This window comes from Triticum urartu, chromosome 3 (assembly GCF_003073215.2).
Source record: "Triticum urartu cultivar G1812 chromosome 3, Tu2.1, whole genome shotgun sequence".
Lineage (NCBI taxonomy): Eukaryota > Viridiplantae > Streptophyta > Magnoliopsida > Poales > Poaceae > Triticum > Triticum urartu.
The window spans coordinates 488,171,132-488,243,220 of NC_053024.1; the positions used below are offsets into that span (position 1 = coordinate 488,171,132).

The 72,089-nt window shown below is 44.1% G+C and overlaps 3 long non-coding RNA genes across 3 annotated transcripts; all 3 read right to left on the bottom strand.

Annotated features, from left to right (window-relative positions):
• Positions 1–36,929: 36,929 nt before the first annotated feature.
• LOC125549617 lies at positions 36,930–37,549 on the bottom strand. Its single transcript, XR_007301405.1, has 3 exons — positions 37,504–37,549; positions 37,345–37,390; positions 36,930–36,969 (listed from the first exon to the last, which is right to left on the bottom strand). It is a non-coding gene; the product is annotated as an uncharacterized LOC125549617 (long non-coding RNA).
• A 931-nt stretch (positions 37,550–38,480) lies between these two features.
• LOC125548538 lies at positions 38,481–39,940 on the bottom strand. The gene is made up of 3 exons (XR_007301112.1): positions 39,882–39,940; positions 39,684–39,756; positions 38,481–38,668 (listed from the first exon to the last, which is right to left on the bottom strand). It is a non-coding gene; the product is annotated as an uncharacterized LOC125548538 (long non-coding RNA).
• A 15,863-nt stretch (positions 39,941–55,803) lies between these two features.
• On the bottom strand, positions 55,804–57,638 carry LOC125548539. Its single transcript, XR_007301113.1, has 2 exons — positions 56,225–57,638; positions 55,804–56,043 (listed from the first exon to the last, which is right to left on the bottom strand). It is a non-coding gene; the product is annotated as an uncharacterized LOC125548539 (long non-coding RNA).
• Between the last annotated feature and the right edge of the window lie 14,451 nt (positions 57,639–72,089).

Here is a 72,089-nt window from a genome sequence, read left to right on the forward strand (position 1 = left end):
GAGTAAAGAGACTTGCCGGTAACGAGATTGAACTAGGTATTGGATACCGACGATCGAATCTCGGGCAAGTAACATACCGATGACAAAGGGAACAACGTATGTTGTTATGCGGTCTGACCGATAAAGATCTTCGTAGAATATGTAGGAGCCAATATGGGCATCCAGGTCCCGCTATTGGTTATTGACCGGAGATATGTCTCGGTCATGTCTACATTGTTCTCGAACCCGTAGGGTCCGCACGCTTAAGGTTACGATGACAGTTACATTATGAGTTTATGCATTTTGATGTACCGAAGGTTGTTCGGAGTACCGGATGTGATCACGGACATGACGAGGAGTCTCGAAATGGTCGAGACGTAAAGATTGATATATTGGAAGCCTATGTTTGGACATCGGAAGTGTTCCAGGTGAAATCGGGATTTTACCGGGTTACCGGGAGGTTACCGGAACCCCCCGGGAGCCATATGGGCCTTCATGGGCCTTAGTGGAAAGGAGAAAGGGGCAGCCCAAGGTGGCTGCACCACTTCCCCCTCCCCTAGTCCTATTAGGACTAGGAGAAGGTGGCCGGCCCCCCTCTCTCTCTGTCCCCCCTTTGGGAATCCTAGTTGGACTAGGATTGGGGGGGAGTCCTACTCCCGGAAGGAGTAGGACTCCTCCTGCGCCCTCTCCCTGGCCGGCGCCCCCCTCCCCCCTTGGCTCCTTTATATACTGAGGTAGAGGCACCCTAGAACACACAAGTTGATCCACGTGATCTATTCCTTAGCCGTGTGCGGTGCCCCCTGCCACCATATACCTCGATAATACTGTAGCGGTGTTTAGGCGAAGCCCTGCTGCTGTAGTACATCAAGATCGTCACCACGCCGTCGTGCTGACGGAACTCTACCCCGACACTTTGCTGGATCGGAGTCCGGGGATCGTCATCGAGCTGAACGTGTGCTCGAACTCGGAGGTGTCGTAGTTTCGGTGCTTGATCGGTTGGATCGTGAAGACGTACGACTACTTCCTCTACGTCGTGTCATCACTTCCACAGTCGGTCTGCGTTGGGTACGTAGACAACACTCTTCCCCTCGTTTCTATGCATCACATGATCTTGCATGAGCGTAGGAAATTTTTGAAATTACTACGAAACACAACAGTGGCATCCGAGCCTAGGTTATTTATGTTGACGTTATATGCACGAGTAGAACACAAGTGAGTTGTGGACGATACAAGTCATACTGCCTACCAGCATGTCATACTTTGGTTCGGCGGTATTGTTGGACGAGACGACCCGGACCAACCTTACGCGTACGCTTACGCGAGACCGATTCCCTCGACGTGCTTTGCACAGAGATGGCTTGCGGGCGACTGTCTCTCCAACTTTAGTTGAACCAAGTATGGCTACGCCCGGTCCTTGCGAAGGTTAAAACGGAGTCTATTTGACAAACTATCGTGATATGGCCTCGGAACACGGAGACCGAAAGGTCGAGCGTGAATCATATAGTAGATATGATCAACATAAACGATGTTCACCATTGAAAACTACTCCATCTCACGTGATGATCGGTTATGGTTTAGTTGATTTGGATCACGTAATCACTTAGAAGATTAGAGGGATGTCTATCTAAGTGGGAGTTCTTAAGTAATATGATTAATTGAACTTAAACTTATCATGAACTTAGTACCTGATAGTATCTTGCTTGTTTATGTTGATTGTAGATAGATGGCTCGTGCTGTTGTTCCGTTGAATTTTAATGCGTTCCTTGAGAAAGCAAAGTTGAAAGATGATGGTAGCAATTACACGGACTGGGTCCGTAACTTGAGGATTATCCTCATTGCTGCACAGAAGAATTACGTCCTGGAAGCACCGCTGGGTGCCAGGCCTGCTGCTGGAGCAACACCAGATGTTATGAACGTCTGGCAGAGCAAAGCTGATGACTACTCGATAGTTCAGTGTGCCATGCTTTACGGCTTAGAATCGGGACTTCAACGACGTTTTGAACGTCATGGAGCATATGAGATGTTCCAGGAGTTGAAGTTAATATTTCAAGCAAATGCCCGGATTAAGAGATATGAAGTCTCCAATAAGTTCTATAGCTGCAAGATGGAGGAGAACAGTTCTGTCAGTGAGCATATACTCAAAATGTCTGGGTATAATAATCACTTGATTCAATTGGGAGTTAATCTTTCGGATGATTGCGTCATTGACAGAATTCTCCAATCACTGCCACCAAGCTACAAGAGCTTCGTGATGAACTATAATATGCAAGGGATGAACAAGACTATTCCCGAGCTCTTCGCAATGCTGAAAACTGCGGAGGTAGAAATCAAAAAGGAGCATCAAGTGTTGATGGTTAACAAAACCACTAGTTTCAAGAAAAAGGGCAAAGGGAAGAAGAAGGGGAACTTCAAGAAGAACGGCAAACAAGTTGCTTCTCAGGAGAAGAAACCCAAGTCTGGACCTAAGCCTGAAACTGAGTGCTTCTACCGCAAGCAGACTGGTCACTGGAAGCGGAACTGCCCCAAGTATTTGGCGGATAAGAAGGATGGCAAGGTGAACAAAGGTATATGTGATATACATGTTATTGATGTGTACCTTACTAGAGCTCGCAGTAGCACCTGGGTATTTGATACTGGTTATGTTGCTAATATTTGCAACTCGAAACAGGGACTACGGAATAAGCGGGCACTGGCAAAGGACGAGGTGACGATGCGCGTGGGAAACGGTTCCAAAGTCGATGTGATCGCGGTCGGCACGCTACCTCTACATCTACCTTCGGGATTAATATTAGACCTAAATAATTGTTATTTGGTGCCAGCGTTGAGCATGAACATTATATCTGGATCTTGTTTAATGCGAGACGGTTATTCATTTAAATCAGAGAATAATGGTTGTTCTATTTATATGAGTAATATCTTTTATGGTCATGCACCCTTGAAGAGTGGTCTATTCTTATTGAATCTCGATAGTAGTAATACACATATTCATAATGTTGAAGCCAAAAGATGCAGAGTTTATAATGAAAGTGCAACTTATTTGAGGCACTGTCATTTAGGTCATATCGGTATAAAGCGCATGAAGAAACTCCATACTGATGGACTTTTGGAACCACTTGATTATGAATCACTTGGTACTTGCGAACCGTGCCTCATGGGCAAGATGACTAAAACACCGTTCTCCGGTACTATGGAGAGAGCAACAGATTTGTTGGAAATCATACATACCGATGTATGTGGTCCGATGAATATTGAGGCTCGTGGCGGATATCGTTATTTTCTCACCTTCACATATGATTTAAGCAGATATGGGTATATCTACTTAATGAAACATAAGTCTGAAACATTTGAAAAGTTCAAAGAATTTTAGAGTGAAGTTGAAAATCATCGTAACAAGAAAATAAAGTTTCTACGATCTGATCGTGGAGGAGAATATTTGAGTTACGAGTTTGGTGTACATTTGAAAAACTGTGGAATAGTTTCGCAACTCACGCCACCTGGAACACCATAGCGTAACGGTGTGTCCAAACGTCGTAACCACACTTTATTAGATATGGTGCAATCTATGATGTCTCTTACTGATTTGCCGCTATCATTTTGGGGTTATGCTTTAGAGACGGCCGCATTCACGTTAAATAGGGCACCATCAAAATCCGTTGAGACGACGCCTTATGAACTGTGGTTTGGCAAGAAACCAAAGTTGTCGTTTCTTAAAGTCTGGGGCTGCGATGCTTATGTGAAAAAGCTTCAACCTGATAAGCTCGAACCCAAATCGGAGAAATGTGTCTTCATAGGATACCCAAAGGAGACTGTTGGGTACACCTTCTATCACAGATCCAAAGGCAAGATATTTGTTGCTAAGAATGGATCGTTTCTAGAGAAGGAGTTTCTCTCAAAAGAAGTGAGTGGGAGGAAAGTAGAACTTGACGAGGTAACTGTACCTGCTCCCTTATTGGAAAATAGTACATCACAGAAAACTGTTTCTGCGACATCTATACCAATTAGTGAGGAAGCTAATGATGATGATCATGAAACTTCAGAACAAAATACTACTGAACCTCATAAATCAACCAGAGCGAAATCCGCACCAGAGTGGTACGGTAACCCTGTTCTGGAAATCATGCTGCTAGATCATGATGAACCTACGAACTATGAAGAAGCGATGGTGAGCCCAGATTCCGCAAAATGGCTTGAAGCCATGAAATCTGAGATGGGATCCATGTATGAGAACAAAGTATGGACTTTGGTTGACTTGCCCGATGATCGGCAAGCAATTGAAAATAAATGGATCTTCAAGAAGAAGACTAACGCTGATGGTAATGTTACTGTCTACAAAGATCGACTTGTCGCAAAAGGTTTTCGACAAGTTCAAGGGTTTGACTACGATGAGACCTTCTCACCCGTAGCGATGCTTAAGTCTGTCAGAATCATGTTAGCAATTGCCGCATTTTATGATTATGAAATTTGGCAGATGGATGTCAAAACTGCATTCCTGAATGGATTTCTGGAAGAAGAGTTGTATATGATGCAACTGGAAGGTTTTGTCGATCCAAAGGGAGCTAACAAAGTGTGCAAGCTCCAGCGATCCATTTATGGACTGGTGTAAGCCTCTCGGAGTTGGAATAAACGCTTTGATAGTGTGATCAAAGAATTTGGTTTTATACAGACTTTCGGAGAAGCCTGTATTTACAAGAAAGTGAGTGGGAGCTCTGTAGCATTTCTGATATTATATGTGGATGACATATTATTGATTGGAAATGATATAGAATTTCAGGATAGCATAAAGGGATACTTGAATAAGAGTTTTTCAATGAAAGACCTCGGTGAAGCTGCTTATATATTAGGCATAAAGATCTATAGAGATAGATCAAGACCCTTAATTGGACTTTCACAAAGCACATACCTTGACAAGATTCTGAAGAAGTTCAAAATGGATCAAGCAAAGAAAGGGTTCTTGCCTGTGTTACAAGGTGTGAAGTTGAGTCAGACTCAATGCCCGACCACTGCAGAAGATAGAGAGAAAATGAAAGATGTTCCCTATGCTTCAGCCATAGGCTCTATCATGTATGCAATGCTGTGTACCAGACCTGATGTGTGCCTTGCTATAAGTTTAGCAGGGAGGTACCAAAGTAATTCAGGAGTGGATCACTGGACAGCGGTCAAGAACATCCTGAAATACCTGAAAAGGACTAAGGATATGTTTCTCGTATATGGAGGTGACAAAGAGCTCACCGTAAAAGGTTATGTTGATGCAAGCTTTGACACTGATCCGGACGATTCTAAATCGCAAACCGGATACGTGTTTACATTAAACGGTGGAGCTGTCAGTTGGTGCAGTTCTAAACAAAGCGTCGTAGCGGGATCTACATGTGAAGCGGAGTACATAGCTGCTTCGGAAGCAGTGAACGAAGGAGTCTAGATGAAGGAGTTCATATCCGATCTAGGTGTCATACCTAATGCATCGGGTCCAATGAAAATCTTTTGTGACAATACTGGTGCAATTGCCTTGGCAAAGGAATCCAGATTTCACAAAAGGACCAAACACATCAAGAGACGCTTCAACTCCATCCGGGATCTAGTCCAGATGGGAGACATAGAGATTTGCAAGATACATACAGATCTGAATGTTGCAGACCCGTTGACTAAGCCTCTTCCACGAGCAAAACATGATCAGCACCGAGGCTCAATGGGTGTTAGAATCATTACAATGTAATCTAGATTATTGACTCTAGTGCAAGTGGGAGACTGAAGGAAATATGCCCTAGAGGCAATAATAAAGTTATTATTTATTTACTTATAATCATGATAAATGTTTATTATTCATGCTAGAATTGTGTTAACCGGAAACATAATACATGTGTGAATACATAGACAAACAAAGTGTCACTAGTATGCCTCTACTTGACTAGCTCGTTAATCAAAGATGGTTATGTTTCCTGAACATGAACAATGAGTTGTTATTTGATTAACGAGGTCACATCATTAGTTGAATGATCTGATTGACATGACCCATTCCATTAGCTTAGCACCCGATTGTTTAGTATGTTGCTATTGCTTTCTCCATGACTTATACATGTTCCTATGACTATGAGATTATGCAACTCCCGTTTGCCGGAGGAACACTTTGGGTGCTACCAAACGTCACAACGTAACTGGGTGATTATAAAGGAGCATTACAGGTGTCTCCAAAGGTAGATGTTGGGTTGGCGTATTTCGAGATTAGGATTTGTCACTCCGATTGTCGGAGAGGTATCTCTGGGCCCTCTCGGTAATACACATCACATAAGCCTTGCAAGCATTACAACTAATATGTTAGTTGTGAGATGATGTATTACGGAACGAGTAAAGAGACTTGCCGGTAACGAGATTGAACTAGGTATTGGATACCGACGATCGAATCTCGGGCAAGTAACATACCGATGACAAAGGGAACAACATATGTTGTTATGCGGTCTGACCGATAAAGATCTTCGTAGAATATGTAGGAGCCAATATGGGCATCCAGGTCCCGCTATTGGTTATTGACCGGAGATATGTCTCGGTCATGTCTACATTGTTCTCGAACCCGTAGGGTCCGCACGCTTAAGGTTACAATGACAGTTACATTATGAGTTTATGCATTTTGATGTACCGAAGGTTGTTCAGAGTCCCGGATGTGATCACGGACATGATGAGGAGTCTCGAAATGGTCGAGATGTAAAGATTGATATATTGGAAGCCTATGTTTGGACATCGGAAGTGTTCCGGGTGAAATCGGGATTTTACCGGGTTACCGGGAGGTTAGCGGAACCCCCGGGAGCCATATGGGCCTTCATGGGCCTTAGTGGAAAGGAGAAAGGGGCAGCCCAAGGTGGCTGCGCCACTTCCCCCTCCCCTAGTCCTATTAGGACTAGGAGAAGGTGGCCGGCCCCCCTCTCTCTCTTTCCCCCCTTTGGGAATCCTAGTTGGAATAGGATTGGGGGGGAGTCCTACTGCGCCCTCTCCCTGGCCGGCGCCCCCCTCCCCCCTTGGCTCCTTTATATACTGAGGTAGAGGCACCCTAGAACACACAAGTTGATCCACGTGATCTATTCCTTAGCCGTGTGCGGTGCCCCCTGCCACCATATACCTCGATAATACTGTAGCGGTGTTTAGGCGAAGCCCTGCTGCTGTAGTACATCAAGATCGTCACCACGCCGTCGTGCTGACAGAACTCTACCCCGACACTTTGCTGGATCGGAGTCCGGGGATCGTCATCGAGCTGAACGTGTGCTCGAACTCGGAGGTGTCGTAGTTTCGGTGCTTGATCGGTTGGATCGTGAAGACGTACGACTACTTCCTCTACGTCGTGTCATCGCTTCCGCAGTCGGTCTGCGTTGGGTACGTAGACAACACTCTCCCCCTCGTTGCTATGCATCACATGATCTTGCGTGAGCGTAGGAAATTTTTGAAATTACTACGAAACCCAACAGGCCATTGGTCCCGGTTCGTCTGGACCTTTTGGTCCTGGTTGGTGGGACGAACCGGGACCAATGGGCCTCGCTCCTGGCCCACCACCATTGGTCCCGGTTGGTGGCTTGAACCAGGACCAAAGGCTTCCCTTTAGTCCCGGTTCTTGTCATCAACCGGGACCAATGAGGTGCCTATATATACCCCCTCGCGCAAGAGCAGAGCACAGTGCTCTGTTTTTTCTGGCCGAGGGGGAGAGGGCTTTGTGGTGCTCTAGCTCACCTCCTATGCACATGAGGTGTTCGATGGAATGCCCGAGCCACACTACTTAAGCTTTCTCCTCTCGAAGCTCGACCTCCAAGCTCCATTTTCCTCGAGATTTGTCTAGATTTAGCGGTCCGTCACGCCCCATCCCCGTCTTCACCGCCGTCGATCACCCGCGCCAATCTCATCACCGACACCACCGTGGTGAGCCTCTTGTTCTTATCTTCTTTCTGAAAGGAAAAATATTCTTACTTGTATGTTTAGATAGATACTTGTATCATTTTCTTACATTTTTTATTGCATCTTATACAGTGCGATGGTTTTGGTATCCGCCCCCGTTGGCCCTCGTCCTGTCTACGATTCGGATTTGGTATGTATATTATGTTTATAACTATTGGTTCATTTATTGTTTATGAAAATTATGCCGACCAATGTGACATAGATTTTATTTATGTAGGATGTATGTGAATCGGAAATGCCAACCGACCCTATTGTCGAGAGGTTAAATTTAGTTGAAGAAGAAAACAATTTGTTGAAGGAAAAAATAAAAAAATTGAGGAGAAGATGATATTGGAGTTGCATGTTGCGGATGTCGTCGATGATCACAAGATCAAGATGGATGCAATGCGCTTGAAGATTAGAAAGATTAGAAAATATGCCATTCATACCGAGGCTTGGTATCATTATGTCGTTGGATCAATTGTTACCTTGGTTGCGATTATGATCGCATTTGTTTTCGCATTGAAATGTTTTACATAGTTTCAATGTATGGTTTAATTAATTAGATGCTCTGGAGAGCTATATGTTATTAGATGAGAACTATGTATGCACTTTGGTTTTAATGTGATGATGAACTTCTATTAATTTGGAAACTTAATTATATATAATGCACGCAGATGAACCGGCAATGGATGTACGGTGACAGACACACCCGCGAGTACATTAAGGGCGTGCATGAGTTTCTCGATGCGGCTGAGGCAAACAAGCAGAATGGTTTTATGTGTTGTCCATGCACTGAATGTGGGAATACGAGGTCTTACTCTAACCATAAAATCCTTCACTCCCACCTGCTTTACAAGGGTTTCATGCCACACTATAATGTTTGGACGAGGCACGGAGAAATAGGGGTTATGATGGAAGACGGCGAGGAAGAAGAGTACGATGACAACTATGTGCCCCCTGAATACGGTGATGCTGCAACGGGGGGAGCTGGTGAAGATCAAGAGGAACCAGACGATGTGCCCGATGATGATGATCTCCGCTGGGTCATTGTCGATGCAAGGACGCAATGCATTAGTCAAAAGGAGAAGCTGAAGTTCGATCGCATGTTAGAGGATCACAAAAAAGGGTTATACCCCAATTGCGAAGATGGCAACACAAAGCTCGGTACCGTACTGGAATTGCTGCAGTGGAAGGCAGAGAATGCTGTGGCTGACAAAGGATTTGAGAAGCTACTGAAAATATTGAAGAAGAATCTTCCAAAGGATAACGAATTGCCCGACAGTACATACGCAGCAAAGAAGGTCGTATGCCCTCTAGGATTGGAGGTGGAGAAGATACATGCATGCCCTAATGACTGCATCCTCTACCGCGGTGCATACAAGGATCTGAACGCATGCTCGGTATGCGGTGCATTGCGGTATAAGATCAGACGAGATGACCCTGGTGATGTTGACGGCGAGCCCCTCAGGAAGAGGGTTCCTGCGAAGGTGATGTGGTATGCTCCTATAATACCACGGTTGAAATGTCTGTTCAGAAACGAAGAGCATGCCAAGTTGATGCGATGGCACAGTGAGAACCGAAAGAAAGATGGGAAGTTGAGAGCACCCGCTGACGGGTCGCAGTGGAGAAAAATCGAGAGAAAGTACTGGGATGAGTTTGCAAAGGACCCAAGGAATGTATGGTTTGCTTTAAGCGTGGATGGCATTAATCCTTTCGGGGAGCAGAGCAGAAATCACAGCACCTGGCCCGTGACTCTATGTATGTGTAACCTTCCTCCTTGGATGTGCATGAAGCGGAAGTTCATTATGATGCCAGTTCTCATCCAAGGCCCTAAGCAACCCGGCAACGAAATTGATGTGTACCTAAGGCCATTAGTTGAAGAACTTTTACAGCTGTGGAATGGAAACGGTGTACGTACGTGGGATGAGCACAGACAGGAGGAATTTAACCTTAAGGCGTTGCTGTTCGTGACCATCAACGATTGGCCCGCTCTCAGTAACCTTTCAGGACAGACAAACAAAGGATACCACGCATGCATGCACTGTTTAGATGACACTAAAAGTATATACCTAGACAAATGCAGGAAGAATGTGTACCTGGGCCATCGTCGATTTCTTCCGACCAACCATCAATGTCGAAAGAAAGGCAAGCATTTCAAAGGCGAGGCAGATCACCGGAAGAAGCCCGCCATGCGCACCGGTGATCACGTGCTTGCTATGGTCAATGATTTACACTACGTAATCTTTGGAAAGGGTCCCGGTGGACTAGCTGTTCCGAATGACGCTGAGGGACACGCACCCATGTGGAATAAGAAATCTATATTTTGGGACCTACCCTACTGGAAAGACCTAGAGGTCCGCTCCTCAATCGACGTGATGCACGTGACGAAGAACCTTTGCGTGAACCTGCTAGGCTTCTTGGGCGTGTATGGGAAGACAAAAGATACACCTGAGGCACGGGAGGACCTGCAACGTTTGCACGAAAAAGACGGCATGCCTCCGAAGCAGTATAAAGGTCCTGCCAGCTACGCTCTTACGAAAGAAGAGAAAGAAATCTTCTTTGAATGCCTGCTCAGTATGAAGGTCACGACTGGCTTCTCGTCGAATATAAAGGGAATAATAAATATGCTAGAGAAAAAGTTTCAGAACCTAAAGTCTCATGACTGCCACGTGATTATGACGCAACTGCTTCCGGTTGCATTGAGGGGGCTTCTACCGGAAAACGTCTGATTAGCCATTGTGAAGCTATGTGCATTCCTCAATGCAGTCTCTCAGAAGGTGATCGATCCAGAAATCGTACCAAGGCTAAGGAGTGATGTGGCGCAATGTCTTGTCAGTTTCGAGCTGGTGTTCCCACCATCCTTCTTCAATATCATGACGCACGTCCTAGTTCATCTAGTCGACGAGATTGTCATCCTGGGGCCCGTATTTCTACACAATATGTTCCCCTTTGAGAGGTTCATGGGAGTCCTAAAAAAATATGTTTGTAACCGCGCTAGGCCAGAAGGAAGCATATCCATGGGCCATCAAACAGAGGATGTTATCGGGTTTTGTGTTGACTTCATTCCTGGCCTTAACAAGATAGGTCTCCCTAAATCGCGGTATGAGGGGAGACTGACTGGAAAAGGCACTCTTGGAAGAGACTCAATAATATGCAGGGACGGATATTCTTGGTCTCAAGCACACTACACAGTTCTACAGAACTCTACCTTGGTGACCCCGTATGTCGATGAACACAAGAACAGTCTGCGCTCCAAACACCCGGAGCAATGCGACGACTGGATTACATGTGAACACATCAGGACTTTCAGCAGTTGGTTGGAAACACGTCTCAGAGGTGACAACACTGTTTGTGATGAGTTGTACTTGTTGTCCAGGGGACCATCTTTGACTGTATTGACTTACAAAGGATACGAGATAAATGGGAATACATTTTACACGATCGCCCAAGATCAAAAGAGCACCAACCAAAACAGCGGTGTCCGCTTTGATGCAGCAACCGAGAGCGGAAAGGATACATATTATGGTTACATAGTGGACATATGGGAACTTGACTACGGACCTGATTTTAAGGTCCCTTTGTTTAAGTGCAAATGGGTCAATCTGTTAGGCGGCGGGGTACAGGTAGACCCACAGTACGGAATGACAACAGTGGATCTGAAAAATCTTGGGTACACTGATGAACCATTCGTCCTAGCCAATGATGTGGCACAGGTTATCTATGTGAAGGACATGTCTACCAAACCGAGAAAAAGAAAAGATAAGGAAGCGAATACATCATACGATGAGCCAAAGCGCCACATAGTTCTTTCAGGAAAAAGGGACATCCTGGGAGTGGACGGCAAGACAGACATGTCTGAAGATTATGAAAAGTTTCATGAAATTCCTCCCTTCAATGTCAAGGCTGACCCAAGCATCCTGATAAACAATGAAGATTATCCATGGTTACGGCGCAATAAGCAAATGACACAAGCGAAGAAAAAGTGAAGACTTTCTCCCGCAATAAGAAAATGCTATGTGGGTGAAATTATGATACCATCCCAACTTTCAACTTTTTCAGAGTTCATTTGAAATGCTTTCATGTCTTATGGTTCGAAACTTTGATACTTCGAAAGTGATTGTCCATTTTGTACACGAAGTGCATCAACTTTTTGTCGTAACCCTCTCTACTTTTTGGAACATGCTATGTGGGTGAAATGATGATACCATGCCAACTTTCAACCTTTTCAGAGTTCATTTTGAAATGCTTTCCAATTTCAGAGTCATTTAGCTCAAAGAATGAATTAATAGCAAACAGAATGAACTACAACAATTTATTGAACATATAAAGCACTGTCAATTAAATTATTATGTTATGACAGACTTAAATAAACTTATATAATGTCTCTCCAATGCAACTAGCGTAATGAAATTATATGACCTAAATCAAACTGATAAGTATTGTTAACTTGTGTATCATAATATATATAATAAACAATAGCAGATGATATGAATAAAACATCCTATTTCTTATTGGTAGAATCTTCATTCATACTATGATAACACCTTATTTGTTATCACTATACTATAGATTTTAAACTGCGTATCAATTTAACTACTCACTACATAGAGTCATAGGTAATTTTTTTGACAAGAGTCAAAATAAAGTCACTAATAAATCCTATATATGTATTAGAATTAATTATAAATAAAGAATCAATATAAAATAAATTTATTTTTATAGTTTTATTATTCTAATACAGTGATCACATTTATATTTTTCTAACTTTTTGGGTTTTATTTTTTAATTCAATCTTTATACTAAACTTCTAAATATACAAAACAATGCGTACTTTATCTCAGATACTTGTTTTGCTTTAGGTCACATTAATATATACTTTTTCTAATTCACTATACTTCGGGGTGATGTCTCAGCTCTATTTAATTCACTATTCAGAACTGTTAGTATATGTTAAGTATTTAGTTTTAAGTAGAAATAAAAATAAACCAAAAAAGTAGAAATAAAAAAGAAAAAACCAAAAAAATGCCACCTACTGGGCCTCCACGGCCTGAATACGACTAGAAACCCTACATGGGCCAGGATTCAGGCCCGCAGAGCCCAATAGGCCCACAGGCAGTAGCAAGTTTAGGCCCGAAAGCCTGCATTAGAGAGGAGCTCGAATGGGGAGGCACACCAGCGCTTATAAACAAGTGCCGGCGCCCTTCAGCTAGCGATGTGGGACTAAACTTTTGGGCGCGGGGCAGCACAAGGCCATTGGTCCCGGTTGGTGGCACCAACCGGGACTAAAGGGGGCATTGGTCACGGTTCGTGGCACCAACCGTGACCATTGCCCCCCTTTAGTCCCGGTTGGTGCCACCAACCGGGACCAATGGCCTTCGCTTCCCGCCCTTTGGGCTGCCGAAAATTGGCCTTTGGTCCCGGTTCGTGGCACCAACCGGGACCAAAGGGGGCATTGGTCACGGTTCGTGCCACGAACCGGGACCATTGCTCTGGCTATATAAGCCAACACTTGCGAAATTTTGGCCAACCGCTCCCATTCGCCCCGACGCCCCAGCGTCCCGTCGTCCGCCGCCCCGTACCGTCGTCGCCCCCGCGCCGCCCCGAGCCCGTCGTCGCCCCGCCCGCCGCCCCCCGTCGCCGCCCGAGCCCCGCCGTCGCCCCGCCCCCCCGCCCTCGCCGCCCCGAGCCCGTCGTCGCCCCGCGCCGGCGCCCTTTAGGTTGATGATATGATGATGTTGATGATATGATGATGTTTTTTTTTCTGTTGATGATATGATGATGTTTTTTTTCTGTTGATGATATGATGATGTTTTTTTTCTGTTGATGATATGATGATGTTTTTTTCATATATGCATTTTTTCATATATGTATTAATTTTTTTAAGTTGTTAGTAGATATCGATTTTAGGTTAGTGCATTTTATCACTGATTTTAGGTTAGTTGAGCCTCTTTAGTGCATTTTATGTTTGTTGCATTTTAGGTTAGTGCATTTTATGTTAGTGGAGAGGAAAAATAAATAAGAAAAGAAATAAAGAAGAAAGAAGGAGAAGAAGAAGGAAGAGAGGAGAAGAAGAAGAAGAAGAAGAAGAGAAATAGAATATATTCTATTTTCTCTTTTCTCTATTCCTTTCTTCTTCTCCTCTTTTTTCTTCTTTTTTTTCTTCGACACATGGGGGGGTCGAGAACGTCGGACATTCATGAGAGAGGCGAGGAAGAAGGGGAAGAAGAGGGAGAAGAAGAGGAGAGGAAGAAGAGGAAGTCTTCTCCTCTATTCTTTCTTTTCTTCTTTTTTCTTCTTCTTCTTCCTCTTTATTTTATCGGGAACGAGGGTCGTCGAGGGTCGCGCGTAGAGGAGAAACCCTAAATAGAAAGTATCGTCGGTGTGAGATACATGTACCGTCGGTGTCGGACACTACATCCACATCCCACAAGTGGCGCGGGCTTCGACGCCCACGTCACTTGTGGGACGTGGATGTAGTGTCCGACACCGAAGGCCACATGTATCTCACACCCACGATACTTGCTAGCTATTTAGGGTTTCCTCTACCGAAAAGAAGAGGAGAAATAAATAAGAAGAAGAAAAAAGAAGAAAAAGAAGAGGAGAAGAAGAAAGGAATAGTGGAGAAGAAGAGAAAATAGAATATATTCTATTTTCTCTTCTTCTCCACTATTCCTTTCTTCTTCTCCTCTTTTTTTTCTTATTTTTTTTCTTCGATCTTCTCCTCTAGCTATTCCTTTCTTCTTCTCCTAGTGTCAAAGTATTGAAGAAATCCATGCCTTCATCATTAGCCGGAAGTAACCAGGGCATGTTGGTACGAAGTTCTGCAAAATTGTTCTGGAATGGAGTCCCGGATAGAATAATCCGCCTTTTGGTACGAATTCAGCAAAGGCCTTCCAAATAGCGATATTCGGAAGGCTCTTTCTGAACTTTTTACCAAAAAGCGAATTATCCTATCTGGGACTCCGTTCCAGAACAACTTTGAAGAGCTTCGTACCATCATGCACATGTTACTTTCGCCTAATGATGAAGACATGGTTTTGTTGAATCCTTTGACACTAGGCAACCTCCCGACCCCTCAGCGATCCTCTCGAACATGAGAGGAAGAAGAGGATAAAAAAAGAAGAGGAAGAAGAAAAAAAGAGGAGAAGAAAGAATAGAGGAGTTCTTCTCCTCTATTCTTTCTTCTCCTCTTTTTTTTCTTCTTCCTCTTTTTTTTATCGGGAACGAGGGTCGTCGAGGGACATAGATGTAGTGTCGTCGTTGTCGATATATACCCCCTCCCGATAGCTTACTATGATTAGGTAGCTACTTCTACGTTTGGCACTAATATATCCATCTGTCATGTTTGAATAATAATTGCCATGTTGTAAATATTTGTAGAAACTATGAACACCGCTCTAGACGAAGCAACAAAAGAAGTGTTGTTGAGGGAGATAATCGCAGAAGGAAGTGATGCCGTCTCGTACTTTCTCAACGAAACCGATGGTCTGGAAGGAGAGGGTGAACAAGATGGCTACGGTGACCTAATGCCGGTGCAAGAAGAAGAACATGAGGACGGCTCCGGTGACCCAATGCCGGTGCAAGAAGGAGACCGTGATGACAGCTCCGGTGACCGAACCGAGTCCGGCCAGGTATATATATTAGTTAAGCCTATGCTGACTAGTTGATTGATGCATTCATTGTTTTGGTATGTACACATATTAATTAAGTCTTTGTTCTTTTTTCTAGCCCTCCGGATCGAGAACAACTTCGGTAAAGAGACAAGGCCCGAAGAAAAAGTTGAGCTCGGATGAAAAGCTTGAGATCACAGCAATCGCGCCTGACGGCCAACCTATTGAACCCCTCCGGACAAAGAGCGCATTTGTTGCTCAGTGCGGGGTTCTCGTTAGGGACAAGATCCCGATAAGCATCCAGCAATGGTTTAAGCCGGATACAGAAGACCCTGAGATGTCTTATGTCAATGATATGCAGAAAAATGATCTTTGGACTGAGCTGAAGTCAAATTTCACCCTACCGCCAGAGGATAATCCAGAGAACCCAATTAAAGAGAAATTAATCAAGTCTTTTGCTCTGAAGAGGATGGCAGAACTATTCAGGAGGTGGAAGAAAGAGCTGAATAAGTTTGTCGAAAATAATGAGACACCAGAATTAAAGGGCAGATATGAGAAGATCAGAGATCACTGGCCCGCATTTGTGGCCCACAAGACATCGGAAAAGAGTAAGAAGATGTCGGCGACAAACAAGCAAAATGCTGCGAAGAAGAAGCTTCACCATCGCACAGGGTCAGGTGGCTACCTCGTAGCCCGGCCTAAGTGGTCCAAGATTGAGAATGATCTGGTACATAAAGGGATCGAACCAGAGACAAATAACTGGCCAGACCGTTGCCGGACTTGGTTCTTTGGGGCTGGCGGAACCTTGGACCCTGAAACAGGGAAGTGCATTTGGACGAACGATCAAATGGACATACCAGTCAGTAAGCTTAAGCAGTATATCGAAGCAGCGCAGGAAGGGACGTTCTTTCCTGACAGAGAGAACGACGAGCTCACAATGGCCCTCGGGAATCCTGAGCACCCTGGACGGACACGAGGCATGCCAGGCTCCGTTCCGTGGAAGGTTGGGTTTCCGGACGCAGGCGGTTACAAATCCCATGAGAGGAGGAAAAAAGTGCAGCAGACCCAAATGCAGGCGCTGCAAGCAAGGGTAGACGCGATAGAGGAACGAGAAGCAAATCGCAGCAAACGTACTGCCGAAGCCTCCCCCGAAGCTACCCCGCCATCTCAGCGCAGAAGCAGCGTGGCTTCCACCAAGCTGCTTCAGCCAGAGCATGCCTTGACGGCTCCTACTAGCTATCCCCTGGATGCTATCACGGAGTCTCAAAATTGCCACCTTATGACGCAATGGATGAATTTGAAGGTCAATGCGGCTATTGGCTCTGTTTATCCTACTGAACCCGGCGTAAATTTTCACTGCCGGCCGATTCCAGAAGGATATGCTAGGGTGATGGTGGATGAGATAACGGAGGGATTTGAGGACCTCCAGCTTGACCACCCTACCGGTGAAGGGGAGACTCGGCTGGGGACTGCTTTGAAGACTCCATGCCTATGGCGGAAGGAGCTCATCAACCTTCCGAACTGGACGCCTCCGCCTCCTCCTCCTCCTCCGGCGAGTCAGGGCACTCCGCCTCCTCCACCGCCTCCTCCTTCGGCGAGTGACGATCAGGGCCCTCAGCCGCCTCCTTCTCCGGCGCGTGGTGGCACTCCGCCTCCTTCTCCGCCTGTGCCGACGCGCCCGAGCAGCCAGCCTCCTCCTTCTCCGCCTCGTCAGCAAGGGCGGAAGAGACTTGCCGCCGCTCCAGCTGCTCCGGCGCGTCGTAGTCCTTCTCCTCCGCCTCTTAAGCAAGTAAAGAAGATAACCGCTCCGTCTGCTCGGTCGGCGTCTAGCAGTACAACGAGTGGCGATCGAACATACAGATTCGGTCCTTCTCTGAAGACTCCAGAGAAGTTACCATACAAGAGGACCCGGGAGGAGAACGCCGAGATTGTGCGAGAAGAAGTGAGGAAATTCTTTGAAGGGGTGAAAGCAAAGAAACATCCACCTCCGGAGGAGAAGGTAGATCGGGTGAAAGTGAAGCGCACTCTGGCTGCCCTGACAAAACCACCAAAGTCTGATCCGCCGAAAGGAAACTATGACCGCATTATTGGAAATGAATTTGCCGAAGCGGAGCGGTCGGGAAGTACTGTCAGTGATCAAAGGCTAAAAGAACGACGAGCTGGGAAACAAATTGCCCAGCTCAGCGAACAAGCGAAGCAATCGTGCCCCCCGCTCAAGGTGCCTAGCCACAACGTCGCTAATGATCCGAGGATGGTGCCCGGTTATAGCAATCTTGCAGATTACCTGCCCAACGAAGTACATTATGAACCCATGGAGATGCAGATACAAAGATACAAGTACGGGAAGCCTCTCGTCAAAGATGAAAGATCTCTATCAACGATGATGCGAAGATTGCATGATTGGTACTTGAAAATCTGCAGAGACTCTGGGGGGAGGAGTACTTTGTATTTGAAAGTTAAAAAGGAGCATGACCTCGTTGGAATTGATCTGTTGCTGTTCCATTTGAGGAGTTCTATCAGTTTTTCAATCAATTGGCCCTCGATAAAACAACGGTCGCCTGCTACTGTCTGTAAGTAGTACTACTTCTGTCATTAAGTTTCTCTATATAGCTTAGCTCTTTCATTGCATGTATTTATAATCATCCTCACTATATTATGCAGATTGAAGATCGTCGAATTGAAGAAAAGACAAGTCGGTGATATTGGGTTCATTAACACATATCTCATAGATGCAACTCAGGTTAAATTTCATGCCGCAGAAACCGAGGCTAGCATGCTACAATCGTTGATAATAAATCAAAACAAAGATATAATACTCTTTCCTTACAACTTCAAGTGAGTGTTACTGTCTTGTGTGTATTCGGTTTCCCTTATATATTAGTCAAGGTTATAGTAATGTAATTGATGAGTTATGCATGCGTGTGCAGTTTCCACTATATTCTCCTACATATTAAGCTTGAGCAGGGACTAGTAACCGTCTTAGACTCAAGACGAAAAGATCCCAAGGACTATGCAGACATGACTCAAATACTCGAGAAGTAAGTTAAATCGATCATTATCCACCATATCAGCAACTTTGTTCATTTCCTGATATATCAAGTAATTGTTTTCTTTGTCCGGCAGGATTTGGAGAAAATTCACCAGAAAAGCTCCGGGACTGCCGAAGGAGCTGCAATTTAGACACCCGAAAGTAAGTACTAGCTACAGTAGCATTTTAAGCGCATCTACTAGTCATTCAAGCGCTAGTTTCATCAATACCATTTGGAATTCTTGCTTATTAGTTTGATTAACCTTTATTTCTTGTAAAGTGGTTGTGGTAGGAACAAGGGAATGATTTCTGTGGATACTATGTTTGCGAGTCCATCCGCCACACGACCTGTGAGCGGGGCTACACTGACGAACAATATGAAGTACGTAAATAACAACATTCACAATTTTATTTTATTACCATCATTTGTGTTGAGTTTCATTCATTCATATATATATGTATTGACCCCCTTCTTTAAATTAGATGTTTCGGAAGTGGGATGAACTCCTAGCACCAGCTCGCATGCGAGGAATTCAAGAGGAATTGGCGGCATTCTTTCTTGACCACGTGATCCCTGAAGACGGAGAATTCTATGTTGACCCTGAGTCCGTATGATTATATTTGTAAGAGATAATTACTGTATATATGTAGCCGATAGTGTCAGATAGATATACGAGAACTTGTTGTTCGACCAATCTCTCGGAGAAAGAGAGGTGGTCGATATCACTTCTCTCTGTATGCATATATGTTCATCACGATCTTCTGTTTCCTTCGTTTGCTTACTAGCTAGCCAGCGTGTCTAGTCCTCTCTATATGTATGTATAGTACGTAGCGTCGACCAAGCACGGACATAAGAGAGGACACTTCTCTCTATTAATTATAGCTAGCTAACACAATATATGAAACACCTAAATTAACCCCCCAAAACCCCCAACCCCCCCTTTCAAAAAAAACAAAAACCCCAGCCACAGAAATGCTGACGCGTGGATGCCTATTGGTCCCGGTTGGTGCCACCAACCGGGACCAAAGGGTCTCCTGACTGGGCTCTGCGCACTGCCCATGTGGAGGCCCATCAGTCCCGGTTCTGGATTGAACCGGGACTAAAGGGTCGGGGCATTAGTACCGACACTTTAGTCCCGGTTCAGGAACCGGGACTAAAGGACCTTACGAAACGGGACTATAGGCCCTTTTTCTACCAGTGAGATCCAAGAACCAAGATTTATCCCTCAACTACGAGGGGAGGTAAGGAACTGCCATCTAGCTCTGCACTTGATTCACCTTCTGTTTTGAGTAAGCTTGCGACACCTAAACCTGCTTTTGCTATTAATTTTGATATGTCGCGTGTTATTGATGATGCCACTTCTGCTATGCATGTTACTTATGATGAAACTACTTCTATACTTGATACTACTGTGCCACTTGGTAAATTTCTTGATGAACAACTTGCTAGGGCTAGAGAGAATGAAATTATTGAAACTGATAATATTGATGAAAGTGATGATGAAGATTCTCCCCTAGATATGAATTGCCTGTTGTGCCTGAGGGCTATGTTATGGATGAAGAAATTGCTAGAGATTTTCTTGCCTGCAATGATAGACGTGATCTTAAGAAACTATTAACTAAGCTGAAACAAAAAACTCTGAATGCTAGAACGAAATATGATCCTGCTTATGCTACTTCACCTATCTTTGTTACTGATAAGGATTATGAATTCTCTGTCGACCCTGAGATAATTACTTTAGTTGAATCTGATCCTTTCTATGGCTATGAATCTGAAACTGTTATGGCACATCTTACTAAATTAAATGATATAGCCACCCTGTTCACTAATGATGAGAAAAATCGCTACTATTATATCCTCAAATTACTTCCGTTCTCATTAAAGGGTGATGCTAAGATATGGTTTAATTCTCTTGATCATGGTTGTGTGCGTAGTCCCCAGGATATGATTTATTACTTCTCTGCTAAATATTTCCCCGCTCATAAGAAACAAGCTGCTTTAAGGGAAATATATAATTGTGTGCAAATTGAAGAAGAGTGTCTCCCACAAGCTTGGGGGAGGCTTCTCCAATTACTTAATGCTTTGCCTGATCATCCTCTCAAGAAAAATGAAATACTTGATATCTTTTATAATGGACTAACCGATGCTTCCAGAGACCACCTGGATAGTTGTACTGGTTGTGTTTTTAGGGAAAGGACACCAGATGAAGCTAAAATTCTATTGAATAATATGTTGACTAATGAAAATAATTGGACACTTCCTGATCCAATTCCTGATCCAGTTCCTGAACCAACTCCTAAGCCAACTCTGAAGAAAAGGGGTATTCTATTTCTCAGTCCTGAAGATATGCAAGAGGCAAAGAAATCTATGAAGGAAAAAGTTATAAAAGCTGAAGATGTTAAGAATTTACCTCCTATTAAAGAAATACATGGTCTTAATTTACCGCCTGTTGAAGAAATACATTGTTTTAATCCATCACCTATTGAAGAAACTCGCGGTCTTGATAACCCGACATAGGTAGTAAAGGTAAATTCTCTCTGTAGATATGATAAAGCTGAAATCCCTCTTACTAAGTTTGCTAGCCAATGCTTAGATGAGTTTGATAACTTTATGGTTAAGCAAGAAGATTTCAATGCTTATTTTGGTAGAGAATTAAAACATAATGCTTATATGATTGAACACTTGAGTGATTATATGGCTAATGTTAAAGGTGAACTAAAACTTATTAGTAAACATGCTTCTATGGTTACCACTCAAGTAGAACAAGTACTTAAAGCACAGAATGATTTGCTCAATGAATTAAACAAGAAGAATGATAATGCTGTTAGAGTTATAACTAGAGGTGGTAAAATGACTCAGGAACCTTTGTATCCTGAGGGCCATCCTAGGAGAATTGAGCAAGATTCTCAGAGAAATAATATTGATGCACCTAGTCCTTCTAAGAAGAAGAAAAAGAAAAATGATAGGACTTTGCATGCTTCTAGTGAACCTGTTGATGACACACCTGAGAATCCCAATGATATTTCTATTTCTGATGCTGAAACACAATCTGGTAATGAACATGAACCTAGTGATAATGTTAATAATGATGTTCATGTTGATGCTCAACCTAGCAATGATAATGATGTAGAGATTGAACCTGCTGTTGATCTTGATAACCCACAATCAAAGAATCAACGTTATGATAAGAGAGACTTTGTTGCTAAGAAGCACGGTAAGGAAAGAGAACCATGGATTCAGAAACCCATGCCTTTTCCTCCCAAACAATCCAAGAAAAAGGATGATGAGGATTTTGAGCGCTTTGCTGAAATGATTAGACCTATCTTTTCGCGTATGCGATTAACTTATATGCTCAAAATGAATCCTTATGCTAAATATATGAAAGAAATTGTTACAAATAAAAGAAAGATACCGGAAGCTGAAATTTCCACCATGCTTGGTAATTATACTTTTAAAGGTGGAATACCTAAGAAACTAGGAGATCCCGGAGTACCAACTATACCATGCTCCATTAAAAGAAAATATGTTAAAACTACTTTATGTGATCTTGGAGCCGGTGTTAGTGTTATGCCTCTTTCTTTATATCGTAGACTTGATTTGAATAAGTTGACACCTACTGAAATATCTTTGCAAATGGCTGATAAATCAACTGCTATACATGTCGGTATTTGTGAGGATGTGCTTGTTGTGGTTGCGAACGTCACTATTTTAACGGATTTTGTTATTCTTCGTATTCCCAAGGACGATAGTTTGTCTATTATTCTTGGAAGACCCTTTTTGAATACTGCAGGGGTTGTTATTGATTGCACCAAAGGCAATGTCACTTTTCATGTTAATGGTAATGAGCATACGGTACACTTTCGGACGTAACAACCTCAAGTCCATAGTATCAATTCTACTGGAAATATTCCATCGATTATTTTTGGAGGTTTTGAATTTCCTATTCCTACTGTCAAGAAGAAATATGATATTCTTATTGTTGGGGATGTGCATATCCCCGTTGAAGTAACCTAGTGTTATTCGAAAATTCTCCGGTTCCATGTTATTCGGAATGAGTTTGTTAACAAGACCTGATCAACCTTGTTAGTGGATTCCTTTTGATGAGCATGAGATGGATGAATTTAGAAAACACAACCCTCTGTACCCTCTTTTTACTTTCTGTTATTTATATTAAATAAGGCAAAAAATATTATTTTTCTGTCTGTTATCTGAATTATCCATGCAATAAAAAATACCCCAAAAATAAAAGTTCTCCAAATGCCCTGAAATTTAAATATGATTTTTTTCTGGAATATTTGAGAATATCTGGCACTGAAAACATAGCAGGGGAGGAAGCACCTGGCCACGAGGGTGGAGGGCGCGCCCTACCCCCCAGGGCGCGCCCCCTGCCTCGTGGGCCCATGGTGGCTCCCCTCCACTTATTCCAGCTACCACACACTCCTTCTTCCTCCCACAAACACCACCAACCAGCTCAAACCCGAGTCCAAGCTCATTTTGCTGCCATTTTCGATCTCCTTGCTCAAAGCACCTCTCACAAAACTGCTTTGGGGGATTGTTCCTTGGTATGTGACTCCTCCAATGGTCCAATTAGTTTTTGTTCTAGTGCCTTATTCATTGCATATTTTTGCTACTTAGGTGACCCTGTTCTTGAGCTTGCATGTCAAATTTATATGGTCAAAAGTAGTTTTGATGCATGATATTGCCTCTAGGCACTTGTAGGAGTAGTTGCTGTCAATTTTGTTGAGTTTGGTTCACTTTTATTTTGAAGTTACTAAAATTTCAAAAAAAAATCAGAGGAAGAAATATGTTTAGGAAAATGTACCAAGGTGGTCCTTCAAGGAAGCAAGGACCGAGGCTCGCAATACGCGATGTCGATGATGAACCACCGAGGGAAGCTCAGGTGCGGGCTTGTGAATGACCGTCAGAAGACTTTATGGATAAAGCGGGAATCAAGGAAGAATTTAATGCATATGTGCGTAATGCCGATCTTGAAAGCTTCAAGGCGGATAAGTGCCACCAATACCACTATCTCACTGATTCCTTTGTGAGAAGGTTTGAATTTTTATCATCACGTAATTCTCAAACTGTCCTATTTGATCTTTATGAAAATTCTTATACTATGGACTTAGAAGATTTCACCACTGCTTGTAAACTTCCACACTAGGGCAGCACTAGTGAGCCTCGCAAATATGAGTTTAGAGATTTTCTTGCTAGTATAACTATGGGGGAATCTAGAGATATAACACAAGCTACCATAGGGAGCATTCATTTTCCTGCTATACATTATTTTGCTCTCTTCATAGGTAGGTGCATAAACGGTAAGGATGAAGCATGTCACATGTGCGTCCCTGACCTCAGTGTTCTCAGGAGTGCTGTATTAGGATATAAACATTATAATTTGGGAGCCATTGTTGCACGTAGGTTGCATAATAATAGATTTAATGGATATTTCTTTGGTGGAATTTATGCAACCCGTCTAGCTAATTTTCTTGATGTACCCATACGTGGGAACGATATTGGGTTGCCTCCTGTTTATTTAGATTATGAGGCTATGGTTCGTCATCAGTTTGTTGAGGGGAACGATCAGTTCCTCCAGTACCGACTAATCTTTGACAGACGACGCACTTATCACGTCGCTCTCCCTGCTCCTGCTTTCTTTGACTCTCGGGCAAAAGAGAGATATGTTATAACTAGGGAGGAGGCGGACAAGTATAAGAGGAGGACGGAGACAGCTCGCCTCCAAGCTGCAACCCATGATGCAATAGCCGCTGCATCTCAGTACAACCCCAGCTATAACTTTGGATATCCTCCAGGCCAGCCGTGGCCATAGACCAACTTAGGCCAAAAGAGTAAGCTTGGGGGAGTACGCATTTCTCACCGACATTACATTGATGTTCACACGCTCGTTGCTAGTTGTCGGTGCTCATACTCTTTCATTGTAATATCCATGCTAGTTTATTTTCCTTTTATGCTTTCTTCTAGTGTGTTTGATAAACCTTAGAAAACCAAAAACAAATTAGTTGTAGCTTTTAGCTAGTTTACTTTCCATGCCTGTAGTAGTAATGACTAAAAAGAAAAAAAACCCAAAAATATTTCTCGTTCTTCTTCTGCTTGTTGGGAGCTTTCCCGTGTAAATAGTTTTATTTCTTTTCTTTGGGGGTCGATAGGAGAAGACCATAATTAAAATGTTAAGTGGCTCTTATATGCATTATTGTTGATTTGACAAAGAGCCCATATTACCTTGTCTTCTCTCTTGAATTGAATGCTTGTAGATTCCAGCTTAGTCCAATGCACGTGCATTGTTATTATTATTCACATCGTTCGGTCGTGCAAGTGAAAGGCAATAATGATGATTATATGATGAACTTATTGAAATGAGAAAAGCTGGTATGAACTCGACCTCTCTTGTTTCTGTAAATATGATTAGTTCATCGTTCCCGATTCAGCCTATTATGAATAAACATGTTTGCAATGACAATTAGAGATTATAGTTGCTTGTGCCATGCTTAATTAAGCTAGGAGCTTATAATGGTTTACCTTGCGTGCCAACATGCTATTAAAATGGTTGTGATGTGGTATGATAGGGTGGTATCCTCTTTTGAACAATTCGAGTGGCTTGACTTGGCACATGTTCACTCATGTAGTTGAAACAAAATCAACATAGCCTCTACGATAATTATGTTCATGGTGCATTATATCCTACTCATGCTTGCATTCGGTGTTGATTAATTTTAATGCATGTTCATGACTGTTGTCGCTCTCGAGCTGGTCGCTTCCCAGTCTTTTGCTAGCCTTCACTTGTACTAAGCAGGAATACTGCTTGTGCATCCAATTCCATAAACCCCAAAGTTATTCCATATGAGTCCACCATACCTACCTATATACGGTATCTACCTGCCATTCCAAGTAAATTTGTATGCGCCAAACTCTAAACTTTCAAATAAACATTATGTTTTGTATGCTCGAATAGCTCATGTATCAACTAGGGTTGTCTGTATCTTCCATGTTAGGCGGGTTATTCTCAAGAGGAGTGGACTCCGCTCCTCACTCACGAGAAAATGGCTGGTCACCGGGATGCCCAGTCCCATGCTTTATGCAAATCAAATCAAAATAACTGCAAAAAAAACTCCCCCGGGACTCTTGTTAGTTGGAGGCACTCGTTGTTTCGAGCAAGCCATGGATTGACGCTTGTTGGTGGAGGAGTATAAACTTTACCATTCTGTTTGGGAACCTCCTATAATGTGTGTAGCATGGAAGATATCGCCATCTTTTGGTTGTTATGTTGACAATGAAAGTATACCGCTCAAAATATTATTCATATCTATTTCAAAATCGAGCTCTGGCACCTCTACAAATCCCTGCTTCCCTCTGCGAAGGGCCTACCATTTACTTTTATGTTGAGTCATCATCCTCTTATTAAAAAGCACCAGTTGGAGAGCACCGCTGTCATTTGCATCCATTACTGTTAGTTTACATTGAGTATGACTTGACTGGATCTCTTTTACCATGAATTACAATGTCTAGTCAGTCCTTGATCTTTAAAGGTGCTCTCCATTTATGTTTTGCAGTCTCGGAAAGGGCTAGCGGGATACCATCTTGTTATATCATATCATGATTGTTTTGAGAAAGTGTTGTCATCTGAGATTTATTATTATTTCTCACTAGTTGATTATGCCATTGATATGAGTAAACATGAGACCTAAACGTTATCGTGAATATGTTTAGTTCATAATATTTGCTAAAAACTTGAATGCTGGCTTTACATATTTACAACAACAAGAGCAAACAGAGTTCGTACAAGTTTTTCTTTATCACTTTCAGTTTATCAACTGAACTGCTTGAGGACAAGCAAAGGTTTAAGCTTGGGGGAGTTGATACATTTCCGTCGTATCTACTTTTCCAAACACTTTTGCCCTTGTTTTGGACTATAACTTGCATGATTTGAATGGAACTAACCCGGACTGACGTTGTTTTCAGTAGAATTGCCATGGTGTTATTTTTGTGCAGAAATAGAAGTTCTCGGAATGACCTGAAAATCAACGAAGAATTATTTTGGAATATATAAAAAATACTAGAAGAAGGATCCATGTCAGGGGGGCCTCCACCTGTCCACGAGGGTGGGGGCGCGCTTGCCCCCCTAGGCACGCCCCTACCTCATGGGCCCCCTGACGCTCCACCGACCTCAACCTTGACTCCATATATTCACTTTCGGGGAGAAAAAATAAGGGAGAAGGATTCATCGTATTTTACGATACGGAGCCGTCGCCAAGCCCTAAATTCTCTCGAGAGGACTGATCTGGAGTCCGCTCGGGGCTCTGGAGAGGGGAATCCGTCGCCACCGTCATCATCAACCATCCTCCATCACCAAGTTCATGATGCTCACCGCCGTGCGTGATTAATTCCATCATAGGCTTGCTGGACGGTGATGGGGTTGGATGAGATTTATCATGTAATCGAGTTAGTTTTGTTAGGGTTTGATCCCTAGTATCAACTATGTACTGAGATTGATGTTGCTATGACTTTGCTATGCTTAATGCTTGTCACTAGGGCCCGAGTGCCATGATTTTAGATCTGAACCTATTATGTTTTCATCAATATATGAGAGTTCTTGATCTTATCTTGCAAGTCTATAGTCACCTATTATGTGTTATGATCCGTTAACCCCGAAGTGACAATAATCGGGATACTTACCGATGATGATCGTAGTTTGAGGAGTTCATGTATTCACTATGTGTTAACGCTTTGGTTCGGTACTTTATTAAAAGGAGGCATTAATATCCCTTAGTTTCCATTAGGACCCCGCTGCCACAGGAGGGTAGGACAAAAGATGTCATGCAAGTTCTTTTCCATGAGCATGTTTGACTATATTCGGAATACATGCCTACATTACATTGATGAACTGGAGCCAGTTCTGTGTCACCCTAGGTTATGATTGTTACATGATAAACCGCATCCAGCATAATTCTCCATCACTGATCCATTGCCTACGAGCTTTCCATATATTGTTCTTCGCTTATTTACTTTTACGTTGCTACTGTTATCATCACTATAAAACACCAAAAATATTACTTTTGCTACCATTACTTCTGCTATCGTTACCACTACAATCATATTACTTTGCTACTAAATAACTTGCTGCAGATATTAAGTTTCCAGGTGTGGTTGAATTGACAACTCAACAGCTAATACTTGAGAATATTCTTTGGCTCCCCTTGTGTCGAATCAATAAATTTGGGTTGAATACTCTACCCTCGAAAACTGTTGCTATCCCCTATACTTGTGGGTTATCAGATTGATACCTTGGTTCTCAAAAACTGAGGGAAATACTTACGCTACTTTGCTGCATCACCCTTTCCTCTTCAAGGGAAAACCAACGCAATGCTCAAGAGGTAGCAGGCCCTGGCGTCAACTTGACCAGGGAGAAGGCGGAGGTTGGTGCCTGTGGTCGTCGGACGTTGCCGATGACGCCAGAACGAGGCATGAGGAGGAGCAACGGGGAAGGAGCGCAGAGCTTGAGGCGGCGGGAACGGGCGCGCAGGGGATTGGTTCCCTGGGCGACTCCGGTGACGCTCGAAGAAGGCAGCAACGGCAGGCAACGCAGGGGGTCAAGGACATGGCATCGGCAAGGGGAGGTGCAGGGGACTTGACGCAGCGGCGGCATGCGCTGAGGAAGGAGGAGGCGGCGTAGGTTCGTAGAGGAGGGCGGCTCGCAACAACAGCGAATGATGCCAGATTGATGACATGATATGCAATGCATGACACGCAAGCAACGACAAGGCAACAACAGCGAATAACTGGAGGACACCTGGCACATCGGTCCCAGGGCATTACAACACTCCACCACTACGAGAGGATCTCGTCCCGAGATCTAGAATGGCACCGGAGGGAAAAACGGAAGAGAACGAGAAGAGGTAAAACTAAGTTGCTTCTTTGACAAACGAGTGAAACCACTAGCCTTGAGAGGTTGAACAAATTGAAATAAAGAATGCAACGAGAATGAGCGAAGTTGAAAGCACTCCGTTAGGAAAAGGAACAAGGAAGAACAAATTCTAACAGCACTCCGGTTAAAAGAGATGCAAGGATTGATAAGGCGAAAAGAACTTGAGTAAAAATGGCACCACGCTCCGGTTAAATGGATAAGCATGAAAAGAACAAGATCCTAACAAGAACAAGAAGAAGGTTGACGAGAGCATCAACACAATGCCTCCAAAACAAAATTAAGAATGGAAAGAACGAAGGGAAAACAATATCTTGAGAGAGCACGCTTACAACAGAAAAACTAGAGCATGACAAAACAGTTTAACAAGTAGGCATGTTTACGAGCTCGATGCACTCACTACAAGGCATTGCATGACAAACTAATCATACACCCATCAAGAAGACATGGCATAGAAGCTAGACATGGCAAGAACAACAACATAGCATGCACGGATCAACAACAACAAGCTTGGCAAAATCGCTAAACATGTTAACAATCGGCCAGGAACATTTTATAGCAAAAGTAGAGCTCGATTGACTCAAGCTAGGGTGCTCCATAAATGCAAACAAAGACATGGATGGATAGAGAACCACAATATTAACAAAACATCCTTACCGATCATACTCAAAAGAGGCACGGATCAGTAGGAAACAACATGAACATATGGCATAAAAATAATGACAGGGCAAGGACTTAGTGAAATTCTAAGTCCATGAAAACAGAATCATTGAGTAAGCTACTTAGCATGCTTGTGCTAGTCACCACAAAGATCACAAAAATACATGGCATACACCCCTGTAAAGATGGCATGGCATATTACAAAACACATGTAAAGCTCAGGATCATGGCATGCACACATTAATCATGGCAAAAATGACAAAAGGCCATTTGCTGAAACAGATCTGACATAATCATCACATAGCCCTCTTCCAACAGCATTTTGGGCACCAAGATGAGCTCAAATGAAAATTATGCAATGAGATGAAATTATGTACTCTTCGAGACGAACATTTCGATATGCTACACGCACAAATCGGAGCAACGGGTGCAAAGTTATGATGCGATGAAGAATGCAAAATAATACTGAGATCTGGGGACTTAGAGATATATACCCTCGCGAAAAAAAATATCGGGCCGGAGGGAGTGGAGCTGGGAGACTGGGCCGGCTTGGCGCTGCGCTGGGCCAGGGAGCTGGGCCGGCCCATGCGGTGGGTCAACGGAGGCGTCGTCCTCCTCCCGATCGCCCGATCGGATCGGGGAGGCAGGACGCGGCGGGCGGCGCTCGCTGGCGATGGAGCGAGCCGCGGAGGACGCCGAAGCGACGGGAGCTGCACCGGGCGACGGATCCGGCCAAGGACGAGGTGCCGCGGTGGGGAGACGGGTGGAGCGGGGCGAGGTCGGCGACTCCGGCGAGGACTGGGCGGCAGGGAAGGTGAGGCGAGGCGGCGGAGAAGGTCCGGCGAGGCGGCGGGACTCCAACGATGCACGGGTGGCCGGCGGGAGCTTGAGCGGCGGCAGCGGAGAGCTCAGGCTCTCTGCGCGCAGTGGCGAACCCGGTCGAGCTCGCGCGGGCCCTGGATGGGCTCCACGGGCCGCGGCGCGGTGGGGAGGCCGGGTGGACACATGCCGCGCCGTGAGTGGAGGGGAGCAGCAGTGGGGGCGACGTGGCAGCGCGCCATTGGTTGGAGCGACGTGGCGGCGGCGGTGGACGCGTCCGGTGACGGGCGGACATGTCCGGTGGCGCGGAGGGAGTTGGATCTAGGGTTTGTCCGCGAAAATTTCGGGGAAGGCCCCATATTTATAGGTAGAGGGAGCTAGGAGAGTCCAAATTGAGCATGGTTTCCGGCCACGTGATCGTGATCGAACGACCGAGATGATGGAGGGGGTTTAGGTGGGTTTTTGGGCCACTTTGGAGAGGTGTTGGGCTGCAACACACACGAGGCCTTTTCGGTCCCTTGGTTAACCGTTGGAGTATCAAACGAAGTCCAAATGATACGAAACTTGACAGGTGGTCTACCGGTAGTAAACCAAGGCCACATGACAAGTCTCGATCCAATCTGAAAACGTTTAACACCCGCACACGAAAAGAGATCGAAAGGGACACCGGGTGGCATAGGAGCGCCGGATTGCAAAACGGACAACGGGGAAAATGCTCGAATGCATGAGATGAACATGTATGCAAAAAAATGCACATGATGACATGATATGCAAGGCATGACACGCAAGCAACGACAAGGCAACAACAGCGAATAACTGGAGGACACCTGGCACATCGGTCCCGGGGCGTTACAACACTCCACCACTACGAGAGGATCTCGTCCCGAGATCTAGAATGGCACCGGAGGGAAAAACGGAAGAGAACGAGAAGATGTAAAACTAAGTTGCTTCTTTGACAAACGAGTGAAACCACTAGCCTTGAGAGGTTGAACAAATTGAAAGAAAGAATGCAACGAGAGTGAGCGAAGTTGAAAGCACTCCGTTAGGAAAAAGGAACAAGGAAGAACAAATTCGAACAACACTCCGGTTGAAAAGAGATGCAAGGCTTGATAAGGCGAAAAGAACTTGAGTAAAAATGGCACCACACTCCGGTTAAATGGATAAGCATGAAAAGAACAAGATCCTGACAAGAACAAGAAGAAGGTTGACGAGAGTATCAACACAATGCCTTTGGAACAAAAGTAAGAATGGAAAGAACGAAGGGAAAACAAGATCTTGAGAGAGCACGCTTACAACAAATGCTAGAACGGAGTTGTTGGAAAAACCAACAACGAAAAGAATAAGCTTGATATGGTCTTGTGGAATACATCTCAAATTATGAGGTGAAAACCTGCCACTCACGGGAAAAAGAATTGGATTGATAAGAACAAGGAGACGAGAAACTTATCTCACCGGAAGGATAAATGAAGAACTTGGGTCATTTATAAGCACCATAAATAGCAACAATCCTTAGGGAAGGCTTAAGGTGAAATATAACCCAAGATAACTCCAAAGAAAAGATTGATGGATTTACAATACCTCATTCTTAACAACATGTGAATCATGAAACATGAACTCAAATTATCAAGAATGACATAATACCACCTCCAATGATACGATAGAAACAATTGCACTATGGAATGCAAGATGAAGAATTCTTGAGCTCCTCTGAAAATAATCTCAATGAACACTTCTAGAAGGAATTTAATCCTTGATGAACCATCATGTAGAACCTACATGAAGAACTCCGGTAAACAGAAGGATAATGAAAAGAAAGAGAAGTTGAAAATACAAGGTGAAACCTTGTAATGATTGAGATAGATCTTCGTGACGATATATTTGAGAGAGCTTGGGACTCCGGAAAAGCAAAGATGAACAACTTGAATCGAGAATTTGATAAGCCTCCGGAATAAGGAATTAATCACTTGGATGAACAAGAATAAGAATTACGTTATGCGTATCCTTCACCAATTTAATTGATGACAAGCAGCGGATTTTTGCATACTACTCATTCTCGAAGAAAAGGATTAAGATAGATATGGCGCAACTTGAGAAGGTCTTCAACGAACCACCGTAGGCTTGGAAAGAATGAATGAATTGATACGATAAACGAAGGAAGAGAATCTTGAACGAACCACCGTAAGAACTGAAAATGGAATTGGAAAAGGCACAAATCACCAGGAAGAATTAACGAATGAACGAAGAAGCTTGAGGGAATTTAGATCCTTGAGAACGAACAGATCACGAGCTAAATAGAGAATGTTTGAATGATGCACCGGTAAGATTGGAGAATGATAACTGACAGCTGAGAATGAATAACCCTGAATTGATGAACTCCGGATAAAAAACTAAGAAGACTCTTGAATTGCTCCGGATAGGTGAAAAGAATTCTCACAATCAAAACAATTATGAGAGGATGGCCTTGAACTAGAACCACGAATCTCTGAGAGAACGGATAAGATATGGAGGTAAAACTCTTCTTCGGTCTTCAAACGCAGAGAATGATGATGAGAAACACCACCATGAATTATTGAGATACTCCGGGAGAATGAAAAGCGAAGAGGTTGAGCCAATGATGAAAAGATTTTTGAAAGATCTTGTTGAAAGGCATTTGACTGATGAAAATTCATTCTTACGTCAAACTTTAGAAGATTTGAGAATATCTCCAGGAGAATAAGAAGAGTCGGGTAAGATCCTGGGAAAAGGCCTGTGGGTTAGGGCCCACTCAAAAGAAACAACATTGAAAATGATTTAAAAGAGAGGTTGCACCGGTTGAAAAGTGATGGCTTGAATGAGGTAACATCCTCGAAAGATCTAGAACGAATGTAGAGTGGAAACACGAATCTTCAGGATATCTTGAGCACTCCGGAACAATTGAATAGCGAGAAGTGGATGATTAAGAGGTGCATCGGCATAAGAAAAGCATTTGAAACAAGGAAAATAGTATGTGATCAACACATAAGGCTTGAGTTGAATCCACTTGAGAAGAAAAGAATGAATGATGATGAACTTGAGGTTCCGTTAGAATCTTCATGAGAATCACCGGGTAAGAACATGAAGCAAAAGAATGGAGAGACTTCACATGAATAAAAGGATACTTGATTAAGAAATCTGAGTCCTTGACGAAAAAGGGGGTGGGTGGGTGGGAAAACAAAGGCAACTTGGAACGAATGAAGCAAACACCATTGAGAAGAACTGATACTTGATCTTGCGGATGTTGAAATGTTCGGATCCACTTGAAGAGAAAACACGCCGGTTGAAAAGAATTAACATGACAATCTCGATTATCATGAAGGATTGGTATTCACATCGGAGTATGAAAACACCATTTAGAGAAGGTATGGAATCAACATTTGACTTCGAAGCAACTCGAATACCACAACTCAAAACAAAACAAAGATTGACTTGCAAAATAAGCCGGAACAAACATATGATAGAGATTTCGTCCGAAGTTTTCATGGTGGGGCCTACACGGGCTCGATCGTACAGCACCATCATGTACAAGGCAGTGCACATGACATATGAAGCGTCCCCGAGTCGGCATAGCCAAGGACTCTTTAAGACACAACGAGACCATTGTAAAACCAACCGTGGATAGGCGGACCACTAGACGTCGAACCCCAATTTCATATCATACATCTGTCGGAAAGATATCCTAAGAGCTACTTGAATTCCCACTTATAAACTCCCGAAATTTTCTGGTTATGCAATCAGGTGTTGGGGATACAGGGGAAGCATAATATCTCACCCAAACCAGCAAATCCTACATCCAGCTGTATCCATCCTTCAACACATAACCAAGAAACCTTCAGAAATCTTTTACCTCAACCTTCAAAAAGCATCCGTTATACGAGTTATGGCAATACTCCCGAACTCCCGCCCCAGTACTGGGTGGCGTCGAGGTTATCTCACCAACAACTGCATAAAAGAGATTTTCGATGTCGGCGAAACTAAACTCAGGTATTCCAGAACTGCAATGATAAAATTGTGACGACAACACCTTGGAGCTCAACTCCCCGAGACACTGCCACAACCCCTAAATGTCAGGAGGCACCAAGAACAATGTTCTTGTCACAAAACCATCAGAACGATTCCAAGATACCCGCGTGATCCTAAAAAAATTTAGTGAAATTTGAGAAGAGAAGAGTCAAAACTCTACGTCAAAATGCCTTACCAGAGCGACGAAGGGACTGGGGAGTAAAAAGAATTCCTAACTCTCCGATATATATAATCCTAAATGACTCAAAACATTTTTCTAGACTCAACAACGCTAGCGATTCGATCAAGCAGGGGGCTCCTAAGGTCGGGGAAGGCTCTGATACCAACTTGTCACACCCTCGATGCGGCTATATCTCCCACGTGTCGAAGCATGACTTAGAGGCATAACCGCATTGAAAGCAATGTCGCAAGTGAGGTAATCTTCACACAACCCATGTAATACATAAGGGGAAAAGATACATAGTTGTCTTACAATCGCCACTTCACACAATACATGAATAAAGCATTACATCATCCAGATACAATCAAGGTCCGATTATGGAACCAAAATAAAAGAAGACTACCCCAAAAGCTACATAGATCCTCGATCGTCCCAACTGGGCTCCACTATTGATCAACTGGAAACGGAAACATCATAACAAACACGATCTTCATCGAGATCCTCCTTGAGCTCAGTTGCATCACCTGCACGGTATCATCGGCACCTGCAAACTGGTTTTGGAAGTATCTGTGAGTCACAGGGACTCAGCAATCTCACACCCTCGTGATCAAGGCTATTTAAGCTTATAGGAAGGGTAAAAGGTATGAAGTGGAGCTGCAGCAAGCGACTAGCATATTTGGTGGCTAACCTACGCAAATGAGAGCGAGAAGAGAAGGCAAAAGCACGGTCGAGAAAACTGTGATCAAGAAGTGATCCTAGTACAACCTACGTCAAACATAACTCCAACACCGTGTTCACTTCCCGGACTCCGCCGAGAAGACACCATCACGGCTACACACGCCGTTGATGTATTTTAATTAAGATCAACTTCAGGTTTTCTACAACCGGACATTAATAAATTCCCATCTGCCCATAACCGCGGGCACAGCTTTCGAAAGTTCAATCCCTGCAGGGGTGTCCCAACTTAGCCCATCACAAGCCCTCACGATCAATGAAGTATATTCCTTCTCCCAAGATGATCCGATCAGACTCGGCATCCCGGTTACAAGACATCCTCGACAATGGTAAAACAAGTCCAGCAAAGCCACCCAGATGTGCCGACAAATCCCGATAGGAGCTGCACATATCTCGTTCTCAGGGCACACCAGATGAGCCAGACGTCGGGTGGGCCAGCCTAGAGTTGCCCCTGGTAGCTCCGGACATCGCTCAGTTGGACCAACACTTAAAGAAGCACTGGCCCGGGGGGTTAAATAAAGATGACCCTTGAGCCGGCCGACCCAAGGGAAAGAAAAGGCTAGGTGGAATGGTAAAACCAATGTTGGGCCTTGCCGGAGGAGTTTTATTCAAGGCGAACTGTCAAGGGGTTCCCATTATAACCCAACCGTGTAAGGAACGCAAAAACCGGGAACATAACACCGATATGACGGAAACTAGGGCGGCAAGAGTGGAACAAAACACCAGGCATAAGGCCGAGCCTTCCACCCTTTACCAAGTATATAGATGCATTAATTAAATAAGAGATATTGTGATATCCCAACAAAATATCCATGTTCCAACATGGAACAAACTCCAATCTTCACCTGCAACTAACAACGATATAAGAGGGGCTGAGCAAAGCGGTAACATAGCCAAACAACGGTTTGCTAGGACAAGGTGGGTTAGAGGCTTGGCTTAACAATATGGGAGGCATGATAAGCAAGTGGTAGGTATCGCAACATAGGCATAGCAAAAGAGCGAGCAACTAGCAAGCAAAGATAGAAGTGATTTCGAGGGTATGGTCATCTTGCCTGACACTACAAGAAATATGTCAACTTGTGACCTTGACTATTGGTCACTGAAAGGTCATTGTTTTTCATTTGTGACCTTTTTGTGACCAAAAACAGAAGGTCAAAAGCTGGCGGTCGTAAACTGAAATTAACGACCTTCTCTCTAAGAAGGTCATAGACGTTTACGACCAAAACAAAAGGTCGTTGAACCCATGACCTTTTGTTTTGGTCACTGGCTGTCTACCCAGGCCACGTCGGATCCGACGTGGCAATCTAGCGTGGCAAAATTACGACCAATTGGAAAGGTCACTGACAAGATTCAGCCCGGTCCAGTTCAGCCGTCTTTGTGGGCCGAGCCCATTTATTATATATATTTTCAAGCAATTTGTGTCAACTACATGGGCTGAGACCAAGAATTCAGCCTTTTTATTTTATAGGACGCGGCCTTATACGATTCATTTATTTTTTTGGGCCTCAAACTTTTTGTAGTCCATTTCAATTTTGGGCCTCCATAGCAAACATTCACAAACTTGACGAGCGTTGTTCCAGCGACAGTGAGATACAATGATTTCAAACAAGCATGTATCAAGACCATTTTATTTCTTTCAACACAAAAGTATTCCTTAAACAGCCACGGGTACAACAGTAAGTACATTCAACAATCCATCATCAATCGGTGAACAGACTATAGCTACCAGCAGCAGCCGCCTGAAAGACTAGGAGATACTACTAAGGAGCTAAACTAACGGCAACTATCCATCATCAATCGGTGACACTAGCAATGAGCGAAAGCGGTGACATTTTAGAGACCACCTCCCCCTCCTGCTGCTTTGCGTCGCTCACCTCAGACTGGGACTTGTCAGAGTCGTCAGACGCCTCTCCTACCTGAAACGAAAACAGGGATAGGCATGAAAGAGCATGGATCAATACCACAATGTTGTGTTAATATCACATGGCTACGATTCTGATGAAGGTGTTTGACGTGAATGTTATACCAGTGGGTTGTTGTAGGTGTCGATATTCTTGGTGTACTTGGCCTTGGCAATTAGGGAGCCTTCTCCTGCAATTCATTCAAACAGAGGAGATGTTAATGTGGTGCAAGGCGATATATTCTAGGATAAGTATTAACAGAAGAAGAATAGTTGAACAAATCATGCGAAATGGCATGGCGGATTTGGAAACAAATTCGAGCAGCAGTTTGAATCGATGAGCACAGACTATACAGGTTCTAACAAGGCTACAAGGCAACGGACATTTGAACACAGCAAACCATAAATTTGAACAACCATTGAGAATAGGAAGTAGATCAACAATTACATAGCGACTAAATTCTAAATATCACTGACCAACTGGGTCAAACAATATGCAAATGACACGGTGCAGCTACACCGAATAGAGCAGTAACAGAGAGGGGATGGGGGAGCGGGTAACTTACAACATCACTCAAGATACTTCCACTTCTCACCACCGCCCTTGCCAACCTGCGATTTGAACACAAATCAGGACACAGGATTTGAAAGGAAAACTATCACAGCACCAGTTTGAATAAGAACAAGGAGACAGGAGTGGGAGCAAAGGGAACTGAGATGCTTACCATGGGGACATGCTTGAAGTTGGAGTCCTTCCTGAAGCTGTCCCTGTAATAGAACCAAAACGAGCCTAGTCAGGACAGGTCACCATGCCACAGAAACAACACGAATCAAACCACAATAACAAATCAAATCCGGGGCTCACATGAGGACTAAGACGGTGCTCAAAGGGCGCTTGGGCTTGTTGGAGTCCTTCTCGGCCTTGCTCTTCATCACCACAAGTCTGCATCGCCACAGAAATAATAGTAGCAAAGCGAATCAGAACCCGACACGAAACAACATCAGGAAAACGCAAGCAAAACCACCGCGGGAAATGAGTCCATCACCTAAAACCAAGAAGATGATAACACTGAGTAAGAAAGACTGATGAGAGGTGCTGGTTTACCTAAAACCATTTCCTTGATAACACTCATTTCCATCTAAGGAACATCTCATGTGATGAAAACTTACAAAACAAACGACTCTTAACACAATATCACACCTACTCATAGGTGAGAGCAAGGAACATGCCATTTATCTTTCAAATTTAGAAGAACATCACTGCAATCATCCATAGCTAACAAACCTAGATAGGAAGTAATAAACTTATACCCCTGATATAGACCAGGAATCGGCACAAACAATCAGTACATTCTAACATGTTAAGTGGATACCATTCCAATCATAATCGTACCATGGCATGAAAGAACAAAAATCAGTGACCTCACTGCTACAAATTAAACTGATGCTCTTCTAATACTATACCATTCAAGCTCATGGCCGGGATAAACAATACTAATAACCTATAGATACCATGGTACAGCAGCAAGCAAATAGTGCAATAATCCCACCACAACAGGGAATAAGTTTTTGTTCATAGTGCATCAGTTGAGAATTTGAAATCTACTAATATTTTCTTTCCATGGAGAAAATCCTTACAATCGGCAAATACAAGTGACCATGAGAAAGGGAGACTAGTTTAAAGCTAAAGCAACACCAAAATAGTATCAAACTGATTCATGTAATCCACTTAATGTCAAAACAGTAGCTTAAAGGTTCAAAACTGTTGAACATTCAGAGCATAAAGAAACATGTGAGCCGAATTTTGTTCTGTGTCTAGTAAGAATTCAACACAATAAAGGTTCAAAGCTCGACCCGATACTCCATCTCCTTCTCCGCCATCCCCAACATCTGCATCGCGCAAGCACCACCATCAATTAACCTCAATCACAAGCTTGAAATCGAAGAGGAAGGCATATACACATAAAAAAGAACATGAAAATTCCAGAACAAGGCGTCCTGTAGTTGCTGGGTAGCAACTTGAGAATGAATGATTGATATCCTGGAAGTTGTAAACTAGAAGACAGAGAAGCTACTAGTCAGGTTAGTTTCAAGTTCTGAAACTAAATGCATGGGGTCCAATTTTAGTATATTGTGTAAATTAGTCATATGTTGTACCTGTATTTACGCAATAATTTTGCTCACGTCAGATAGCATGTACTTCTATACGAGAGAGAGAGAGGATTGCTATCAGTCAGTTTGTGCTAGTGGGCTGCAAATCTACTACATTTTGTTGTGCAATGTCAGTCAGTTTGTGTATAGCTAAACTGGTAACAATCAACCAAGCAAGTGCATATATACTGCTTGTGAGCATGACCGATTTTTTAATCAGACTAAATTAAGACCGCAAGACCATTTTCTCACACTGGAAGGTTACACTATACTTATTCGGAATAATCCAATCATTTTATGACAAAACCAAATATGTTGCAGAATAAAAAATCTACAAGGTGAGAGGAGCTGAGTTTTCAAAGAATGGTACATAAAGCATAAAGTAGATATTCTACGGGTTCCGCAGCAAGCTAAGCAAGTCACCAACTGGACCAAAACCCCTGTAAGTTATGTTCAACAGACTGAATGATGATAACGTGACTTCAACTGATACCTTGGGTCAATTTCTGCATTCGAGTAATATGACATTCAAACTTTTAATACGAAAACCATGCATTGTCCTGTGATACAAAGTGGTGCTATAAAACACACGGTGTTATGTTCCAGTGCAAGCAGACTAAAAATCTGGCATCATTCATCATCACACCGTATGGTGCTGCAAGTAAACTATGTGTTTGGTTTATTAAACAGAGTGTTATGTTCAGGTGTAAACAGACTAAAAATCTGCGCGGGCAAATCACGTTAAGAAAGGTACTTTATGGTTGGGTCGCGGCAAGGAGAGAGGTCGAGTAGGCTTCCTGAAACTCCTCCATGGATGGCACGGGGACCTTAAACAATGAAAAGACAACAGTAAGCGTGCTGTCTAAGGTACATTCCAGCAAACATGTAGTAGATGCAAGGATGACCAAGAGCCAGCACATTACGCAAGCCAAGCCCTTAAGCTGTAGGTTACCAAATTTGTCATCCAATGTGAGGCAGTTCCAGTATGCAGTCCACCTCCTGTATGGGCTGCAGAGTCGTTCTTGCCGCAGCACCGGTTTGGTAGCCCCTTCGTGTGTCCGGGATCTCCACCTTGTCGTCCAGCACGTCGTGCATCCTTTCGCTTGCCGTGGTCGTGGTCTGGCCCGTGCAGAACAAGAAGAGATGAGATATGCATCTACCCATGGAAGGAAGAAAGCAAAGCAAGTAGTGGCACATGAGATGGGAGGAGATGCAGCGGGTTATGGAGGAGATTCAGAACGGGGAAAGGAGGAGGGCGTACCTGGCCGCCTCCTACCTCGCCGTCGTCAAGGGCCACCGTGGCGGCGGCGGCGAGATCCCCCATGTATTACGAGGGAAGGGATCTGGCGCATTCTTCGCTGGAACATGCGTGGAGGAAGGATCCCTGGTCATCTCTGTCGCCCCATCCGCGAGAGGCTAGGGTTTGGGGCGCCCACGGGGAAGGGTCACTGGAGGGGCTTGGGGAGATGGGGTCGCCGGCCGGCGGCAGTGGGGCTGGGGGAGAGGAGTTTGGCGGGCGGCGCGGCTGGAATTGGGGCAGAATCGGGATGGGAGAAGGAGTAGTGGAGTGTTGTGGTCTGCTCTGGTTTGGTTGGGTGAATCGTGGTGGGATAAGGAGCAGGCGAGACGGGGTGGGGAAGGGAATGCGGACGGGAGGAGAACCGATCGAGGAAGGAGGTGGTGGCGGGATGCGCCGCTGCAGGACGGGGAGGAGGTGGCGGCAGCGAGGGGATGAGGGAGGGGTGGATCTGGCCGCCGCCATGGCCATGGCCGTGCCATGCGGCTAGGACTATGTCATGAGCGAGGATTCGACCGCGGCCGTGGGAGAGAAGGGGAGGGGAGGGATCGCCGGCGGCCGGGGTTGGGGGAGAGGACGGAGGACGGCGGCGGCTGGGTGGTTGGGGATCGAGAGATTGAGACGGAGGGGGAGCGAGAGGGTTGGGGATGGCAGCTGTGGGACAAGAGGGGGAAAGTGGATCGGGGGAGAGGAGGGGATATGAGTTAGGGTTTGGGTGAGAGAGGAGGGGGAGAGGGCTGCCGTTCGATTCAGAAGCATCCGACGGTGGTGGATGCATGATCCGCGTGATATGCCTATGAACCAATCAGAACGCATCAAACAATTTGAAGATCTTTTGACCTTTTAAATTGGTCATGATTGATTACACATAAATTTTTCATTCCATTTTTCAATGCTCAAAATGAGTTTTTTCGTGAAAGACCTAGCAAATATTTGTTCAAATGATGTCATATTTTGCACAAGTTTATATCTTAGATTGGCAAACAACATTGGCACAGGGAGTTTTTATTTCATTTGCATGAAAAAACATTTTTTTTATTTTTTAATGCCCAAAATGAGTTTTTTTGTGAAGGATCTACCATATATTTGTCGTAAAATTGGACCAAATCAATTTTATAAAATACTAGGCCATATATAATGCACAATTGACAAAATGGTTGGGTGTCAAAAGTTTTGATCCACCTCTCATGAAAAAGACAAATTTCCGTCGATTCAGTTGGAAGCGGGTCAAATTTGAACTGTAGCTACCTCATAGTTTGCTCTTTATTTTTTTTCCAAAAATCATTTCTAGGTACATAAGTATCTATTTAATCAGAGAAACACCAAAAAAAATATAAGATTCAACCGCTAGCTAGGAACGGTCATCCCGGCGTTTTGACCACATTTTGAAAGGGTCATAAAAAATTCAAAAAAAATTCAAAAAATTGGAAAACCTCCGCATTGTGTCATTATATGTGACAAAGTTTCCAGAAAAAATAATAAACTTGCAATACGGTAATTATTTTAAAAAAGTGTTCTCAGAAATGAGCGAGCATGTGTGAAGATTCATGGCTTTCAAGCCAAATGATCAATCTTATGGCCACATTCATGGCATAGTTTGTTTAAATGATATCATACTGTGCACAAGGGTGCATATTGTAATTCCAAACAATGTTGCCAAAGGCAGTTTTCATTTTTCTTTGCACGGAAAATTCATTTTTCATTTTTCGACTGCCCGAAATGAGGTTTTTTGTGAAGGACCTACCATATATTTGTTGCAAAATTGGACCTAATCATTTTTATAAAATATAAGGCCATATTTAGTGCATAATTGACAAAATGGTTTGGTGTCAAAAATTTTGATCCACCACTTGTGAAAAAGACAAATTTATGTCGATTTAGTAGGAAGCGGGTCAATTTTGAACTACATCTACCTTTTTGTTTGCTCTTTATTTTTTCCAAAAATCATTTCTAGTTACATAAGTATCTATTTAATCAGAGAAACATCAAAAAAATCCAAGATTCAACCACTAGCTAGGAACGGTCATTCCCGCTGTTTTGACCGCATTTTGAAACGGACATAAAAATGCAAAAATATCAAAAAAATTGGAAAACCTTCGCATTGTGTCATTATATGTGGCAAAGTTACCAGGGAAAATAATAAACTTGTAATACGGCAATTATTTTAAAAAAGTATTCTTAGAAATGAGCTATCATGCGTGAAGATTCATGGCTTTCAAGCCAAATGATCAACCTTATGGCCACATTCATGGCATAGTTTGTTCAAATGATCTCATATTATGCACAAGGGGGCATATTGGAATTCCAAACAATTTTGCCTAAGGGACCTTTTATTTTCTTTGCATGGAAAATTCATTTTCCATTTTCCGAGTGCCCGAATTGAGTTCTTTCTGTGAAGGACCTACCATATATTTGTTGCAAAATTGAACCAAATCATTTTTATAAAATATTAGGCCATATTTAATGCATAATTGACAAAATGGTTTGGTGTCAAAAGTTTTGATCCACCACTTGTGAAAAAGACAAATTTCTGCCGATTCAGTAGGAAGCGGGTCAATTTTGAACTGCATCTACCTTATTGTTTGCTCTTTATTTTTTCCAAAAATCATTTCTAGTTACATAAGTAACTATTTAATCATAAATACATGGTTTGGTGGCAATACGTCGAGGTTTGGATGTGGCCCAGGGCCACAACTCCAAAGCGCGTAAACTCGCATGCCCGTCGCGTGGTCACCGCGTGACCTTGGCGTTGACATGTGTTCTGGGAGGCCTAGGCATGTCTAGTGGGTTGGGCACTCCCCAGGTAGGTGCTAGGAAGAAAATTGCAACAGAAGAATCTCACGAGGAGACTGACCTATGCTCAAAGATGAATTAGTAGCCAAGTGTTTGATTAGCGGTATGGGAAATGCACATGGCCAATGGGCGTGAGTTTTGGCTGAGGGTGATCATCTACTAAGGAGAATGTCTTCACAAATTTTTATCTCAAAAGGAGGATCCTAGGTGGTACTTGCTTTGCAAAGTACCACGCTAGACAAAAATATGAATGTTCAAGCTGGGCTCAAAATAATGAATGGATTGAGCTGAAATTTGGTGGAGGATGGTTATTTGGGCATATGAAAGCATTGTAGAAAACTGATACCATTTGGACATGCCAAAGTAGTACTTCCTTCACAATGCTCTTCTATGGAGAGAAACTTGGGAAAACTAGTGAGAGAGATTGGATGATTGAAATGATCTCAAAATTGGTGTAGGTAAGTTACATAGGTATGGTCATGTGCTGGTAAATTTTCAGATCATTTGGGTAAGCCTAGCTAGTACTTACTTCACAAAGCTTCTCCCGAGGTAGAAACTTTGGAAATTTCCTGAGAAAGATTTACTAGGAAAATTGAGCTGAATATTAACATGTGGCAATGATTTGGATATGAAAGAGTGCCCAAAAATTTTGAGGCTAATAGGAGGGGTCTAGATAACACTTGCTTTGCAACATGCCAATTTGGCCATAAAATATAAATTGAACCTGGGCTCACATAGATAATTTGACTGAGCTGAAATTTGGAGCAGGGTGATAATTTTGGCATATGAAGGAACTGTATAAATTTCATGTCATTTCGATATATAAAAAAGGTACTTCCTTCACAATGCTTCTAGGTGGACAAAAACTTTGGAAATTTGCCGAGGAAGATTTGCTAGGCAAATGGAGCTGAATTTTGTCATGCGGTAATGATTTAGATAGGAAAAAGTGCCCAAAAATTCCGAGGGCAATCAAGAATATATAAATAACACTTCCTTCACAAACTGTTGTTCTGTACAGAATAGGAAAATGAATATTGTTGAATTATTTTTGAACTAGGCAAGGAAGGTTTTTTACATATTTGACGAAGATATGACCCAAAGAATTTATGAGATTTTTTTGGGAATTTTGGGAAGGACAGAAATATAGGTTGCTTCACAACCTAGGGCAAAAACTGCCACATGGACATGACACATAGGCAAAACTGATGAGGTGGCGCCTAGTCATAGCAACCCACTACAATTTACAAGGTTATGACCGTCTATATTGGTCATGATCAGCTAGAAATAAGGCAGCAGACCAGTGCTATCTGCTTTATGACCATTTCGTGTAAGGAAATTACGACCTTTCTGACCAAAATGGTCGTTATAGTTTAGGGTTTGGAGCCCCCCGAACAGCTTTTGACCAATTGGTCTGAAATGGTCATAGATCTATGACCAATTCTTCCAGGGTCACTGACAGAAGGTCACTAGTTGACATATTTCTTGTAGTGTGAAATCCCGCAAGGAAGAAGAATGAGTCCATGAAGAAGACAAACGGACGTAGTCGAACGGGTCCTCACAAACGCGACGTTATCGGAACCAACCCGAAGAAGCAACGCCGGAAAGAAGCACACAACATAGTGAATAACAAACACATGAACATGGTACGATATGCAGGATGCGGTATGTGATGCATATGCATGATTTGGAAAGGAATGATTGAACCTGGCCTCAACTTGGAAATCCAAGAGTGCCATTGGAAAGGTGAGGTGATTTCGGTTGAAATCGAAATAAAGATCACCGGAATCGGATGCACGGTTTGGAAATGGCAAGCAAAACAAATATGGCACCGGTCTGCGATAAACAGCAAGTAGCCATCTAAATGCATCAAGATAAATATGCTACAGCGCTCAAACATGACAACAAAATATATGGCAGGGATCCACACGTGAAGCTTGACAAAAGATGAACACTGAGCTACGGCTAATTCACTCAATAACAGGTTCAAACAAGCATGGCAAAAGTGCAAATGATAACAGGTTTCAGACTCGGTGAAATTAACAGCATGTCAGGAATTAATCATCAGGAAGCAATGTTGAGAGCATGATAAATACAAGCTACAGGAATATATCATGGCAAAGCAAGGCATGGCATGAAGCTACTCAAAGCATGTAACAAAAGTCCCTTAGTGACCATGAGCCAAAAGGGATCAGAAAATACAATTGCAAGCATGTGAACATAGCAAAAACATAAACAGATTCAGACTTAGTGAAAAACTAGAGCATGGCAAAACAATTTAACAAGTAGGCATGTTTACGAGCTCGATGCACTCACTACAAGGCATTGCATGACAAACTAAGCATACACCCATCAAGAAGACATGGCATAGAAGCTAGACATAGCAAGAACAACAACATAGCATGCACGGATCAACAACAACAAGCTCGGCAAACTCGCTAAACATGTTAACAATCTGCTAGGAACATTTTATAGCAAAAGTAGAGCTCGATTGACTCAAGCTAGGGTGCTCCATAAATGCAAACAAAGACATGGATGGATAGAGAACCACAATATTAACAAAACATCCTTACTGATCATCCTCAAAAGAGGCACGGATCACTAGGAAACAACATGAACATATGGCATAAAAATAATGACAGGGCAAGGACTTAGTGAAATTCTAAGTCCCTGAATCATTGAGTAAGCTACTTTGCATGCTTGTGCTAGTCAACACAAAGATCACAAAAATACATGGCATACACCCCTATAAACATGGCATGGCATATTACAAAACACATGTAAAGCTCAGGATCATGGCATGCACACATTAATCATGGCAAAAATGACAAAAGGCCATTTGCTGAAACAGATCTGACATAATCATCACATAGCCCTCTTCCAACAGCATTTCGGGCACCAAGATGAGCTCAAATGAAAATGATGCAATGAGATGAAATGATGTACTCTTCGAGATGAACATTTTGATATGCTACACGCATAAATCGGAGCAACGAGTGCAAAGTTATGATGCGATGAAGAATGCAAAATAATACTAAGATCTGGGGACTTAGAGATATATACCCTTGCAAAAAAAATATCAGGCCAGAGGGAGTGGAGCTGGGAGACTGGGCCGGCTTGGCGCTGCGCTGGGCGAGGGAGCTGGGCCGGCCCATGCGGTGGGTCAACGGAGGCATCGTCCTCCTCCCGATCGCCCGATCGGATCTGGGAGGCAGGACGTGACGGGCGGCGCTCGCCGGCAACGGGGCGAGCTGCGAAGGAGGCCGGAGCGACGCGAGCTGCGCCGGGCGACGGATCCGGCCAAGGATGAGGTGCCGCGGTGGGGAGACGGGCGGAGCAGGGCGAGGTCGGCGACTCCGGTGAGGACTGGGCGGCGGGGAAGGTGAGGCGAGGCGGCGGAGAAGGTCTGGCGAGGCGGCGGGACTCCAGCGATGCATGGGTGGTCAGCGGGAGCTTGAGCAGCGGCGGTGGAGGGCTTAGGCTCTCTGCACGTGGCGGCGAACCCAGTCGGGCTTGCGCGGGCCCCGGATGGGCTCCGCGGCCCGCAGCGCGTGGGGAGGCCGGGTGGACACATGGCGCGCCGTGAGTGGAGGGGAGCGGCTGCGGGGGCGACGTGGCAGCACGCCATTGGTCGGAGCGATGTGGCGGCAGCGGTGGACGCGTCCGGTGACGGGCGGACATGTCCGGTGGCGCGGAGGGAATTGGATCTAGGGTTTGTCCGCGAAAATTTCGGGGAAGGCCACATATTTATAGGTAGAGGGATCTAGGAGAGTCCAAATTGAGCATGTTTTGCGGCCACACGATTGTGACTGAATGACCGAGATGATGGAGGGGGTTTAGGTGGGTTTTGGGCCACTTTGGAGAGGTGTTGGGCTGCAACACACACGAGGCCTTTTCGGTCCCTCAGTTAACCGTTGGAGTATCAAACGAAGTCCAAATGATACAAAACTTGACAGGCGGTCTACCGGTAGTAAAACAAGGCCGCATGACAAGTCTCGATCCAATCCGAAAATGTTTAACACCCGCACACGAAAAGAGGTAGAAAGGGACACCGGGTGGCATAGGAGCGCCGGATTGCAAAACGAACAACGGGGAAAATGCTCGAATGCATGAGACGAACATGTATGCAAAATAAATGCACATGATGACATGATATGCAATGCATGACACGCAAGCAACGACAAGGCAACAATAGTGAATAACTGGAGGACACCTGGCACATCGGTCTCGGGGCGTTACAACTGCATCACCCTTTCCTCTTCAAGGGAAAACCAACGCAGTGCTCAAGAGGTAGCAGGCCCTGGCGTCAACTTGACCAGGGAGAAGGCGGAGGTTGGCGCTTGTGGTCGTCAGACGTCGTGAATGACGCCAGAACGAGGCATGAGGAGGAACAACGGGGAAGGAGCGCGGAGCTTGAGGCGGCGGGAACGGGCGCGCAGGGTCCCACCGGCGGCGTGGCCTTGAGACGACAGCGCCATGGGGATTTGTTCCCTGGGCGACTCCTGTGATGCTGGAAGAAGGCAGCAGCGGCAGGCAACGCAGGGGTCAGGGACATGGCATCGGCATGGGGAGGCGCAGGGGACTTGACGCGGCGGCGGCATGCGCTGAGGAAGGAGGAGGCGGCGCAGGTTGGTAGAGGAGGGTGGCTCGCGTCCTCGGGGTCCCTTGCTTGCGAGCACAGGGGTGCGCAGGGTGCACGAGGATGGCTGGGTTGCACGAGGGAGGAGGCGAACGGGCATGGGGAAGGCAGGGGCGCGAGGGGTGATGGGATCGGGCGCTGAGGGCATCGGGCGCGGGCGCTCCTCTCCTGGCGGCACTGGAGGGAGATCAGAGAGAGAGGGTGAAATTGGGGAGGGAGATGGGGCGCTGGGTGCGGGCTAGGGTTAGGATTGGGTGCGGGCTGGCCTAGGTGCAGATGGGCCGAAATAGATGGGCTAGCTCTCTTCTCTCTCCCTCTAATTTTCTTTAACAGAAAAGCAATTAGAGAGAAGAAAAATAAAGAGCGGGTTAGGGAAAGAATTTGAGCAAGCAGATAATTTTTCCAGACTCACAAAAATGTGCTTGCTCCAAGAAAAATAGGAATGGTCAAGATTGCAAAGTTTATATTCAAACTCATTTGAATTTAATCAAATGGTGTGAACTAGGACTAGGGTTTTGAAGTGCCCAGAAATGTTTAAAAATTAGGAAGAGTCTCGATAAAATGATAAAAGAATAAGAGGACCAGTCGGAGACCAAGAATTAAGATAGGGACGGCATGAAATTAAAATGTAGTGTTTTATGGTGCATTCCAAATAATGGAATATTTATTTTACCACCTTATACATATTGGGAGATATGTTATAAAGAGAGTTTCACCATGTGAATTTCCCTCGATTTAAATGGATCGAAGATCCACACGATTTATTTTAGTGAGTTTTAGTTAGTTTGAGAAAAAAACGATGGCATGATGACATGATGCAATGCACATGATGAAAAGATGAATGCAATGAACCAACCAAATCACACGACGAATCTCGGAAACCATGGAAGGCATCTGGAGCATCGGTCCTGGGGCGTCACAACTCTCCTCCACTTACAAGAGCTCTCGTCCCGAGATCTAGGGATGGCACCGGAGAGAAACGGAAGAGGAAGAGGTAAAACAAAGTTGCTTATTGACAAAAGAGTGAAACCATGAACCTTGAGAGGTTGAAAACTTGAAAGAAAGAACACAACAAAGTTGAACGAAATTGGGAGCACTCCGGTAGAAAAGAGAAACAAGGAACACCATGTGAACCTTGGAGGTTGCAAGGCTACGAATGACGAGCACAATGACCAAGGAGGAATTGAAACCACTCCAGTTAAAACGCGATGAGAAAGGAAGAATTCGGGCAGCACTCCAATTGAAAAGAGAGACAAGACTTGATAAGATGAAAAGAACTTGAGCAGAGGACACAGCATTCCCGCTAAACGGATAAACATGGAAAAGAACATGATATTTACAAAATGAGATGATGGGTCGAAGAGAGTAACATCACAATGCCTTCGGAACAAATGTAAGAATGGAATCAAAAGAATGGAGAAGAAAAATGACAACTCTCCCAATTAAAACTGAAAGAGCATCATTAAGAAGAAGGGTTGAACGGAGTTGTTGGATAATCAACCATGCAAGGGATAAACTTGTTGTGGGCTTATGGAAAACATCTCAAAATTATGAGATGACAACCATGAAGGAAATATGCCCTAGAGGCAATAATAAAGTTATTATTTATTTCCTTATATCATGATAAATGTTTATTATTCATGCTAGAATTGTATTAACCGGAAACATAATACATGTGTGAATACATAGACAAACAGAGTGTCACTAGTATGTCTCTACTTGACTAGCTCGTTGATCAAATATGGTTATGTTTCCTAGCCATAGACATGAGTTGTCATTTGATTAATGGGATCACATCATTAGGAGAATGATGTGATTGACTTGACCCATTCCGTTAGCTTAGCACTTGATCGTTTAGTATGTTGCTATTGCTTTCTTCATGACTTATACATGTTCCTATGACTATGAGATTATGCAACTCCCGTTTATCGGAGGAACACTTTGTGTGCTACCAAACGTCACAACGTAACTGGGTGATTATAAAGGTGCTCTACGGATGTCTCCGAAGGTAATTGTTGATTTTGCATATTTTCAGATTAGGATTTGTCAGTCCGATTGTCGGAGAGGTATCTGTGGGTCCTCTCGGTAATGCACATCACTATAAGCCTTGCAAGCAATGTGACTAATGAGTTAGTTGTGGGATGATGCATTACGGAACGATTAAAGAGACTTGCCGGTAACGAGATTGAACTAGGTATTGAGATACCGACGATCGAATCTCGAGCAAGTAACATACCGATGACAAAGGGAACAACGTATGTTGTTATGCGTTTTGATCGATAAAGATCTTTGTAGAATATGTAGGAGCCAATATGAGCATCCAGGTTCCGCTATTGGTTATTGACCGGAGACGTGTCTCGGTCATGTCTACATAGTTCTCGAACCCGTAGGGTTCAGACACTTAAAGTTTGGTGACGATCGGTATTATGAGTTTTTGTGTTTTGATGTACCGAAGGTAGTTCAGAGTCCCGGATATGATCATGGACATGACGAGGAGTCTCGAAATGGTCGAGACGTAAAGATCGATATATTGGACGACTATATTCGAACACCGGAAGTGTTCGAGTGGTTTCGGATAAAAAACCGGAGTACCGGGGGGTTACCGGAACCCCATGAGGAGTTAATTGGGCCTCATGGGCCTCAGTGGGAGAAGAGGAGGGGCAGCCAGGGCAGCCACGCGCGCTCTCCCCCTCTAGTCCGAATTGGACAAGGAGGGGGGCGGCGCCCCCCTTTTTCCTTCTCCTCCTCTCTCCCTTCCTTCCCTCTCCTACTCCAACAAGGAAAAGGAGGAGTCCTACTCCCGGTGGGAGTAGGACTCCCCCCCTGGCGCGCCCTCCTCCTGGCCGGCCGCCTCCCCCCTTGCTCCTTTATATACGGGGGCAGGGGCACCCTAGAACACACAAGTTAATCTGTTGATCTATTCCAACCGTGTGCGGTGCCCCCCTCCACCATATTCCACCTCACTTATATCGTAGTGGTGCTTAGGCGAAGCCCTGCGTCGGCAACAACATCATCACTGTCATCACGCCATCGTGCTGACGGAACTCTCCCGTGAAGCTTTGCTGGATTGGAGTTCGAGGGACGTCATCGAGCTGAACGTGTGCTGAACTCGGAGGTGTCGTACGTTCGGTACTTGGATCGGTCGGATCGTAAAGACGTACGACTACATCAACCGCGTTGTGCTCATGCTTCCGCTTTCGGTCTACGAGTGTACGTGGACACACTCTCCCCTCTCATTGTTATGCATCACCATGATCCTGAGTGTGCGTAGGAAAATTTTGAAATTACTACGTTCCCCAACAAACCAGCCATTAATAGAAACGGTTGTTTGGATTGATATCAACAAGGAGATGAAAAATTCTTCAACCAAGATGATAGAGAGGTAACTTCGATCATTGATAAGCACCACAATAAGCAACATTCCCAATGAAAGGCTTTAGGTGAAATCTATACCAAGATAACTCCAAGGAAGAAAATGATGGGTTTAAATATCTCATTCCTGACAACTTGTCAATCATGAAGCATGAAGGAAACTGTCAAAATGGCATACCACCACCTCAAAAGATAAGGTAGAAAGAATTGCACTTCGGAATGCAAGATAAAGAATGCTTGAACTCCTCAAAACAAAACATGTGTTGAACACCATGTTTATTTTAGAGTATAGCTTGGCGGATCTTAGCTTCGAGAGAAATCTTGAAGAACAATTGAAGAATGAAAAGAATCCTTGACGAACCTCCATGTAGAACCTCCATGAAAAACTCCGGTAATAAAACGATAATGAAAAGAAAGGGAAGTTGAAAACACGAGGTGAAGCCTTGCGATGATTTAGATGAAGCTTCGCAACGCGATAATTCTTAAAACTTGGAACTCCGGAAAATAAAGATGAAAAAATGAAATCAAGAATTTTGATGAACCTCTGGAATAAGCAATTAATCACTTGGATGAAACAAGAATAAGAATTACATTATGCTTATCCTTCATCAATTAAATTGATGACAAGCAACGGATTTGTCATACTACTAATTCTCGTAGAAAGGATTAAGAGGGATATAGCATAAACTTGAGGAGGTCTTCAACGAACCACCGGTAGGATTTGGGAAGAACGAATGAATTGATACGGTCACAAAGGAAGAGGAATCTCGAACGAACCACCGTAAGAATTGGAAATGGAAGTAGCAAAGGCACAATTCACCGGAAGAATGAACGAACATACTTGAGGGAATTTAGATACAAGTGAACGAAGAGGTCCCAAGCTGATTAGAGAATACTTGAATGATGCACCGGTAAGATTTGGAGAACGAGAGCTGAAAGGTGGAATGAATAATTCTGAGATGATGGCTCCGAAGAATCAAACTGAAAAGAATTCTCACAATCGAAAACAATTACGAGAGGATGGTATAAAGCTAGAACCATGAACCTTTGGAAGAACGGGTAAGAATTTAAGAGGAACTCTTCTTCGGTCTTCAAATTTCGAGAATGACGACGAGAAATACCACCATGAATTGTTGAGGCACCCCGGAATGAAAATTAGAAAGACTGAACCAACGATGAAAAGAATTTGAATGATCTTGGAGAAAGACATTTGATTGATGATAACTCATTCTTATGTCAAACTTTGAAAAGATTTTAGAATGGCTCTGGGAAATTAGACGAGTCGGGTAAGATCCTGGAAAAAGACTTGTGGGTTAGGGCCCACTCAAAAGATACACCGTTAAAGTGATTTAAAAGAGATATTGCACCGGTTGAATTAAACGGCTTGAATGAGATAACAACCTCGAGATAGCTTAAACGAATTAGCAATCGAAACACGAATCTTCTAAGATATCTTCAGCACTCCGGAACAAAAGAATAGCGAGAGGTGAATAAATGAGAGAGTCTTCGATAAGGACTTCCAGCATGGAAAGCTTGTGAACCAATGAAAATGATATGATCAACACCGAAAGCTTGATTTGAATCCACCGGAGAGGAAAAGAGAACGAAGAATAATAAACTTGGAGCTCCGTTAGTATCTTCATGAGAATTACCAGGTAAGAACTTTGAAGGAAAAGAATGAAGAAACTTCACATCCATAAGATGGATACTTGATTAAGAAACCTGAGTCCTTGAAGAAAAAAGGGTGGGAGGGCGGGAAAAACAAAGACAACTTGGGACGGATGACACAAACACCATTGAGAAAACTGAGAGTTTAACTCACAAATGGGAAAAATGATAGGATCATCTTGAAGAGAAGCCCGCCGGTTGAAAAGAATTAACATGACAACCTCGATGATCGAAAGGATTAGAACTCCCATAGAAATATGAGAACACCGCTTAGGAAAGGTATGGAATCAACACTTGACTTCGAAGCAACTTGAATACCACAACTCAAAACAAAACAAAGGATTTGTCTTGCGGAATAAGCCGGAACAAACATATGATAGACCCCATATCGTATCATGTGTCTGTTGGAAAGATATCCTACGTGATACTTGAATTCCCACCTAAAAACTCCCAAAACTTTCTGGATATGCAATCTGGTGTTGGGGATACAGGGGAAGCAATATATCTCACCCAACTAAACAATCCCTACATCCAGTTGTATCCATCCGTCAACACATAACCAAGAAAACTCTGGAAATCGTGTACCTCAACCTTCGAAAAGCATCCGTTATACGAGTTATGGCAATACTCCCGAACTCCCACCCCAGTACTAGGTGGCATCGAGGTTATCTCACCGACAACTGCATAAAAGAGATTTTCTATGTCGGCGAACTCAGGTATTCCAGAACTGCAACGATAAAATTGTGACGACAACACCTCAAAGCTCAACTCCCCGGGACACTGCCACAACCACTTAATGTCAGGAGGCACCAAGAACAATGTTCTCGTCACAAGAATATCAGAACGATCCCAAGATACCCGCGTGATCCTAAAAAAATTTAGTGAAATTTTAGGAGAGGAAAGTCAAAACATCTACATCAGGAGGCCTCACCAGAGCGACGAAGGGACTAAGAGTAAAAACAATACTACTCACCGATATATATAATCCTAAGACTCAAAACATTTTTGTTCTAGACTCAACAACGTCAGCGATTCGATCAAGCAGGGGGCTCCTAAGTCGGGGATGGCTCTGATTACCAACTTGTAATGCCCATGATGCAGCTATATCTCCCATGTCTCGATGCACGACTTAGAGCCATAACCGCATGGTGGTTTTGTCACAAGAGGGGTAAACTTCACACAATCCCATGTACTAAATAAGAAAGGGATAAAGAGTTGGCTTACAATCGCCACTTCACACAAATAACAAGTTAAACATACATCATCCAGAGTACAATCAAGGTCCTACTACGGAACCAAAATAAAATAAGACAACCCCAAATGCTAGATCCCCGATCGTCCCAACTGGGCTCCACTACTGATCACTAGGAAATGACATGTAGTAACGACCAAGGTCCTCGTCGAACCTCCCACTTGAGTTCGGTAGCATTACCTGCACTGGTGGCATCGGCACCTGCAACTGTTTTGGTAGTATCTATGAGTCACGAGGACTCAGCAATCTCAAAACCCGCGAGATCAAGACTATTTAACCTTATGGGTAGGATGAGGTGGTGAGGTGGAGCTGCAGCAAGCGCTAAGAAAATATGGTGGCTAACATACACAAATAAGAATAAGATGAGAAGCTACGCAATGGTCATGAAGCTAGAGGTGATCAGGAAGTGATCCTGAAACTACTTATGTTCAAACATAACCCAAAACCTTGTTCACTTCCTGGACTCCGCCGAAAAGAGACCATCACGGCTACACATGTGGTTGATTCATTTTAATTAAGTCAAGTGTCAAGTTCTCTACAACCGGATATTAACAAATTCCCATCTACCACATAACCGTGGGCACGGCTCTCAAAAGTTTATACCCTGCAGGGGTGTCCCAACTTAGCCCATCACAAGCTCTCACGATCAACGAAGGATATTCCTTCTCCCGGAACAACCCGATCAGACTCGGCATCCCGGTTACAAGACATTTCGACAATGGTAAAACAAGACCAGCAAAACCTCCCAAATGTGCCGACAAATCCCGATAGGAGCTGCACATATCTCGTTCGCAGGGCACACCGGATGAGACATCCTATGAGTAAAACCAGCCCTCAAGTTTCCTCGAGGTGGCCCCGCAGTCTACTTAGTTCAGACCAACACTTAGAGAAGCACTGGCCCGGGGGGTTAAAATAAAGATGACCCTCGGGTTAATTACTCCCAAGGGAAAAGTTATAGGTTGTTAGGAAAATATAAAACCAAGGTTGGGCCTTGCTGGAGGAGTTTTATTCAAAGCAAATTGTAAAGGGGGTCCCATAACCCCAACCGCGTTAGGAACGCAAAATCAAGGAACATAACACTAGTATGACAGAAACTAGGGCGGGAAGAGTGGAATAAAACACCAGGCATAAGGCCTAGCCTTCCACCCTTTACCAAGTATATAGATGCACTAAATTAAACAATAGATAATATGATATCCCAAACATATCCATGTTCCAACATGGAACAACCTACAAGGCCCTGCAACTAGCAACACTATAAGAGGGGCTAAGCAAAAGCGGTAACATAGCCAAACAACAGTTTGCTAGGAAGGTGTGTTAGAGGCTTGACATGGCAATATGGGAGGCATGATAAATAAGTGGTAGGTAGCGCGACATAACGATAGAGCGAACTACTAGCAAGCAAAGATAGAAGTGATATCAAGGGTAATGGTCATCTTGTCTGAAATCCCGCAAGGAAGAAGAACGAGTCCATGAAGAAGACAAACAGACATAGTCGAACGGATCCTCACAAACGTGACATTACCGGAACTAACAAGAAGAAGCAACACCGGAAAGAAGCAAACAACATGGTAAACACCCAAGCATAAACATGGCATGATGCACAATCAAGTATGATGCATGTCCGGTTTAAGAGGCATGGCATGGCAAAGTGCAACAAACAATATTACAAATTAAGTGGAGCTCAATATGCAACGAGTTGCGTATTGACGAAACACCACATTCAATTATTTAGTTCACTCCCATTTAGCTACTCAACAATATTAAATGTTGTTAAACATGGCAAGAGGTGAAAACATATATAAACTAACTATTTAGGCAAGTTTAAATGAGGCCGGAAACAACAAACAACAATTCTGGAAAATCCCCATGTCATATATAGCAAATTTGAAGCAAACAACTATTTAAACATTTTAGATGTCGTTATCATGATGCAGATGACATTTGCAAGTTTTTATGCTATTGTTTATTATGAAAATGTTGACATAAGAGATACGAAGCACTTTGTCACCATGGTGGAAAGAAAGGGTGCCACGGCAACGAATCCGAAAATGATGTCACGGCAACATATCGGTTCCGGTAGCTCATGGGGATACCTGCGCAAAAGGAAAAGTGGCGTGAGCGTGGCATGCAAGATGGTGGGGTGATCCCGATAACCGGGTTCCCACGTGTCGACGACAAGGCAAATGAGGGCACTTCGGACACGGTGCAAACAAAAGGGTGCATGTTGTACATCGCAAGCATTCATCCACAGGGTCATCGGCTCGGCGGTTATACCTTCGAAGTGTGCGGTTCGCGACGGTTCGGGTTCGTCGAGGGAAGTAAAGGAAGTAGACGTTCTCGGGACGGTCGTAGTGGAAGTAGTCATTCATGTTCGGGAAGCGGTAGAGGTACGGGTGTTCGACAACAGTCATCGTACGCGCTCCAAGGTCCTCGGTAGAGGTTCTCGCGATCTCGGTGATGGTAGTGGTACACGTTTTCGTAGATGTTCGATTCATCGGTAGCGGTACTTGGTGAATCCCGAAATGGTCTTGGCGTCTTCGCGCGTAGGGGTACTTGGCGTTTCCGTGTAGCCGAACTTGAGGGGCATCGACATCGTGGTACTTGGCGTCCATGGGTACTTGACAAAGATGAAACGGAAGGCAACGACGGTCATGCCGAAGAGGCCCCGGTCTTGCAAGACTTGGCATGAACTCAAAAGAAGCAGCACAAAGGCCTCGGCTCGAAGGTGGGGGTCCGAGCTTGGGAACTACAGCAAGGCGGCACGAGGAGGGCCATGGTAGGCACGGGTCTGCCATACCTGCGGCTGCGGCTGATGACGACGACAGAGGAGGCCTTGGGGTCGGCCCTGGCATCAACTTGACCAGGGAGAAGGCGGAGGTTGGCGCCTGTGGTCATCGGACATCGCGGATGACGCCAGAACGAGGCATGAGGAGGTGCAACGGGGAAGGAGCACGGAGCTTGAGGCGGCGGGAACGGGCGCGCAGGGTCCCACCGGCGGCGTGGCCTTGAGACGACGACGCCATGGGGATTGGTTCCCTGGGCGGCTCCAGTGACGCTGGAAGAAGGCAGCAGCGGCAGGCAACGCAGGGGGTCAGGGACAGGGCTCCGGCAAGCGGAGGCGCAGGGGACTTGACGCGGCGGCGGCTTGGCGCTGAGGAAGGAGGAGGCGACGCAGGTTGGTAGAGGAGGGTGGCTCGCGTCCTCGGGGTCCCCTGCTTGTGAGCACAGGGGTGCGCGGGGCCCAGGAGGATGTCCAGGGTGCATGAGGGAGGAGGCGAATGGGCATGGGGAAGGCAGGGGCACGAGGGGTGAGGGGATCGGGCGTAGAGGGCATCGGGCACGGGCGCTCCTCTCCTGGCGGCGCTGGAGGGAGGATGAGAGGGAGAGGGTGAGATCGGGGAGGGAGATGGGGCGCTGGGTGCGAGCTAGGGTTAGGATTGTGTGCAGGCTGGCCTAGGTGCAGATGGGCCGAAATAGATGGGCTGGCTCTCTTCTCTCTCCCTCTAATTTTCTTTAACAGAAAAGCAATTAGAGAAAAGAAAAAGAAAGAGAGGGTTAGGCTAATAATTTGAGCAAGTGGATAATTTTTTCGGACTCACAAAATGTGCTTGCTTCGAGAAAAATAGGAATGGTCAAGATTGCAAAGTTTAAATTCAAACTCATTTGAATTTAAGCAAATGGTGTGAACTAGGACTAGGTTTTTTGAAGTGCCCAGAAATGTTGAAAAATTAGGAAGAGTCTCGATAAAACGATAAAAGAATAAGAGGACAAGTCAGAGACCAAGAATTAAGATAGGGAAGGCATGAAATTAAAATGTAGTGTTTTATGGTGCATTCCAAATAATGGAATATTTATTTTACCTCCCTATACATATTGGGACATATGTTATAAAGAGAATTTCACCATGTGAATTTTCCTCGATTTAAATGGATCAAAGATCCAAACGATTTATTTAAGTGAGTTTTAGTTAGTTTGAGAAAAAAAATGATGGCATGATGACATGATGCAATGCACATGATGCAAAGATGAATGCAACGAACCAACCAAATCACACAACGAATCTCGGAAACCATGGAAGGCATCTGGAGCATCGGTCTTGGGGCGTTACAACTCTCCTCCACTTACAAGAGATCTCGTCCCGTGATCTAGGGATGGCACCAGAGAGAAATGAAAGAGGAAGAGGCAAAACAAAGTTGCTGGTTGACAAAAGAGGAAAAGTAGGAATGGTCAAGATTGCAAAGTTTAAATTCAAACTCATTTGAATTTAATCAAATGGTGTGAACTAGTACTAGGGTTTTGAAGTGCCCGGAAATGTTGAAAAACTAGGAAGAGTCTTGATAAAACGATAAAACAATAAGAGGACAAGTCGGAGACCAAGAATTAAGATAGGGAAGGCATGAAATTAAAATGTAGTGTTTATGGTGCATTCCAAATAATGGAATATTTATTTTACCTCCCTATACACATTGGGAGATATGTTATAAAGAGAATTTCACCATGTGAATTTCCCTCGATTTAAATGGATCGAAAATCCACACGATTTATTTAAGTGAGTTTCAGTTAGTTTCAGAAAAAAAAAATGATGGCATGATGACATGATGCAAAGATGAATGCAACGAACCAACCAAATCACATGACGAATCTCGGAAACCATGGAAGGCATCTGGAGCGTCGGTCTTGGGGCGTCACAGCAGATGACTCCGGTGCCTTATCCTCATGACGTCGTTCGAAGCGTTCTGATCCAACGAGAGCTGGAAGGAATCAGCCTGGATCTGTTGTGCCTGAGCATCGAGAACAGCTCGTTCCGCCGTCATCCTCGCGTCCTCAGCCGCCAGATCCTCCTTGGCTTGAGTTATCTGATCCCGTAGTTTTGCAATTTCCGTGTTATGCTGATCCTGATCTGCCGGGTTGACTTCTGCTCTTACCAATGTTGTCAAGGTGTCCCGTAAGTCGGACAAGACCTGAGCCGGCGGGCATGCGGGGCCTCCTGCCCCGGCCACCGTCACCATTGCTGACCCGGAAATCATTGCTGCTGGCATTCAAGAATTCTGCATTGGTTGTGTACCAGCCATGAAAATCGCGGCCTGGTTCGGCAGCTCACAGGGGTCCAGAATACTGTCACCATCGGAACCGCCCCCAAGCATGTCATCCTGCAGTTGATACAACGAAGTAGTCTCACCCGTGGACGATTCACCATCAGAGCAAATCTCTGTCTCACCGCCAGACATAGATCCTTCCTCGAAATTCGCCCCATGGATGAACCGAATGAAGGCGCGCTTCACGGCGGGTTGAACCCGGGCGGGTCATGCTCGCTGAGCCGTCTCGACGATGTCGATGCAAATGTCCGGCTCAGGGCCCGGTTCGCCGATCTTGCCGATGAAGATGTGGATTCCGCCAAAGGGGACCCGGTACCCCTACTCGATTGATCCGGCCTCGGGGCCCCAGCCCGCGTCGTCGATGTAGAGCTTGCCGCGATGACTCTTGGTCATCCGGCCCACAGCGTATCCTTTGATCCCTTCGAAGCTGCCCTGTAAGAACTCGAAACCACCATGCACGGGCCCCATGGTGGGTTTCAACTATCGTGGAATTGTCACGGCAGATGTCCTAGTTTGAGGACTTAGTCATGGAGCCATCGCACTAGGTTAGCTTAAAGGGGTTAAATGGGACAAAGGACACAGGAATTTATACTGGTTCGACCCCTTGCGGTGAAGGTAAATGCCTACTCCAGTTGAGGTGGTATTGCTTAAGTCTCGATTACCAGGGAGCGAATACGCTTGACCTAGCTTTCGATCTCTTCTTTCTTGCCTAAGTTGCCGTGGGGTCATCCCTTTATATACACAGGTTGACGCCCAACGGTTTACAGAGTCTCGATCGGCTCATAAACAACGTGTCTGGCTCGATGACTAACTGCACATGCCGTATACTACAAGTTACATACATATGACGGTTTACAATTGTTTGGGCCTTAAGTCGCCTTTGGGCTCCGGGCTTTGTCATCTGCATAATAGACTACCGCATTAAGCGTCTTCATGGGCCTTGTCTTGATAAACCACCAGGGACTTAACCCGGGCCCTCCTGGATGGGTTAACCCAATAGTCATATCCCCAACAAATAGGTAAATGATAAAAAATTGATGTGGAATGCTACCTAACATGTTCATTATGTAATCTCTCTTTTGTGGCATGAATATTAAGATCCGAATAGTCTATAGTTTGACATAAAAATAATAATAGTAAGGCATACCAATAAACAATTATGTCTTTCAAAATATGAACGCTAGAGAATGTTATCCCTACAAAATCATATAGTCTTGTCATGCTCCATCTTCTTAACACGGAGTATTTATCATGCACAACCCCGATGACAAGTTGAGCAATTGCTTCATACTTTTTAACGCGCTTCAGCTTTTTCAACTCTCACACAATATATGAGTGCAAGCCATGGATATAGCACTATGAGTGGAATACAGTATGTTGATGGAGATAATATGGAGAATACAAAAAAGGAGAAAGTCTCACATCAACGAGGCTAATCAACGGGATATGGACATGCCCATCAATTGATGTTAATGCAAGGAGTAGGGATTGCCATGCAACAGATGCACTAAGAGCTATAAGTGTATGAAAGCTCAAAAAATAAAACTATGTGGGTGTGCATCCAACTTGCTTGCTCATGAAGACCCCGGGAATTTGAGGAAGCTCATCATTGAAATATACAAGCCAAGTTCTATAATAAAAAATTCCCACTAGTTATATGCAAATGAAAGAATAGAAGAATCTCTATATGAAAAACATGGTGCTACTTTGAAGCACAAGTGTGGAAAGGATAGTAACATTGCCCCTTCTCTCTTTTTCTCTCATTCATTTTTTCCATTTTTTTATTTTTCCTTTTTTCTTATTTTTGTTGGGCTCTTTTTGGCCTTTTTATAGGCTCCTTTTGGTCTATTTTTTGTATTTCCTCACTTGGGACAATGCTCTAATAATGAATAGGATGATCATCACACTTCTATTTACTTACAACTCAAAAAAATTACAACTCGATACTAGAACAAAATATGAATCTATATGAAATCCTCCAGCGGTGTACCGGATGTGCAATGATCTAGCGTAACATGTATAAAAAAATAATGAACGGTGGCTGAGCCACAAATACTATGTTAGCTATATGATTATGCAAAGCAATATGACAATGATGATATTGTCATAATAAAACGGAACGGTGGAAGTTGCATGGCAATATATCTCGGAATGGCTATGGAAATTCCATAATAGGTAGGTATGGTGGCTGTTATGAGGAAGATATAAGGAGGCTTATGTGTGATAGAGTGTATCATATCACACGGTTTGGATGCACCGACGAAGTTTGCACCACATTTAAGGTGAGAAAGGGCAATGCACCGTACCGAAGAGGCTAGCAAATTGCGGAAAGGTGAGAGTGTGTGTAATCCATTAACTCACATTAGTCATAAAGAACTCACATACTTATTGCAAAAGTTTATTAGCCATCGAAGCAAAGTACTACTATGCATGCCCCTAGGGGGATAGATTGGTAGGAAAAGACCATCGCTCATCCCCGACTGCCACTCATAAGGAAGACAATCAATAATAAATCATGGTCCAACTCCTTAGCGTAACGAGAGACTATACGTGCATGCTTTGGGAATCACAAACCTTAAAACCAATATTTTTACTAAAGCACAATTACTCACTAGCACAACCCACGTATTACCACCTTTATATCTCAAAACTATTGCAAGGAATCAAACTTATCATATTTGGTGATCTACATGAAAGTTTTTATTATATCCCTCTTGAATACATATCATATTAGGACCAAATTCATAACTTGTACTAATTGCCATTACTATTATCAACTCTTAAAAAGATATAAGTGAACCATGAGAGTGCAATTATTTCTTTCAAATATAACGACCACTGTCGTGGAATTGTCACGGCAGATGTCCTTCGTGTCAGGACTTAGTCGTGAGGCCAACGCATCTAGCTGGTAGCTTGAGAGGGGTTGAGTGGGGCGAGAGACGCGATGTTTTTACCCAGGTTCAGCCCGTCACGGTGGAGGTAAAAGCCTACATCCTTCTTCTTTGATATTGATGATGATGAACATGATTACAAGGGTGCTCTATATCGACAGTTACAGACTTGTCTGTCTAACCCTAACTTGTCAAACTTGTGTCACCTGTCCCTCTTGGGGAGCCCTGCCCCCCTTATATAAGATGAAGGGGCGGGTTACATGACTAGTCCTAGTAGCATTAGGATTACTCTATTACAAGTGGAGTCCTATTCTTGATTCCTTTGTAAGGGAATATTCCTTATGCCTTTTTCTTAAGCCGGCCCACCATAACACGAGAGCCGGCCTTCCATGAACTGCCTTCTGGGCCTCCGGGTCTTGTCGCTCCTCTGACCCGCCTGCCGGGTCACCAATGAGTCACCTGGCTCGGCCGGGTCATCATTGAGTGGAGAGATCCGGACGGGTCACTTAATGAGTCACCAAGTCAGGGCGGGTTACTAGTGAGTTGCCAAGTCCGGCCGAGTTACACCACGGGGTATATCCCCGACATTAGCCCCTAGTTTAATTCTGATTTATCCATGTTAAACTAATCCTGCAAAATAAACACAAGAAACAAATTTGACAGGTTGTGCTCTGGGTTAAAAAATTCTTGTAAGCCGGCACCTGATCATCCTTAAGTCCTTGTCATTTCCTTCTTCTGGAAAAACCGGGTCAATAGGCCAGCCTCATACTCAATTTGCTGACATTGGTTTCTCACAGAAAAGTATTGTGAAGAATAATTCATTTTATTCAGCTCCCAATGCTTAACAAAAATATTGGTCTTGAAATACTCATCTGATCTTCAGCCGGCTTGAAGATGTATAACTTTCCGGGTTAACATTGCCAAAATTGCCGGTTTGTAAATATTGATGGCACCGGGTCATAATTGTTGCTAACATCAAGCTTGAAAATGTACCTCTTATATGCATATCACTGTTGGGTTTCGTAGTAATTTCAAAAAAATTCCTACGCACACGCAAGATCATGTGATGCATAACAACGAGGGGAGAGTGTTGTCTACGTACCCAACGCAGACCGACTGCGGAAGCGCTGACATGACGTAGAGGAAGTAGTCGTACGTCTTCACGATCCAACCGATCAAGCACCGAAACTACAACACCTCCGAGTTCGAGCACACGTTTAGCTCGATGACGATCCCTGGACTCCGATCCAGCAAAGTGTCGGGGAAGAGTTCCGTCAGCACGACGGCGTGGTGACGATCTTGATGATCTACAGCAGCAGGGCTTCGCCTAAACTCCGCTATAGTATTATCGAGGAATATGGTGGCAGGGGGCACCGCACACGGCTAAGGAATAGATCACGTGGATCAACTTGTGTCTAGAGGTGCCCCCTGCCCCCGTATATAAAGGATCCAAGGGGGAGGGCTGACCGGCCAAGGAGGAGGGCGTAGGAGAGTCCTACTCCCTCTAGGAGTAGGATTCCCCCTCCCCCAATCCTAGTTGGAATAGGATTCGCGGAGGGGGAAAAGAGGAGGAGGGGGCCGGCCACCTCTCCTAGTCCTAATAGGACTAGGGGAAGGGGGAGGCGCGCAGCCCATCTAGGGCAGCCCCTTCTCTTTTCCACTAAGGCCCACTATGGCCCATATAGCTCCCGGGGGGTTCCGGTAACCTCCCGGTACTCCGGTAAAATCCCGATTTCATCCGGAACACTTCCGATATCCAAACATAGGCTTCCAATACATCAATATTTACGTCTCGACCATTTTGAGACTCCTCGTCACGTCTGTGATCACATCCAGGACTCTGAACAACCTTCGGTACATCAAAATGCATAAACTCATAATATAACTGTCATCGTAACCTTAAGCGTGCGGACCCTACGGGTTCGAGAACAATGTAGACATGACCGAGACACGTCTCCGGTCAATAACCAATAGCGGGACCTGGATGCCCATATTGGCTCCTACATATTCTATGAAGATCTTTATCGGTCAGACCGCATAACAACATACGTTGTTCCCTTTGTCATCGGTATGTTACTTTCCCGAGATTCGATCGTCGGTATCCAATACCTAGTTCAATCTCGTTACCGGCAAGTCTCTTTACTCGTTCCGTAATACATCATCTCACAACCAACATATTAGTTGTAATGCTTGCAAGGCTTATGTGATGTGTTTTACCGAGAGGGCCCAGAGATACCTCTCCGACAATCGGAGTGACAAATCCTAATCTCGAAATATGCCAACCCAACATCTACCTTTGGAGACACCTGTAATGCTCCTTTATAATCACCCAGTTACGTTGTGACGTTTGGTAGCACCCAAAGTGTTCCTCCGGCAAACGGGAGTTGCATAATCTCATAGTCATAGGAACATGTATAAGTCATGAAGAAAGCAATAGCAACGTACTAAACGATCGGGTGCTAAGCTAATGGAATGGGTCATGTCAATCAGATCATTCAACTAATGATGTGACCTCGTTAATCAAATAACAACTCTTTGTCTATGGTTAGGAAACATAACCATCTTTGATTAACGAGCTAGTCAAGTAGAGGCATACTAGTGACACTCTGTTTGTCTATGTATTCACACATGTATTATGTTTCCGGTTAATACAATTCTAGCATGAATAATAAACATTTATCATGAAATAAGGAAATAAATAATAACTTTATTATTGCCTCTAGGGCATATTTCCTTCAATCACTTGTAGCCCCCAAGTCATAAGAAGGGAGCATAGTAACAACTTAAGACTTGCTTCAATATAAATGTCACAACCTTGAAGAAATCCAGGTTGTTCATCTCAGTCACTAGTCAAAACTGAATATTCCACATATGTAGCCCCCAAGTGTCGGGTTGTCATGCTTACAGCAACCTGGGACTTGTAATTGCCGTATACTCATGAAAATTTCAACCAGTGTAGCCCCCAAGGGCCGGGTCATTATGCAATAATGAGCAAGGACTTTGTAAATATGATCATGTAGACTTGAGCAGCAATGTGTAGCCCCCAAGGGCCGGCTCATTACAATGTGATGAGTAAGGTCTTCAACAAGGTGAGCAAAAAATGACCTTGCATTAGCCCCCAAGTTTCATGGTGCATGCTTGCAGCGACATGGGACTTCCATATTTGATATAATCATGATTTGAATAATGTAGCCCCCAAGTGCCGGGTCGTGTGCCTGCAGCGACTCAGGACTATTCCTTTCATTGCAAAATAGATCATATCCATTGATAAAGAAATAATAACCATTGTGCCGGAGCGACTTCGAAAACTGCTACCTCTTGAGCACTGCGTTGGTTTTCCCTTGAAGAGGAAAGGGTGATGCAGTAAAGTAGCGTAAGTATTTCCCTTAGTTTTTGAGAACCAAGGTATCAATCCAGTAGGAGATCACGCTCGAGTCCCACGCACCTACACAAACAAATAAGAACCTTGCAACCAACGCGATAAAGGGGTTGTTAATCCCTTCACGGTCACTTACGAGAGTGAGATCTGATAGATATGATAAGATAATATTTTTTTGGTATTTTTATGATAAAGAGAAATAAAGATGCAAAGTAAAATAAACGGCAATAGAAATAACTAAGTGTTGGAAGATTAATATGATGGAAGATAGACCCAGGGGCCATAGGTTTCACTAGTAGCTTCTCTCAAGAGCATAAGTATTACGGTGGGTAAACGAATTACTGTCGAGCAATTGATAGAAAAGCGAATAATTATGAGAATATCTAGGTATGATCATGTATATAGGCATCACGTCCGTGACAAGTAGACCGAAACGATTCTTCATCTACTACTATTACTCCACACATCGACCGCTATCCAGCATGCATCTAGAGTATTAAGTTCATAAGAACAGAGTAATGCTTTAAGTAAGATGACATGATGTAGAGGGATAAACTCATGCAATATGATATAAACCCCATCTTTTTATCCTCGATGGCAACAATACAATACGTGTTGTTTCCCCTACTATCACTAGGATCGAGCACCGCAAGATTGAACCCAAAGCTAAGCACTTCTCCCATTGCAAGAACGATCAATCTAGTAGGCTAAACCAAACTGATAATTCGAAGAGACTTGCAAAGATAAACCAATCATACATAAAAGAATTCAGAGAAGAATCAAATATTGTTCATAGATAAACTTGATCATAAACCCACAATTCATCGGATCTTGACAAACACACCGCAAAAGAAGATCAAGTAGATCTCCAAGAAGATCGAGGAGAAGTTTGTATTGAGATCCAAAGAGAGAGAAGAGCCATGCATCTAGCTAATAACTATGGACCCGAAGGTCTGAAGTAAACTACTCATACATCACCGGAGAGGCCGTGGAGTTGATGTAGATGCCCTCCGTGATCAATGCCCCCTCCGGCGGAGCTCCGGAAAAGGCCCCAAGATGGGATCTCTCAGGTATACAGAAGGTTGCGGCAGTGGAATTAGGTTTTCGTGGTGCTCCTTGATGTTTGGGGGGTACATGGATATATATAGGAGGAAGAAGTACGTCGGTGGAGCAATGAGGGGCCCACGAGGGTGGAGGGCACGCCCAGGGGGTAGGCGCGCCCCCCTACCTCGTGGCCTCCTCAATTATTTCTTGACGCCCACTCCAAGTCTCCTGGATCACGTTTGTTGAGAAAATCACGCTCCCGAAGGTTTTATTCCATTTGGACTTTGTTTGATATTCCTTTTCTGCGAAACACTGAAATAGGCAAAAAAACAGCAATTTTGGCTGGGCCTCCGGTTAATAGGTTAGTCCCAAAAATAATATGAAAATGTAAAATAAAGCCCATTAGCATCCAAAACAGATAATATAATAGCATGGAGCAATCAAAAATAATAGATACGTTGGAGACGTATCAAAAACCTCAATCATAATATCGATTATTGATAACCATAATAAAAAACCAGCCATGCTGGCTATTCAAGATTTGAAGAATATAATCCAGTATAAAAACCTCAATCATTCAATATCATCATGAAAATCCAGCCAATTTTGGCTATGAAAGATGTGAATACCTTATCGGTTGACAAGTAAATCTGGAGTTTAAATGCTTGGCGGCTCTTGGCTGATGGCGACTTAATGCGCACTCATTGTAAGCCAGGATTTTTATAACCCGGCGGCTTATAGCCTTTGTGAAAATCAATAACTGATAACCCTTTTGAAAAACCAACTTCAATCTTTGATGATGGGTTTGAACTTAGTCGTTTATGTAAGTCATAACTCTGCAAATCATGCATAGAGTTTAAACAACATATGCCCTGGCGACTTAACGTCAAAAGCCAGGGCGGGTAACAACATAATATAGTCTTATGCAATTATGGAAAAGACTAACATTAAGGCCACTCAAGCCTAAACATACTGGCAACTTAAAGTTAAAAACCAGGGCGGGTTATCAAACCTCGCATATTCATATAACCAGGAAAGCATACCTGTAGGATTTATTTATATTGCTGGTTGTAGATTAATACCATGGTGATGCCTTGATAATTATAGTCCAGGGCCAGTATCAACCCGGAGTCATGAAATATCATCATTTTGATTGCTCAAGGCAAAATATCCATGCCATATGCATCAAGGGTAATATCCCAATGACTTGAGTGCAGAGCTCCAAGCATATAAACAAATCATAATGGCCCTGGCGGTTTACCGCGGAACGGGTCATAATACCCATATAAAACCCCTGGTGACTAAAACAGTGCATAATCAGGGTCGGTTCAATCATAATTAGATATAATCAAAAAATATAATACATGTGATATGTGATTAAACTGTCGACTTACCATACCAATGCAGTAAGGGTGATAACCCAAAATTTAGAAGATAATACTTCCAAGTACTTAATATCATCATATGCTACCGGTTCATTGTACCTATGTTTGAGCCGGGCTGTGCAACAGACTCTTTTTTGTCTTTGTAACCCGGTCATTAATCCTCCAAGTAGGCTAGAGCTATACTATGATGAAGTTATAATACTGGCTTGATAGCCGAAATCCCAAGGTAATCAGAGTTGTGCTTTTATGAAGTTATCATATTGGCTTGATAGCCGAATTACCAAGGCAATCAAAGTTGTGCTCTTATGAAATTATCATATTGGCTTGATAGCCAAATTACCAAGGCAATCAGAGCTGTGCTCTTATGAAATTATCATATTGGCTTGATAGCCAAATTACCAAGGTAATCAGAGCTGTCCTCTTATGAAATTATCATATTGGCTTGATAGACGAATTGCCAAGGTAATCGGAGCTGTGCTCTTATGAAATTATCATATTGGCTTGTTAGCTGAATTACCAAGGTAACTAGAGCTATGCTCTTATGAAATCATCATATTGGCTTGATAGCTGGATCACGAGGGTAGTAACACTATGTTCTCTTTGATGAATACACATATGTTTGAACAAGAAGCCCCCAAGTGACATATTCGGTCAAGAGGGTAGTAACGCTATGTTCTCTTTGGTGAATACACCTATGTTCGAACAAGAAGCCCCCAAGTGACATATTCGGTCAATAGGGTAGTAACGCTATGTTCTCTTTGGTGAATACACCTATGTTTGAACAGGAAGCCCCCTAAGTGACCAATAAGATAAGCCAATAAGGAAGGATACCCATGTTTGAACCGCGCATCATGGCAGCAAGTTCTCTTTGGCAACCTTTAATTTTTCCGAGAACTCGAACTTGCGAGAGATGAATTCTCCTTGAACCTGATGTTGAACCAGATAGTGAGAGCTCAAAACATTATGGGAGAGATTTCCCTTGAACCGAATATTGAACCAGAATCTTTTCTTGTAACCTGGAACTCCTTTATTGGTAAGATTTGCTGAGTCATGTCATTGTAGCCCCCGAGTCTTAAGATGACTCGAGGAGTTGTCTTGAGATTCTCCATACTTGACCATGATTGTAACACCCACGATGCGGCTATATCTCCCACGTGTCGGGGCACGACTTAGAGGCATAGCCGCATGGTAGTTTTGTCGTAAGAGGGATAATCTTCACACAATCCCATGTACTAAATAAGAAAGGGATAAAGAGTTGGCTTACAATCGCCACTTCACACAATACATGAATAGTTCATACATCATCCAAAGTACAAACAAAGGTCCGACTACGGAACCAAAATAAAAGAAGACAACCCCAAATGCTAGATCCCCGATCGTCCCAACTGGGCTCCACTACTGATCAACCGAAAAAGACACAAAACAACGATCACGATCTTCATCAAGCTCCCACTTGAGCTCAGTTGCATCATCTGGACAGGTATCATCGGCACCTGCAACTGTTTAGAAGTATCCGTGAGCCACGAGAACTCAGCAATCTCACACCCGCGAGATCAAGACTATTTAAGCTTAAGGGTAGGATAGGGTAATGAGGTGGAGCTGCAGCAAGCACTAAGCATATATGGTAGCTAACATACACAAATAAGAGCGAGAAGAGAAGCAATGCAACGGTCGTGAACTACAAGTGATAAAGAAGTGATCCTAAATCTACTTACATTCAAGCATAACACAAGGCCGTGTTCACTCCCCGGACTCCGCCGAAAAGAGACCATCACGGCTACACAGGCGGTTGATACATTTTAATTAAGTCAAGAGTCAAGTTTTCTACAAACAGACATTAACAAATTCCCATCTGCCACATAACCACGGGCACGGCTTTTGAAAGTTTAAACCCTGTAGGGGTGTCCCAACTTAGGTCATCACAAGCTCTCATGGTCAACGAAGGACATTCCTTCTCCCGGGAAGACCGGATCAAACTCGGAATCCCGGTTACAAGACATTTCGACAATGGTAAAACAAGACCAGCAAAGCCACCCGATGTGCCAACAATCCCGATAGGAGTCGCACGTATCTCGTTCTTAGGGAAACACTGGATGAGACTAGCTACGAGTAAAACCAAACCTCAAGTTTCCCGAGGTGGCCCCGCAGGCAGCTTGGTTCGGACCAACACTTAGAGAAGCACTGGCCCGGGGGGTTAAAATAAAGATGACCCTTGGGTTGGCCGACCCAAGGGAAGGGTAATAGGTTATTAGGCAAAAGTAAAACCAAGGTTGGGCCTTGCTGGAGGAGTTTTATTTGAAGTGAACTGTCAAGGGGTTCCCATAACACCCAACCGCGTAAGGGACGCAAAATCGAGGAACATAACACCAGTATGACGGAAACTAGGGCAACAAAAGTGGAACAAAACACCAGGCATAAGGCCGAGCCTTCCTGAAACACCCTCGATGCGACTATATCTCCCACGTGTCGAGGCACGACTTAGAGGCATAATCGCATTGAAGGCATATGTCGCAAGTTAGGCAATCTTCACAACATCCCATGTAATATAAATAATAAAGGGGAGATAACATAGTTGGCTTACACTCGCCACGTCAATCAAGTACATAAATAACATTACATCATCCAAACACTCATGGCCCGACTACGGCGCCAAAATAAAAGATAACCCAACATGCGACAACGGTCCCGTTCACCCCCAACTGGGCACCACTACTGATCATCGGGAAAGGAAACATAGTAACGTTGAGAGTCTTCGTCGAACTCCCACTTGAGCTCGTACACGTCTCCTGGAGCGGAATCATCAGGCCCTGCATCTGGTGTAATAGTAATCTGTGAGCCACAGGGACTCAGTAATCTCGCACCCTCGCGATCAAGACTATTTAAGCTAGTAGGTAAGGCAAGGTATAATATGAGTGGAGCTGCAGCAAGCGACTAGCAAAAATATGGTGGCTAACTTATTCGCAAAAGAGAGCGAGAAGAGGAGGCAAAGCGCGAGCGAGAAACTAGAGAACAACCTGCGCAAACATAACTCCAACACCGTGTCCACTTCCCGGACTCCGCCGAGAAGAGGCCATCACGGTAACACACTCAGTTGATTCATTTTAATTACGTTAAGGTTCAAGTTATCTACAACCGGACATTAACAAATTCCCATGTGCCCATAATCGCGGGCACGGCTTTCGAAAGTTCAAATCCCTGTAGGGGAGTCCCAACTTAGCCCATGACAAGCTCTCACGGTCAACGAAGGAATAGACCTCCTCCCAAGACGTTCCGATCAGACTCGGTATCTCGGTAATTCAAGACACTTCGACAGGTTAAAACAAGACCAGCAACACCGTCCGAATGTGCCGACAAATCCCGATAGGAGCTGCACATATCTCTTTCTCAGGGCACACTCAGATTGTCCTAGGTACGGGTAGGCCAGCCCAGAGTTGCCCCTGGTGGCCACCGGTAGCTGACAGGTGGACCAACACTCAGAGGAGCACTGGCCCGGGGGGTAAAATAAAGATGACCCTTGAGTCTGCAGAACCAAAGGGAAAAAAGGCTAGGTGGCAAATGGTAAAACCAAGGTTGGGCATTGCTAGAAAAGCTTTAATCAAGGCGAAATATCAAGGGGTTCCCATTATAACCCAACCGCGTAAGGAACGCAAAAATCCGGGAACATAACACCGATATGACGGAAACTAGGGCGGCAAAAGTGGAACAAAACACTAGGCGAGAGGCCGAGCCTTCCACCCTTTACCAAGTATATAGATGCATTAAGATAACATAGCAACATAATGATATCCCAACAAGGAAATAAAAGATGTTCCAACAAGGAACGGCCTCCAATCTTCACCTGCAACTAGCAACGCTATAAGAGGGGCTGAGCAAAGCGGTAACATAGCCAATCAATGGTTTTCTAGGACAATGGTGGGTTAGAGGTTTGACATGGCAATTTGGGAGGCTTGCAAGCAAGTGGTAGGCATCGTAGCAATGGCATAGCAAAAGAGCGAGCAAACTAGCGTAGCAAAGATAGTAGTGATTTCGAGGGTATGATCATCTTGCCTGCACAGTTGTCAGAGTTGACTGGATCCTCAAAAGCAAACTCAACGGGCTCCTCGTTAGCGAACTCGTCTCCCGGCTCTACCCAAACAAGATAAACAAGCAACAAGGATACAATCAACCACGTGCAAGGATCAAGCGATATGATGCAATGATGATATGCTATGCGGGATGCAAAACGTAAGATATGACAGGACATGCATGAACCTGGCCTCAAATTGGAAAACCAAGGGTGCCACTGGAAAGATGATATGAAATCGCTTGAAAACGATATAAAGAACGTCGGAATCGGAGTTACGG